This window comes from Oreochromis aureus, linkage group 10, assembly GCF_013358895.1.
Source record: "Oreochromis aureus strain Israel breed Guangdong linkage group 10, ZZ_aureus, whole genome shotgun sequence".
Classification (NCBI taxonomy): domain Eukaryota; kingdom Metazoa; phylum Chordata; class Actinopteri; order Cichliformes; family Cichlidae; genus Oreochromis; species Oreochromis aureus.
Window position 1 is genome coordinate 21,394,185 of NC_052951.1, and position 72,089 is coordinate 21,466,273.

Consider the following 72,089-nt stretch of genomic DNA (forward strand, 5'->3'; position numbering starts at 1 on the left):
TTTTGTAGACTGGCTGCAGGAGCCTGTACAGCAGGTTGCGACCTAGGCTTAACCTGGAAGGAGGATTAACCTGTTGTGCATATTTTTGTACTTTTTCTTTCATAAAGATGATGAGCTTCATCTAACACCGTCCACTGGTTCACTCTTCTACTCTGGTCCACTCCAGTTGTACATTCTCATTTCGCTCTCTGTAGAACATGTCTCACCCCATAGGCTGACCAGCAACAGCTTTTTCGGTTGCACTGCAAAGCCATTTAGACCTTTGTCCCCAGTCAACATTTATAATAAATACTTTTCACTACTTTGCGGATTTCACTTATTGCGGGTTGTTTTTGGGACGTAACCCCCGCGGTAAACGAGGGTTCACTGTAGATTGAATTAGCGTGCACATTTGCGTAATGTAACATGCAACTATTTTTGCTTAAAGTTGAAATACAAAGATTTAACTCACCAGTTTGCATGGAGGTTTGAGGAAAAGTACTCCCTATCGACTGTAGACTGAAACAAACATGTCCAATCCCAGGCAAAGCCACCAAAAACGACTTGTCTTAATTTTTTCTGACAAACAAGTCCAGACGTGTCTTCGGTTCCAGTGCCGGGAAAAATATGGGAGGGGCAACAAAAACTTAAAAATAGTGAAAGTGCTTTCAACTAAACATAATCAGTAAACATCAAATTTACTTTTATTATTTGAGTGTTGACTTTAAAACTTATTCTCTTATAAAAAATTGAACTTAAACTATTTATTAGAATAAACTTAAAATAGAAAGGACCATGTTAAATGTATTCATTTTAGTGCATCACATGCAAAACAATATAGGTTAAGTGCAAAGAGCTTCCACCAATGAGTTCTGTCTGACAGTTATATGATTTTAGTTTTACAAAGAAAATTAATTACCATCAGTGATTATAGCTAAACCATTTGAATGCAAATAACTTTTGGGATTACAGTGTAGGTGCTGCATCATCCTCGGTTGGACTTACAGGTTTCTAGTAACACATTATGCAGTAGCTGTAGTAGTTTTTTTGTTTTTTTTAAGAAATGTTGCATACTTTCCACTTAATTTGTTTACTGAACATAGAGATAAATACCTAACTATAAATCAATCCATCCATTATCTATAAGTAAGGAATAATATGTTGTGGTTTAGTTTTCCATATGTTTCTGATGGCTTTTAAGTCCCTAGCAGTTTAGGCTTCTTCCTTCTCCTTAAGAAGGAATGATAACAACTGTTAATTACAAATGTATAATCTTTTGCTTTATTTTTGCTTCTAAGGCTAAATGCTGAGAAACCAAGTTACAGCCAAGCGAGCTGAAATTAAACTATTGATTATCAAACCTCCACAGGTGCAAAGATAAACAGGGTAGGCCCTCACAGGAGGCAACACTTTGATTAGTTTGAAAAACTAAACAAAATCATTTTATTCTTGAAGGTGCAGTCTATTTGAGTGCGCTCTGTTACAAGTGTATTTTAACTATCAGCGCAGATGCAATTAAAAAAAAGTGTATTTTTCCTTTTATTGTAGTCGGCTCAACAGTATGTTACCACATGTCTGCGCCTGCAAGGGTTTGCACCCACATTTAAGTTAACAAATGAGGCAGGGGTGAGAGTGGAGGAAGAGGACATGTCAACTGTCAAGTGGCTGTCAGGTTATGTAAAGGCAGGGCGAAGGCAGGAGCGGCGAGGACGCCACGCTCAGGGAGCTGGAAAAAAATATGCGTCACAGTTCAAAATCAATCTGCATTGATCCTCTGCAGTGGCATGATCTTCCGATTTCCACTGAGTGTCAGAGGTACATGACCACTCACACCCGTGCATCTCTTCAAAGTCAAAAAAATGAGAAAAATAAGGAGAGAGAAGTCACTGAACACCTATGAAAAAAAAACATGTTTATTTTACAAGAAGGGCACATTTTCTGTACAAACTGTAAACTAAATACTGTAATTATTCAGAGGGTTATAATCTTTGACATCACTTTCATGAATGAACACCAGAACCATGTAAATAAATAAATATATAAATAGCCAGTGACTGTTGCATCTTACTGTAAATTATAATCCCACTGGGAAAAAATACAGCATGTAAGCTTGCTACGCACATTAAGGATTTTTTTTTTTCAAGATAAAAAGCACTTGTGTTCATCACGACTACATTTTGAACATCATTGTACAATACTCAATCCCTGCAAGCCCCTATCCAAAATACTGCCACTGAATTTTTTTTTTTTTTTTTACATGAAGCTCTGTCACTGAATCAAGGCTGAGGTAGGGACTCCATCATTACTCTAGACAGTTAAATAAGCTGAGACATCATCGTTAAAAAGGCTCCACATTCCCAGGGCTGGGGAGTGTTATTCAGCCCTGCGTCTGTTGCATCGCTTGGCCAGTCATTGGAGGAGATGGAGGAGGAGCAGGACGAGGACGAGGGATTGTACACTGTCAGATTTGCTTAAGTTGTCATACATCATGTAACTACACTGATTGAGAGACCGTGTACTGTCACTAAAGCTCCCCAAAGCAATTTGTAAGGCAGCCTAGAGGAAATGCTCCAGATCAAACAAAACATTTTGCTTGTGGGACTCTTGCCTGACATCGCCCTTCTCCAAAATCAAAGCAGTGGCAGCTGAAAAGATGAGTCACTGAGTTTACAAGGTGAAGGCTCAGGGGGCGGTTTACATGGAGCCATCATCTGAACTCTCAGCTGGAGGTATGTTTTCTATAAATGTCTACATACAGCATATACAAAAACATCTGGTAAAATGTGCGAATCCAATGATGTGGCATGAAATTGCAGATTAATCCCAGTACCATTCAAGAGTACCCGTACCCACCCTGAATTTCAGCTTATAAAACACTGTTTAGATCACAGTTTACGCTACAGTACAACCACATTCAGCCAGAAATAAGAATTTTGGCAAAAAAAAGAAAATATTAATAATAATAATAATAATAAAGTCAGCAGGTGGGAGTTTAATTCAGCGCTCTGACTTAGATTAGAGGCAGGAAACAGTACACGCACTCTGTTTAATAATAAATTCAATCAGTGTTAACATGAGGGGGGGACTCACGAAGTTGACAGAGCCAGCCGAGAGAAAAGAGAAAGAGATGGAGAAAAAAGAGGTGAGTGTATAAAGGGGGAGGGGTGGGAGGGGCAATCTTCCCCAAGGCAGTTTCCTTCCATGTCCAATCCTGACAGATTATATGCACTTCATGTTTTATTGCATGTTTGAGTTGGCTTCTGTTTGACTAAGGGAGTGAATTTAGAGGAGCTGCTGCAAAGTGCTAAGCTGATATGGCTGATAATCTACAAAAGGCAAGGGCTGAGTATAATTGGGGCGAGTTACAGCATATTGTGGCACTTGAAATAGCTTGAACACTTGTAAAATTGAGTTAATTCATTCCGAAAGATATCTAATCTAAACTGCACTTCATGAAAAAAAAAATCTCATTTTTTTAATAGATGGAGCAACACGTGGGAGGTGACAGGGAGGCAGAGAGGACAATGGGTTGCTTTTGTGTCACAAGCCAAGCCACATATTGAACTAAAAGCTTTCCCCCTTTGTTGCCATCTAGATACTATTGGATTTTCCAGAGCAGGAAAATCAAATGCTTCGTTCAAGACCTACTGCTTTCTATTGGATCGGTTCTCCCCTTCCCTGATGTGCGACAGTTTCATGCCTTCATGGACACAAACTGCATGCGATGGACACTCAAAGTGCAAAGTGCCTGAAAGCGTGCTGCTGAGCACTATTTCCCAAGGAATACTGAGCAGAAAAAGACTATGACTATATTTGGCTCTGACAGTCATGTTTGCCTAAATACTAGATTTATTTTAAATACTACATGAAACTGAAACATGTTTCTAGTGTATAGGCAGTGATCCCTATAAATAGATATCTGCATAACATCCTAAACTCAGGTTATTCCTTTATGCCCTCTGTAGTGGACACACAAATCTCAAAAAAAGTTAGACTGAAAAAGGAAGATATGAATCTGCAGATATCTGTTTATGGTAGACCCTATACAGAAAAGGCAACCTGAACCTTTCTGGTTTCTTGTTTGTAGTCCTGCTCTGTAGAACTGTTGACCAAATACATGTGAGCAGATTGCATTTGCATGTATGTGGACGCTCCAGACGAAGAGCTGTCATCTTTTGATGATTTAGTTTTATATTAGCTTCTTAAAATGTAACTGTATTGGCAAATGCAAGACCACTAAAAAAATCACCTGTTGTCTCCTAGGTTAAGTTAGCAGACTAGTCGATTGGTTCTGTGTCAGTCAAGCCAATGAATAGGCTTTAATCCTTCTCTCCCTATAGTTTCCCTATAGTTTCAGTTGTATGCTTGAAATACATAATTTCTTACTTTGTGTTTCCTTAGTTTTGCTACTACACTCTTAAGTGATCGTTGGCATTGACATGCACTGGTATAATCAATACTATATTTTAATGTAGCTAAGGCTAACTAAGATATTAGCAAAGTTCAGACTGATTTAGTGCTAAATTGGACCTTATAGAGTCAGTCTAACTGGTGCAAAAAGCAAACATGACAACCGGAAATGGATGGCAGCACATCAGAAGCACTCACTAATGAAAACTGTCTTATAAGATTTTGGCCTACTTCCACAGTCCTACATAAATTATAATTAATGTTTACTTTTAAAATTCAGCTGTGTTCAGACTTGACTCTGCACAGAGAGATACTGCCACGCTGCAGAACGAGCAGTTTACAAAATCATATATCTGCAAGCTTACAAAAGGTCAGTAAAAGTCACTTGCATTACGGCTGAGTCAACTTAGTGGCTGCTGCGCTACCCTCTCTGTCCAAGTGCAGTTTTTAGTTTTACACATTTACAATCTTTTTTTAATTATGGGCTGACGGCATTTGCCAAAAATAGTATCACAAGCACCACTTTAAATGGATGGTGGCGGCGGGGGGGTTAAAATGGAGGGCTGCCAAAGACAATGGTGCAGACAGAATGAAATTAAAAGAAGATATGGTGCAGGTGTGAAGGACTAAGCTAACAGGGAGAAGAGAGGCGCTTGGCATTACTCAAGAAATAAGGGCAGCGTGAAAGGAGGAAGGGGAGAGGAAACTCCAAAGAGGTTTCACTGAAGAATGGCTGACGGAAGACAAAGCCAATGAAAACAAGGAGTAAGGAGTAAAAATGGAAGAAACTTCAGGTCAGTCCCAGCTGGCTGAAGAAAGATCAGCATACAAATAAAAAGGCAGGAACTTTCTTCATTTCCTCGTCTCTTTCTCTCTCAAGTACACCTCTTTTGAATAACAGTGGGTGGTGCGGAGGTGGGAGGATGGGTTAAGAATAACATTTTTGACAATTTGGCTTACGGCATCAAACTCTGCTGTTGGTTTTAGTTGTAATCAGAACAGTGTTACTTTGGTATCAGTATTTTTTGTTCTTACCTCAAATAAACTGCCACTGGAATATAGCTATTTTGCTTTTGCTGTCATTAGAAATGTGCTAAAGAAAAAAAAAACTGCAATAGACGACTAACAATACTGTAGCAAAAACAATTTACCCACTTTGTTTGCTCTTTCATGAAACACATACAAAGCACCTACCTACAAGATATTTTACTAATACTATATTTTGTCCCACTGTATATACTGTGTTTGAATCCCTCCAGAATAGTGTCATCACTGTACAGTATACACATGCAGATGTATACATTTTTGCAAAGACTAAAAAAAATGTATACATGTGCCCATAGGTAGTATTCTGCTGTTAATATTCACATTATCAACATTTATCATCAAATGTGTCAATGTCATCAATAAATGCTGAATATATTTTGCAGATAGTTATATCCAGGATAAAGTGCCTGTACTTTAAAACATTCTGTAAGTTTTCCATGTAGGTTTTTTTTTTGACAGTCTTAAGGTCTTGTATAACACACTCACTGGTTTCTTGTTCCTATAGACATGTGTCTCTGCCGTTTGTTTTTGCTGTCCTCCTGTGTAATCGTTTCTTGCCTTTGTGCATACGTGCATGCCTCGCTGAATTTCAATGCACCTTTGCTTTTTCTCAACATGTCACGGCTTTATGCTGTCCGTTCTGTGTTATGGGGTTGATCTTTTCCAGTGTGACTTCAGCATCGCTGTCTAAATTCCCAGAGATGGCCGGTGAGTGTTTCTCAAGGGTGTTGTTTGCCACGCCCACCTCGACCTCCCCTCCACTTCCGTCTTTCTTCTGTAATTCCTCCTCCTGACACAGGATGCTGTGAGGAATCACATAGCTTGCTGAGCTGTTGCCCTCCTTTGGGATGTGGCTCTTGGGCTCATACTGACAGTTGGGGTTCGAGGGAGGAGCACCCATATTGTTGTTAATACTGACGATCTCAATGGCGTTGCTCCCCGGGCACAGCCGATGGCAACCCAGGAGGATGGAGAAGGCCTTGCGGAAGTCGGCATTGAAGGCATAGATGATTGGGTTGAGCGAAGAGTTTGCCCAGCCAAACCACACAAACACATCAAAGGTGGTGGAGCTGATGCAGGGGAATTCTGTGGATCCATCTGGCATGTGTGTTTCACAGAATGGAACCATGCAGTTTAGGATGAAGAAGGGCAACCAGCAGCACACAAACACACCCATAATGACCGAGAGCGTCTTTAAGACTTTGGTTTCTCTTTTGAATGACATTTTAAATGAGCTCTCACTGTCCATGTTTGAACTGTTTCCCATGCTGCTGTGTCGGTTTTTGGCACTCTCTGCTGCTCGCTCCAAAGCAGATATTCTCCTTATCTGTGTCTGGGCGATGCGGTAGATCCGGGTGTAGGTGACGATCATAATTGCCACGGGGATGTAGAAGCTGATAAGAGAGGAGGAGATGGCGTAGGTCCTGTTAAGACTGAAGTCACAGTTGTCAGGGGGCAGATCATCAGGGTAGGTTCCATTTAGCTCCACATAGCTGGTGGTCTGAGCTTTGTGCCAGTTAAGCTGAACAGGAATGAAGGAGATGAGGACGGACAAGGTCCATGCCACACTGATCATCAGACACGCTACTTTAGGGGTCATCTTGCGTTCATAGCGGAATGGGCTTGAGATGGCCCAGTAACGATCGACACTAATCACACACAAGTTCAAGATGGAGGCAGTGGAGCACATTATGTCAAATGCCACCCACACGTTGCAGAATGCACCAAATGGCCAAAACCCCACAATCTCTGTCGCTGCCTTCCATGGCATTACCAAAATAGCTACCAGGAGGTCAGAGATGGCCAGCGAGATGACAAAGAAATTGGTGACCTTTGACCTCAGGTGTCGGAACTTGGTGACGGCAGCGCACACCAGGGTGTTGCCTAGCAGTGTGGTGAAGATGAGCAGGGAGAGAAAGCATCCTGTCAGAACACGTTTCGAGGAGTCTCTCTCCGGCGTAAGCTGCTTTCCATCTCGAACCGTTGAGAAATTCTGATCCATTGTTTATGCTACAGTTTTAATAAAGAGAGAGAGGGGATGGGTGAGGGGGATGTCAGCAGTCACCCCATCACATCCCCAGCCTGCAGCAGCTGTGCTCCTCCGAGGAAGACTCTCAGACGGAGAGCGTAGCTGGTGGAGAGGTAAATTGTCTTGGCACCAGCTCTCTCACTGACTGGGTCATCAATAGGCTCCTTGTCACAACCACCATTCTTGCACGAGGGATGCTATAAATATTTCAAAATTCTCTCTTCAGGAATGTTCCCCTTAAAAATCTCTGGTTCATAAATTCCTGCAGCAGCAGCACAGACAGCAGACATTCTAGTTTGCAGAGGAAGAAGAATATTCCAGCAATTTGCAATTGTTTTCTTTTTTTTCAATCGCAAATTGAGTCCTAAAAATGAGTAAAGCAGCAATAAAAATGAGTTTTAAAGACAAGTTCTTGGTCCTTTTTCTCCTGGCATTGTATGCCTCAGCTGTCAAGCCCTCAGCGAATAGTTTCACAACATACTGTTGCTAAGCTTTTGAGTAAACAGAGGCTCAGCCAATCATTAGCCTTATATACCACCTCATCAATAACTTCTATTGATGGTTTTCGCACCGCGTTTATCTGATTTGTTTAATGATCTGCGAGGCGTGTCCCTGTGATTGTCCCAGTATCGACGCTGATCCTACTAAGTAATGTCCTCTGTGTTATTCTTTTTAATTTCTCTTTAAACGCTCCTCTCTCCTACTAAATGGCACTGTCCCCAGCTAAACATAACACCTGAGTGTTGATCAAAAAGAATAAATAAATAAAATTAAAATGCATTCAAAAGTCTTAACGGTTCGTTTTGAAAGAAGGGAGATACAGATTAAATGAGAAAACCAGAAAAAAACGCATCACTTTTGCAGCGCTTTATATTCTGACATGATGCTTCAATTCAAACGCGTTTAGTTTCCTTTTGGCTGAATTTTGTGGCAATTTACCAAAAGCCTTTCATCCTTTAAAATGCAGAGTTTTCATCCGGACATCAGCCCAAATCCCTGGATTTGAAATAAAGGCTCACTTCATTTATTTATTTTATTATCATTATTATTATTATTATCGATTTTTGTAGACAGCGTTCGCTTCGCTCTTTGGATGTGGATAGCTCCGGGCAAGTTTTAAGCGTCTTGGGTTAGCTTTGAAAACAACTGAATCCAAAACGAACCAATGAAATCATCCGCTAATTTTTAACTAATAAAAAAAGTTCCGTTCCGAATCCACATTTCTTCGGTGTACATCCAACTTGTATCTTGGTAGTGAAGGAGAAGGAGCTCACCCTCTCTGCGCGCTCCTCCATGCCAAGAAAGTCACGCTCTCCCTTTTTGCGGCGTTTCCTTGGGTGTTTAAATCAGTCTTTATGCTTTTCTTTTTGGGGGCCATCCTTTGTGATGCAACATTCAGATACACTGCGATGTGTCTTCGGTGTGACTGGCAAGCGGAGAGAGAAAGGAATGACTCTGGTCTCTCCAAGAGCGTGTTCCTACGCGCTCCTATCTCTCCGCTCAGCTGCTGCTGCTGCCTGCTGCTGCGCACCACGGTCCCTGCCACAACTGCTCCATCTATTCAAAAAAAAGGATGATAAGGGTAAAGCTGCACAAATTCACCCTATACTGCACACCGTTTGCTTCTGAAAGTGTTTAACCAAATCATTTACGGCAACCTTTATGACTGGGAATTTATAAGTGTCCGACACATGTAAAGTTCATTCTGAAAAAAATGAGAGAAGGAGTGCGTGTATTCTCTGCTCTCCAAATTACGCGGATTTCTGTCTTTGAAATTACGCATTTGAATTTTGGTAACTCTTGTCTTACAGTTTTTATAAGTACCTGAATTACTATTTTACACTAGGCTACCATTAACTGTGGCATTTTCAGCTTCTTCTTCGTCTTTTTTTTATCGCCTGCACTTCACCTACACAGACCTATAAAAAGCCATCACTACCATAAAGTCGCGAAAAGACAAGATGAGCTATAAACGAATCTGCCGCGATGTCCTGGGATGAACTTGTAGCCAGCAGACACACAGAGGCACAATGAGGCCATCTACAGGATGTAAGACTGCAGGAGGTTAATGTGAGAGTGGGAGCCGACACTGAGCCGCAGCGTTGCATTAACGTCACCTCAGTAAACATGACTCACCAACTTTGAATTAAATTAGGTTCCCAGGAGCCGCGCTGCAGCATGAAGAGCCATAAATTAAGAGAGGTACAGAGTGTTGAGCTGTGTGTGTGTACTTGTGTTTACTATGGGGACACAATCTGTTTATACTGTCAGTTGTGGGAACACACCCCCCTTTGGGGACAAAAAGCAAGTTCCCATAAAGTAAAACATTAAACCGAAAAGGTTTAGGTTAAGTTTTAAGTTCAAGAAATAAATATAAGCCAAAGTAATGTCCTCTGAAGTGATGTTTGTGTGTGTGTGAGTCAGTGACTGAGAGAGAGCGAGATAGAGATGTGTACTGCTCAAGCTATGCTATCATGCCACTGGCTGCCTGACAGGCTTGGCCAATTTGAATATTAACTATTTAGCAAGATGAAATCCTCAATGGATGCTCTCCCACTGTGTGTGTGTGTGTCTATGTGCAAGGATGACTGTGCACATCTGTGTGAGGGTTTGCAGATGTGCATGTGTGTGTGCGCGTGTGTGAAGTGAGTGAGTAATGCATGTAGACAAGCCAAGTGTAAGAGGCCTAGCAGACACAACGCCCACATTTCCCCGTAGCACAGAGCCAGGGTGTGCGTGCAGCCGAAAAAGTTCAAACCAAGACCATGTCACACACAAACAGAAACACACACACTCAGTCTCACTCATTCACTCACACAAGAACAACCATGCAATGGAATTTACGTCTGCTCCAAAAAGCAAACAAAATAGAATAGAATAGAATAGAATAGAATATGGTTTTCAAAATGAAATTCCAGTGGTTAATTTTTCTCACAAGCAAACAGGAAATGTAAATAATATGGTGCTGTTTAAATAAATATGATGATTCACTTTATGGCTTGCTTGTAATCTCTGTACATACAACATCACACAGTTCAGTTGTAATCATCAAAAATCAATTTAAAATCAGTCTTGCTTTTCAAAGTCAGCAGCAAAAGTCACATGAGGTCAGCCGTTTCAAAAGATACGAGTACTATAAGTACTGTGTTTTCTAATGAACTGGCGTTGCAAAACTTTGCATGACTTTAAATGACACCACAGTGAAAATTTGCCATTGTGCTGGCCCTCAGTTATTCCTAGAGGCAATGATTTGGAGGAGATGATCTAAAAACTGTCCAAAAAGCTTCTCATCATGACTCCATAGTCTATGCTAATATCTGTTGGGGGCTTTCCAAGCCCCATTTAAAAACATTACCACAATGCATGGATTCACCCATTCAAACCAGGAAATATCAAACAATTCAAGTTGTCAGGAGGAGTAGGGGCAAAAGCTATGAGGGAAAACTCAAAGACTAAATTTTTAACGCTCATTGCAAAACATTTGACTACTGAATAAGATTCACAAAGCAGTATCTTACACATGCATTGACATCTGTATGCATTGCTGTCATGAAAAACTAGTGTCAGGATGTACATGATGCCAAGCTGCATAATCAGCATCACACAGATGACTGTATATTAAAATTAGCCTTTGGACGCTAAACAGGAAGTTCCTATAGCTTCATTAAAATATAGCTTTTTTTTTTTTTTTTTTACATGACTACTTATATAAGAGACTGTCTGGTGCCTGGTTTCCTTTCTCTAAAATAGAGAAACTAGTAATTACTGTGCATAGCCTTGAAATGCTATAATCATCTCTCAAGCGTGTGCAAAAGCTCTGTTCTTCATTGCAATCTATTCAGCTTCTATACAAAACAAAGTCTTTTTGAGTCTGGGGAAAAAGCTGTCAGTTGATACTGATAGCATGTTTCATTTAGTTTTGAATAGTTTAGCATTTAAAATTATTAAGGGCATCCGGTACCCATCTGTAACTTAGAGTCCAGCAAGCAAAAGTACAAAAACAGGCAACATGCATCTCTCAAAAATGTGGTCTTAAAAAGAGCAACAATATTTATTCCTCTTCGCCCAGCCAAACCACCGACGTTTGCTGCACATTGTTTTCTTTTGTGGTGCGAGAAATTCACTTTAAACACTGATAATGAAATATCAGCAATAAAAAAAAGAAAATGATGACACTTGCGTCAAGGTGATGCTTGCATTATGACACCGTTTTTCAAGCCTGTCAACAGCATTAGATGATTCTCTGTGAAATGTCCAACTGCAAATAGAATTTAAAAACAAGACCTGTCAGGCATTTCTGATTCATGCTTTTCCAATTCTTAACCGACATAATACAAGGCATGGAGGAGCTTGAATGTGTTTCTGTGTGTTTTCATATGTGTAAGGTGACAGGAGACAGAAAGTGAGATAAATGAATATAACACTATAAGACTGACCCTGTCTTTGTCACACACATTTTCACTCTTTCTTCCTCCCTGCTCTAAATCCTCCGTGTCGGTGTGACATCCATCAGGTCCCACAATGTGCTTGTGAAGCCTTTAACCTCCCAGACGCCCAGCTTGAGCAAAATGTTGTGCACTAATCCCACCACTGAGATTTACCAGCTTACACGCATATAAAAGCTGGTGTTACACTCGACTATAACTGCATAATTATCCTCACTGTGGAAATCTGAGGTCTGTCTAATCTGTCTAATCAACCTATACTGTTTTTGCATCTGTGCATTATAAGTTTATGACATCTTTTCACACATCAGGAAACTGAAAAGATCTCTAAATGACCTCACTGAGCCATTAGGCCCTTAATTACTGCTTTAAATGATTTCCCTCAGAGCTAAAAGGGTACTTATTTACACCAAATATGATAATGAGGACAGAGGTGAAAGGAAAAAGATGGTATTCTTGTATGATCGAAAAAACCCCAGAAATTATTATTAGCTGATAGGCTTCAAAAGTCTAATTTATAAAATGTAAATTTAAAAACAAAAATCAGATTTAAAACATTTATATGTCACATCCTGTTTACAATTGTATTAACTTGGTGGAACAGCTTCAATGGATACATTATAATCAGGCAATTCTTACTATCAAATGTATAATGCAACCTGTTGAGATTTTCTGTCCCTTTCTTCTTCTCAGTCTCTTTTGTCTCTTCCTTTATACCCCAGGATAAAAGAATCACTGCATTTCACTGCATCAGGACCATCTGTCTGCACTTTCATTTGCTAGAGTAGGTTTATAAAGAAGGGGAAGCATCAGTCATGCAAAAGGTTAATCTCTAAGCATTCTGCAAACACATTTAGATTACTATTTTGATATAATGCAATGCTAAGCCCTTTACTCTAACCTTAAGCGTCACAACTTAATGCCTCACTCCAATTTTTTACCTTATCCCCAAAACCAAGTGTTACCCTTATTGTCTCTTACTCAATCTCACGAGGCCTTTATGGCTATCTGTGTCATGGTACCGGGTCTATGACTCAGTGTTTCTATGTTTCTTATGTTCTTATTTGGTATTGTTTAGTTCCTTGTTCTTCCTAGTTTATTCATTTGTATTTCTGAGTTTCTTGTTCATGTAGTCTATTCCCTTTTGTTCCTGCCTGCGTAGTCGGTCATGTCTGTCATGTATGTTAAGTTCTATCTCCATGTTTAGTCATCTGTTTCCCAGTCATGTCTCTCGCGTCCTCTGTTCCCTCTATTCACTCAGTCCATTTCTCAGCGTGTTTCTTGTGTTTCCTGTTTTATTTTGAAAGTCCCTTGTCCTGTGTTCACTGTGTTCAGTTTTGCTTCCTCCCTGTTTCATTGTGTCTGATTAGTTGCAGCTGTGTTCCCTTGTGTTTCCCATCCTCTCATTAGTCGTTAGTCCTCTGTCTTCCTCTGTTTGTTGTCATGTTGTCCTACATTGCTGTGTATGTTTCTCTGTGGTTCTTGTTTGGCTCACAGCTCCTAGTTCTTGTTCCCAGTTTAGTTCACCTGTTTGTGTTTTGAGTTCTGCATTTGGCTCCTACTCCTGCCTGCCACACAGCTACACCGTGTGAATCTGGATTTCAGAAAATGCTGATCTAATGAGAATTTCCAGTACACTCATCTCTGGTCTGAAAAAGGACAAAGTATCTAGTGAGTGGCAGTTCTCTGGGTGTGTGCTGGAGTTTGATTAGTGGTTACCTCATTTCCAAGAGTAACAGGTTTCACATGTTTGCGCAATTAAAGTGAGAGAATTTATTCAATTTAAATTCAAACATGGATTAAAAAATGCAAAAACAACTTCACTTTCAGTACATTTTGCTTGTTGCACTTAAATTTGTTTGTTGTACTCTGTCAACCAGTGATATGACTTTTATAGAAAGGTAAGCACATCTCAGAAACACAGGGTTATGTCTTGATTTAAAGAAAGTTTATTATATCACATGTTTACCAAGGTGGTTAGCAGGAGGAAACTCATCTGCTACAAAGATAAATCACTGAAGCTCATTTACTTGCCATTGCTAGCTATGTTTACGATAAGCAGATCATAACTGATCTCAGGGCAGTGAAAGCTAGAACAATGGCAGCTTTTCTTGCACATCTCCCTTCGTCTCCCATCAATTTACCCACAATGTTTATCCACAATGTGCAAGCGCAAAACACCAGAAAAAAGATTGCTGGCCTCTGCACCTGCCCAGCTCAAGTTATTGTTAACGGGAGCAGACACGGCCATGAAATGCAGACATCTACAGTTTCCTATGTACATGAAACAAGTGGAGCTTTCACACACATTCATGTGATGTATAAAAAAATCAAACAAGCAGGCAGACAAGTGATTGTAGATTTTCCTTACTGAACTTATAGTAAGCTTCATTAGTGAAACAATTCAGCAGGAGAAAGACCCAAACATAGTACACATACAAAAATTCAAGTCTGAAATCCAAATTTTTCATCCATAAACAGGTAACGGTCATGCATCGTGTGGCAGTCAGTAAGACAACTACTCCAGAAGAGAAGCAGTTAAAAGTCTAATAAACAGTCGAGAAGTTCGTACACAAGAAAACAAGAAAAACTAGGAACTCTAGAAAACTAGAAGAAATAATGGCTAGAAATCTTGAGTAAGGAATCAAAATGTTCCAGCAAACGAAAGAACAACTGCAGGTATAATGACTAATTACTGTTTGAACACAGGTGGCACAGAAAGGGGGGAAACAGAACAAAGACTGAGGAATAAGACAGAAATTTCAGGAAAAAAATATGTGACTAACACAAACTGAGTAAACACAGTAAAACTAAAGTAAGTAGACCAAAAAATTATCTCCTGCCTCCTTTAACCGATCACTTTTCTTTGACTTCGATGAAAAATGTCAGGAGGTCACGGAAAGGCGTGAAGGAGAATTTATAAGGATTTTACTCATGAACGCTCATTTTGCTATGAACTGTGGGACAAAATTAGCCCAGCTCCTTTCATAATGGAAAGTTCAATGCTTAAGGAAGTAATAAAAGAAGCACTGAACCATCTTAGTATTTAGAGGATTTACATAGTAATTACAATGTCTGTCACACAAATACTTCCAGGTCACTTCACTCAGAAGTCTTTCTAAGTGAAATTGACTATTCAACTGTATCCTAACACAAGGGTGTTGACAGCAATATGCAATGAATAAGAAGCTAAGGAGAACATAGCTAAACAGTAACTCCACATCATGACAAATAGTCTCTCTTTTGGCAGCTTGTGAAATGTCAAACAGTATCAACAGAAGCCTCACTTGTGACAACAGGTCTCACCAAAAATCTCAGCTGCACAACTTTTTGACACACTTGTGGTTATGGTAACTAGTAACACTGAAAATCTTACTAGTTAACTCCAACATTCAAAACACTGAACTTAAACTCTAATTAACTAGTAAAGAACAAAATGCTTACACACGATAAACCAGGGATGTTCTGGGTTAGGCAGTAAATTGTGGTAGCATCACTAATAAAGGAGGCAAGCATGAACCAGGATAAAATAAGGAATTACACAGAAGATGATGTTGTTGAATGAAGCATCTTAAGATGCAATTCTGATGATTAACATTAACATATGTATATGCATAAGTATTAACATATATGAGTCAGTGCTTCTCAGCTAGGGTAGCTAGGGAGGAGGAGTGTAATCAGCAGAGATGAATGGAAACAGAAAAGCCAACACTGGGCAGCTATTTGATGGAAAATGCAAAATTTGAAATGGTACTGAGTGAAAATAATGTTTCCAGAGATGATCAAGCTTACAATAATGGTTTATTACAGCAGCAAAATTGATGATTTGTTCCATTAGTAGTCCATTAGGATATCAGATAGGGCATTTGCAGGGTTACGGTGCACATCTGCATACTGTTATCACACAGGTCAAACACATAGTGATATGCTGAGGTAGACTTATACAGAAGAACAAGGTAGACAAAAACATACAGACACATACCAGTCACACATGTGCAAGCATATTAAAAAAAAGCATCTTTTCATTTGCACACTTTGGGGCTAATTTATCCTGCACGTGTTTTAAAAGTACATACTATACATGCTTTCCAAAAAGTTACACATTTAGATAAGTCAGCCAAGAAGGATTCAGTGACGTAAATATAGACAAGCATGAATAAACGTTGTTATTATACAGCGTTTAATAAGGTAAGATTAACATTACTGAGAATTAAGGAAGCAAAATGTACAAAATACTTCCATTTAGCAATTTGAATGACGTTATATGAATTAGTTACTGCTGGGACTTGACAATTTCATAGGGGGAATTGTTGTTTCTTATTTATTTTGAATTGTCTCAAAAAAGGAAGGGAAGCCAACTGGGCTTTGAGGATCGAAACATCCATGGGGAGAAAAAAACAACAATTTAGATGTTTTCATCCACTGCCATGAAAGCGCTGTTGTCACTCTGATACTGGCTGTCACAGGATGCTGTGGAGTCCTTAATAAACCTTCAGAAGAACTGTCAACACCTGTATGCTCGGTGAAATTGATTTCTGCACCAAAGTCAAAGTATCTGTGAAATGTCAGACGCAATCATGTCCACGAATCATATTAGATGTTAGCATCACAAATTCATATATTCAAAATTTCCAATAATCAGTGCGTTAATTTCATTAGTACAGTTTCTTTAAATTGAAAAAAAAATAAATGTCAGGCTTTACACAAGAGAAATGCCACCATAAAGTGATAAATACACAGATGAGAAAAAACAGAAAATAAACAGTTATTGGGGTAAATTAATGTAAATGAATGTGTGTAGTACCCCATGCTTAGTGATAGTCTCCAGTAATTATAGTTTACTGGAGTCTTCCAGGAAAACATATACTAAAACAAATTTCATTAATATGTCTTATATTGTTTTATTATACTTAATCTAGACAACTAGAATTGACCATTACATTTTAGTATTAAATGAAAGGTAATGGTCAATATCTTTGACAATATAGAGTCAACAAACATATAATATGATAAACATGAACTACAAAAATGATTTGCCATTGTAACAATTCATCATAGACTTGTCTTTCTATTTCTTTCTTTTTCCTTTATAAAACACCATTATTATTATATTTATAAATACTGCAGATGGTACATCAGTAACACCTAAAATATTTAATTCAATTGTTCAATTCATTGTCAATTAAACACTAAACTTCAGAGTATTAATATCATATTTTAATGGCAAGTAAACCACCAGTATGTACATCCATATATTGCTTTCTGTGACCTTCCCCTCACTGTCCCCATATAAAGTGCATTAACCACACTGCCATATGTCAGTTGACTATTTTCTTCACTCCCATTGGTATTTATTTCAGTTGCCTCCATCAAATTTGTAACCTGCTACCTCATTTGCATTCTCTCATGAGTGCTTCATGTGGATTTAATGAGATGAGGTTACATTTTATGCCATATACTTCCTCCTCAAGCTTGTATCTTGTATCTGAACAGAAACCACAGTTGCTATACCTGGAATCAGCTGTAGCCCAGTTCAGGGTCAGAGCCCTTTTCTTTTGTCTTTTATTGGAAAGTTGCAGTTGTGAGAAATGTGGATGGGGGAGAGAGGTACACTGACTAGCCACATTATTAGCCATATAAGTTCAACTTCTTGTTAACACAAATATCTAAACAGTCACATGGCAGCAGCTCAATGCATGTAGACATTGTCAAGGCAATCTGCTGAATGCAAACCAAGCATCAGGATGGAGAACGGTACAGGTAGTACCAACAAAGCTTTAAGCGTCCAGGCTGACCTGAGTATTGTAGCAGGCCATAGCCATTCTTTTTTGATCACAGTGTACTCATCTTCCAATACCTTGGGTCCAAAATCACTGTTGGGATGTACAGCCAACAAGCCTGTAGGAACTGTGTGAAACTGTGTGATGCTCTCCCAAAAGGTTGATTCTGTTCATCTTCACGCGGCGTTTTTCAGTGGGAGAAATGTTTCGTCACTCATCCAAGTGAATTCTTCAGTCTCAGCTGACTGCAGTTTTCCCCAACCTTATAAACAGTACATTGCACAATGACTGAAACTAGTACCACTGAATGAATAATGAACTGGGAGGTCCCCGCTATCGTGTCAATATGGACCAAAATAGAAATGTTCGAGAAATGTTTCTAGCAGCTTGTTGAATCTATGTCTCAAATTATTAAGGCTTTTCTAAAGGGCAAATGAGGGTCCAACACAGCACTAGCAAGCTGTACCTAATGAAGTGGCCGGTGATTGTAGAGAGGAATGGAAGAAAGCAGAACTGTCCATATAGCAAGTGTCCAGGGAGCCAGCTTTGAGTTTAATTAGGGTTTTTTTTTTATCCTCTGGTAATTCTCCAACTATTCACGCTCCTTCTTCCTAAAGTCACTGTCCGATGAGATCGTCACATCTATCACAAGTACTCTCCCTGCATCTTGTCAGCCACCAAGACTGTCTGGTTAGTCTGTCTGGAGCTTGAAGTCCCAAAGGACTTTAACTCTGCTATTCTTACCACTTTTGGTGGTGTGTTTCATTGGGATTTGGGGACTTCCAACCCGCAGATGTTCCTTTTCACTGTCCCAGCTACTTCGTTACACCTGTCAGTGGTTGCTGTCCCAGTACACAGCCTGGAACTTATGTCCTGTCTACTCCTGTCTCTGTGTCTGAGGGCCTGTTTTTGTTCTGCCATGATCAGAACCTAAGAGCTGTTCATCAAGCAGCCTTTTCTATCCACAGGCAGTTCAAAAAAATAATAACAATAAAATAATTTAATAAGAAAAAAAGCAGAGACAGCTCACTACAGCTCTTCTACCAAGTACTTGGCTTTTTCTTAGCTCCTAGGCTATAACAAGAAAAGAATGAAGTGGATCCTTTCATCCAAGATGCTTTATCAACTTCCCCTTTATCATCAGATGAGCAAGTGCTTCTTTACTGATTATTGAAGCCTCTTCTATCCTGTCCAGCTTGCCATTTAATATCAGACTTTATAAATCAAAAGCAAACCTTCTGAGAAAAGATTTGAATTGATAATTTTGTCAGTTTATATATATTTTTGTGTCATAGTTCATTTTACAAGCTAAATATGTAATGTTGCTTGGTCAGTCTGGATTTTGGGCATCTCAATAACCGCCTCAAGACAGACTTTCTGACAATGTCAAGTGTCTCCCAGATATCAACCCTTGCCTAAACGTATTTCATAACACTTTAACAAGTTTCGAAAACAATGATAGGTTCATACAGCATTAAAAGACTGATGCCAAATGTTATGTGGCTAACTGCTTTGACAAAGGGCCATATTCAAAACCCTGTATGAGCACAGAATTGCTTGGACAGACCTTTTACATGAAAGTGTCTCCGTGGGATAAACGCAGCTGCAGCTATGATAAATAACAGTTCTGTCTGATACAGGTGTGCCAGTGTGTAAGCACTGAATAGTCAATTGTATTGTGAAGCAAATGTCGATAATTAGCCCACCTAAATGAAGCATGCACACAAGGTTTATCAGATGCAGCTGCTCATTATATGTCCTTAAGCAGATTTTAGATTATGCTTCATTGTTTTAATGTTCAAAGTAATTTCTAGGGAATGGAAAAAAGATAGCTGACTGGACATGAGCCTGCAGACGTACAGGAAGGACACTCGGTGACCTCATTACTGTTACTCACCCACATCCATTTTCATTATTTCCATCCTCTTTACTCATTTCACTTATTTATAGCCACCAATCTTTCTCCGTTCTCATAATTACTTGGTTCAAAATCGATGAAGTCCTCTTGCCCTAATGATTAGAACGTCACCAGGAGTGGTAACACACCCAAGCAAGCATGCAGATAAGCAGTTGCTTAGTAAGAAGCGTGTAATTGCTATGCAGAGCAAAACAAATGGTCCAGCAAGGCCTATTTATTCTTCAGTTATGGATTTGACTTATTGGGATGCAAAGGACATCTCTGAAATACAGAGATGAGATTAAAGTGTGCAAATATGTTGAGTGGGTAGAAATTGATAGCATGGCATCAGTAAACAGCACAAGCCACTTACAGTTTATCGTTGAAACCTACAGAAGTGCTGTAACAGAACTTTAAATGAACTCTTCACAAACACCTTTGAATTTTCTCCTTTTCATTTCTTATTGGACTCAATCCTTTTCTTCTGGTATTACACTCTGTCTCTTCTGAAATGATTTCCTTTTGCTTAAATAGTTCACTCTTCATTCCCAGTTTGTTTTTCTTTTTAATGAACGTAATTTTAAAAAGTTTTTGCTGTTTCCAGCAATTGGATAATGTGTATTTGTTCCTAAGCTTGGCTTTAAATAAATAACAAATATTAGACAAGTAGAGAAAAAAATTCAATATAGATTCACATTATTTCAAGTCTGCCTTCAAAACAATGCTTTGATCCCCATATAGACATTGGTTATAACATTATGGTGCTGCAGCTGGGTTACAGGAGTGATGCAAAACCACTTTTTCTTTGACAATGTAGTGTTCAGGTTTGCAAAAACAGAAATCCTTGAAGTAAAATACGATGAGCAATTAATTTTTCTACTATTTATTAATTTGCATTTGAAAAGCAGAGCTGGGCCATGACAATGACAAAGACATATAGAGTTAAAATGCGACACTATGGTGAAGAATGCTCTTTATGTTTTCAGTTTCCCCAGGATCAGAAGTGCTTCAGCTGACAAAATCCCACAAATAAGTGTAGCTGTCACCCACACCAAGTGCAGAGCTATAAAGCTGTCCAGAGCTTGCACAATAACCACAAGCAAGCAACTGTAAGAGGTGACACTAATAACTATGCTGACTAATTTGTGTTTATCACTATGCAAGACAAGTTACAGTAAATATTAAATGCATTAGTGTAGAAATATTTAAAAAAGAGATTCTGACAGCTAAAATTGTTTCCATAAACATAAAAATGAGTGCATAAATGAGTGAAACCCCCTAAATAAAGAGTGCCTGAAACACTGTGCCACTCTCTGTGTCTTCACATACAGCACTTTGATGTCCTTTCTTTGGAGCTTTGGACTCAACATTCAGGTGTTGCTATTTGGAACTGGTATAAAAGTTAAGAAGCTATGAAAACAGTTCAAAAATCACCTTTGAACTCTGTCTGTCTTTGTTAGAAAAGGTATGTTCAGCTGGGGACAACCTAGCCGCTTCCTCTTTTTACCTTACATAATATTTAATCCTGTCATCAGTCATGTCCTTTCCTGCCTTTTTGACCCAAACTGAGTGGATAAATGTGTAGCCATGCATGAAGACAAAGGGCAGAGTCTTTACTGAAGAACAGCAAAAAAGAAAAAAAAAGAAGGAAAACGTCAGACTACGTCAAGGGAGTATTTCTGTTCGTGTTAGCCAAAATTAGCAGAGGTTCAAAAAGTGTATTGTGAATGGAGAGATGAAAGACAAAACCCTTTAATGTTATCCTTAAAATGTTATGAGGCCTTACCAATAAAAAAAAAAGTCAAAGCGATCGATTGATTGTTACTTTTTAATGCATCAAGAAAAACATAAATGTTTTTGCTCTTGTTCTATTTTTATTTCTTCCCCTTACCTGAAACCCATCAAGTGATTTTTATAGACAGACTCCTCCAGTAAAACTAAAAGTCGTTTTGACAAATCCTGACCGTGTGGGAGGTGCTGTGCTGGATATGCACAAACACTGGGATTTTGAAATCATAAATAAGAAAAAAAGTGTTCTCAGGCATGCCAGTGCTCATGTTATAAAGCCCTCAGCATGTCATGAGAAGTAAAACAGTCAAAAATGTCACTCTGACACTGTTACAGTCTGACAAAGCCAGCTTTTTGCGAGAGCACTCAAATGTACTGTAGATATCAAGCTGGGAGACGATTAACTGTATTTGAAAATGTAACACATGCACCACAGAGGTACGATTTAAATGGCATGATTTTTTTCCCCCCTTGGTTTTGAAAGGGGTTTCTGTCTACACTGTAAGTTAAAAATACATGTAGAAAGAAACAGTAGAAAAAGCGAGGCTGAGGGTGGCAAGAAGAGGACAAGTCACTATCCATCGGATGCTGGTAAGATGATGGGAAAATGTTGCTTTTTCAGAATGTGTTCCTATTTTTGTCTCAGAACACTCTTAAGGCCACTGACCAAAATGGTCCCTCCTCAGAGCACTCAGTAAGGTCGAAACAAGTGTAAAGAGCACAGAGGAAGATTGTTTTTGAAAATGTGCCCCCCCTCCCAAAAAAAGATATTTGTTGCTTCACAGAAATGGAAAAAAAAGTTACTTGTTGTTGGTAACTTTAAAGTGAAATGTATAATTTGCACGAGATGTATAATTTGGTTCCATCACACAGCATTCAGACTGACAAAACACACTCGACGCCTCACCGATTCTAGGAGCTTTTCTGCTTTTCGTCTTTCTCTATTTCAAGAAGCTTTCCAGTGAGTGGGCAGCACCAAGTCCCTGAGGATTTAATGAAATATTGGTGTTTCTTTTTTTGTGAGACAATTTTTAAAATGTCAAAAACAGACGGTTCAGGGAAAGGCAGGTCTGTCAGTCTGGCTTGTGAAATGGCGACTGCTGTTGACCGTCATATCAAAACGTTTTATTTATTGAGACGAAGAAAAATAGCATGGTGTGAAAAGCGATAGATAGATAGATAGATAGATAGATAGATAGATAGATAGATAGATAGATAGATAGATAGATAGATAGATAGATAGATAGATAGATAGATAGATAGATAGATAGATAGATAGATAGATAGATAGATAGATAGATAGATAGATAGATAGATAGATAGATAGATATACCTTCAGTGGTTCAGTGCAAGGCACAAGGTCATGGCATTTTATGTCAGGACAGGATGAAAATAGAAAGAAGGCCAGGAGCTGGACAGATTGAGGCACAATGAGTCAGTGGTCTGATAACACAGACGGACTGAATCAGTGGGCTGAAAGCAGAAGGCAGTTTGCGGAAGTAAGTGTGTGTGTGTGTGTGTGTGTGTGTGTGTGTGTGTGTGTGTGTGTGTGTGTGTGTGTGTGTGTGTGTGTCTGAGTGTGTGTGTGTCTGCTGCAGTTTTTCAGAGGGGAGGGAAATGAGAGGACATCAGAGAGATGATGTTCTTGGGTTTTAGGGGTTAGCTGCAGGTGGGAAACACCAGTCCTGCAGGTCCCTGCGGATGTCTTCAAACTGTACTTCAACCCCAAACACATGCCAAAAATAACTCCTGTCCCTTTATTCCAATTAGATTCATTATCTCCCTCTTTTTCTGAAGCCATCTGTTTTCTGTCCAGTTTTACTTCCCGACTACAATATGGAAAAATGTGTCTTTTAGCTTTTACATTACATTACAGCTGATTTTAATTTGTGATGTTAAATGTAGAAATGTTAGCATGTTAGAAATAAACACCATCGGCATCCTAACTGATCAAACTGGGTGGGATACTAGTGGCTAACCTCCTCACTGCAAATTTATCTTACATTTGTCTTATGTTTTATCTTGTCATGGGAATACTGAAAGAAATGGTTGCCAAGCTATGATGAGGGGAGAGGCGAGGAGAAGAGAGAACCTTGGGCAGCACTTAAATTTCCGCAACTTAACACTGCCCTCCTGTGGTATATCTAGTGAAGAAGAACAGATCGAGCTTAGTCACAGGGAATAGTAAGTATTACACTGAATCGGTCCAGGATTTTTCAATAATATAATATAATAATATTATATTTTTCTCTAAAAATGTATATATTGTTATTGATTACATGCAAAAACTTTTAACACTATGTACTACAAAGCGATAACCTAACCGACAACTACTTACATCATATTTTAAGGCATGTTTGCTTAAACGTGTTGCTGAATATACTAGCACAGGATAATCAGTTATAACCACAAAACGATAAATATCACATCTAACCTTTTTTTTAAGTGTTTGCTTGATTTTTTTAATTATTTTTAAGAGTGAACATTGTTCCAACCCTTGATAACATCACCACAATGGGGCCAGGAGAAACGCTGCTCGCAACATATTCTGACAAAATGTATACATTCACATGACTGGAGCTACTCATTCTGAATCTGAGGGCGACGTGTGGGAATGGGGTTACAGCTGCAGAAAAGTTTCCATGCAGGTGTAAAATGTATTCAACATTCAAACAGATACTAGATAGTAGATAACACAAACACTGAAAGTGGCACAGAAAAGGCTGGCATTTTGTCATTTTGTCATTTTGTTTAAATGACTGGGGTCAACCATCCAAAAGCAACAGACCGTGCACAAGAGAGGTGAAGAAGAGAGTGCAGGGTGGGGTGTGTGGAGATTAGTGTCAGGGTTGATTTCTGACAGAAGGACAGCAGCAAAAGGAATGTTTTACAAGATAGCAGTGAGGCCCGCTGTAATATATGGTTTGAAGATGGTAACACTTACAAAAAAAAGGAAGGCAGAGCTGCTAAGATGCTAAGATTTTTAATGGGAGTGACCAAGATGGACATGAGTACATCAGTGGGAAAGCTCAAGTTGAGGAGTTTGGAGACAAAGTTAGAGAGGCGAGTCTGAGATGGTCTGGACATGTGCACAGGAGTGATAGCAGATGTAATGGACAGCATGGAGCAGCCAGGTTTATGGATGTAAATGTGAAGGAGGGTTAGTGTGAAAGTGGAGGATGCTAAAGAAAAGGTGAGATGGAGGCAGATGGTCCGCTGTGGTGATCCCTAAAGCGAGCAGCTGAAAGAAGAGAAAGTTATGCCCTGTGTGGAGAAAGGATGAACTCATTCAGTGTATAGCAATGTTTTTATATTCTGAGTAATGAAATAAAACTAGTTAACGGAAAACAAACATGGTTTAGAAAAGTAACTAAAACTACACTGCGTAGATATAAAACAAATTTTTTAATAAGTGTTTTCAGCCTTGTTCTAGGTCATGGATATCAAACTCATTTTACATGCAGCCCATTTAAATCTTAAGAGGGCCAAAAAAGTGAAACTTTCCTTTCTGTCACTGTATAGAAATTTCATTGCATATTTAATATTAGAGATGTCTTAGTTAAAGAAAATCAAGTGCAACTGCTACAGCAGCTTGTTTTTCTACACAATGAAGAAATGCTGACGTAGAAAATGAAAGAAATCTGTCAGCAAAACCCGTTGGGCTTAAATTAAGAAATAAATATGTACAATTACATTTTTCTTTTTACTGTGGACACATTGAAAAAAAGTCTATATTATATAGTGAAAAAATTTGATTTTCTGTAATGTAATTTTCGATCTATTACTTAATTACTTTAGTGTAGTATGGCTGTGGGAGAGATGTATCAGCATGAAAAGCTGTAAGACGTACAGTTAAAAGTCACATTTTCTAAAGCAGTCCAGTCTTTTTTGGGGCGATTCTGGCCCTTGGGCCTTATGTTTGACACCCCTGTTTCAGATATTACGTCCATTCCAGATATTAGAATCTAACAAATACCCCCATGTTGTGATAAAACGAGTAAAAAAAAAAAGTTATTAGTTAAATGATAATAAAAAACTACAAAATAAAAATTACACTGAAATTAAACATTTGCACAATAAAAAAATAACTGCAAAAGTGAAACTACTCTAAAAACGTGTGAAACGTTTGCAAAAGAAATAAACATATTCTAACTAGTGAAACTGACTTTAAGAACTTTGGTCCATACTGTACCTTGCAGAATACAAATACAAACATGGGCTAAAGATGGACAGATCTATGGCGTAAGCTTGCCGCTCTATGTTCATATTCTATGTTGACGTTCCTCCTCCCGGAAGTCAGCCTCTGCCTCTCACGCTGCCTCCTTCCCAAGCAGCGCGAAAACTGTAGTTACACGTCCGAGTTGCACAGGGGTAAAAAATTGTCTGTTGTGAGTTGAATTCACGTCGTATCTGTGGCTGTACACTACTGTTGCGAGCGAAATTAAGCCCTGTGTCACGCTGCTGTGGGTCAGTGTGGCGCTAGCTGCTAAAAACACTACGACGTAGCATGAGAGCTAGCCTCCTGAGTTAACCAACACTTAGTAAGTATTGTGTTCTGCTAGCTTTCCAGATATACCCAATATACTGAAAGTCGGGTACAGGTTAGAGAGATAGCTACTTTATTTAAATGTATCCTAAAATAATTTTTTTTTTACAGTTTATTGAACGCCTAAGCACCTTCGAAAAAATTAATCACCGCTAACTCTGTAGTTAAGCTTTATTATAGTCTATTGTTGAAGAAGTTAATTAGCATAACAGGTAAAGATTCGAGTTTTCAGTTCAGGGCTTTTAAGGCATCAAATATTATAGCGGAAGGTTTGTTTTGCTGAAAGACATGTCAGTGTAGATTAGTGGTTACACAGCACAAACTAATAACAGTTGAAAACAAACGCTGCAGCGATCACGTCATCTGATGTTAGTTATTCGTTTGATAAGACCTGTTTGTTAATGTGGCTACTGCTAATAAGAAACCAATAATCTGTCACTCCTATTATATTTCGTTGACTCACAGGGAAGAGAATCCCTGTGTGTCCCATTTTCATCACCTCTCCTTCTTTTCTCTTTCAGAAAGCAAAAATGTCAAAGATCGACAAGATGAGCATCCTGGGGGTGAGGAGCTTTGGGATTGAGGATAAAGACAAACAAGTCATCTCTTTCTTCACTCCTCTGACTGTTCTGGTCGGACCCAATGGAGCGGGGAAAACGGTATGAAAGCATTTCTGGCAAAAGCAATACTTGACTTATTGAAACATGACAGCGAACACAAGAGTCGACAGTAGCACTTTTTGTGTTTTCCAAAGGCTTATAGGAAAAGTTGAAGAATAATATTCCAGAATGATAAATGCTGCTGTCATGTATTCATTTCTTTTTGATGCTTTCAGACTATTATTGAATGCCTAAAGTATTCAACATCTGGAGAACTTCCCCCTGGATCTAAAGGAGGTGCATTTGTTCATGATCCAAAGGTTTGTTTGTGTTGAACTGAAAGTAAATTTCTCTATTTCTGATTGCAGTGGTACGCTGAAGACTCATAATGTGTGGCATGCATCTGAAATTACTTTTTGCAACAGATTTGTTTGTGTATTTGTAATATTTTTTATGTTTTAAATGCAAATTTAATGCTAGAAAACACAAGACCAGGATAAAGTATGTGAAAAAGCCTGATTTAAGTCACTTGTGAAAATGACAATAAGACTCCTAACTGCTTAGTGCTAAATATCTTTATCAGGAAAAGTTCCTATCTTTAGTTTGCCTTCATACCTTTAAGAATTGCTATGATTTCTCAAATTTAGCATTTTCTGAACATGTTAAAATTCAGTCTTAGCCTTTACATCTTCTTCAGGTTCTTGTCGGATGATTTTTACACCTTTATTCACGTATAGCGATGTTCATATAATTCCAGGATGCCCATGAGACGGATGTGCGTGCTCAAATTCGCCTCTTATTCTCAGATGTCAATGGAGAGAAAGTGACCATCCAACGCTCTATGTCATGCACTCAGAAGGCAAAAAGCTACACCTTTAAAAGCTTAGAGCAGGTCATTACCAGATGGAAGTAAGCCAAAATCTCATGTTTCTTATGTAAAGTTTTGTTTAAAGTTTAAAAAAAGAGAGAAATATTTGTGGATTGTATACTAAACTTTCCTGACCTTTTTCTTATGCGACTGTCTATTATAATTCATCCAGAGATGGTGAGAAAGTCAGCTTGTCTTCTAAATGTGGTGAGCTGGACCGGGAGATGATTTCCTCATTGGGTGTGTCGAAGCCTGTTCTAAATCATGTCATCTTCTGTCACCAAGAAGAGTCTAACTGGCCCCTTAGTGAGGGAAAAGCACTCAAAGACAAATTTGACTCCATTTTTGCTGCAACCAAGTAAATGGACTACACAAGTGTTGCATTACCCAGTTTTAGTCTAAAAGGAATTTCTGTTAATGTCAATTTCTCTCTCCTAATCAGGTATATCAAAGCTCTGGAGACAATGCGTCAGCTGCGTCTCAAACAGAGTCAGATAGTCAAAGAGTGTCAGGTGGAGCTGCGCTACCTGAAGCAGAACAAGGAGAAGGCCCAGCAAATTCGAGAAACTGTGGACACCAAAGAAGCCCAACTGATGGCCTCAAAAGACAGCGTCCAGCAGATAGAGAACCAGATTGAGCCGCTTGAGGTGGGCTGGTGTTTGTATGTGTGTTTTGTGTATTTATTTATTTGTTGGCTGCATATCCATGAGGCAAAGCTTCCATCCCATCACATCCCAAAGGTGCTCTGTTGGGTTGAGATCTGATGATGGTGGAGGCCATTTGACTACACTGAACTCATTGCCATGTTCAGTAAAGCTGGGCATACACTGCGATTTTTTTCAGTCGCGTTATTCAGCTTCTGCTCAAACTGCACGATTGACTCGCAGGGGTTAGAAGTTCGTCGGTCACGATGAAGGGTCTCACACTATACGGCCCGATGCTCTGATGCGACCTGAGTGCTCACACTGTGCGTCCACAAAATGAAGGCTATAACGGAAATTCTGTCTCTCGCTCTCCCTCTCTGTCTTTCACTCACACAGACACCACCACCATCAACTTTGCTAAATTGCTAATGAAAAACATTGATCAGGCAGCTGTGATTGAGCAGCAGTGTAGATCCAACTATTTTCACAGTTGTTGTGGTCGTGATAATTTTGAGGCCACATCGAAAAGGCTCGGATGAGCTTTCCAAAGTTCTACAACTGCCTCCATCGCTGTCCAGATCACACGCTGCACTGCCGTGCTACTCCGTCTTTTTCACCGACATTTATGTGTTTGCGTGTGCGCAGTGTGAGCGGCTGCGGTGACACCCTCACGACGGTTGTGAAGATTTCAAACAGGTTTGAAATCCTCCCGACCAAGTGATTGATGATCGGGAGCTGGTCGTGAGGTGTTAATCGCACGATGAAGGCCAAACTCGGGCCGATCACCAAAACGGTCGCACGACTCAAAAATCGGCTCAAAATGGGCCAAAAATCGCACAGTGTAAGCCCAGCATAAGCCAGTTTGAGAAGATCTGAGCTTTGTGACAGTGTGTGTTATCCTGCTGGAAGCAGCCATCAGAAGATGGGCACACTGTGGTCATAAAAGAATGGATATGATCAGTACTCGGAGAGGCTGTGGTGTTTAATCGATGCTCAATTGTTACAATGGAGTCAAAAGTGTGCCAAGAAAATCTTGGCAAGTGGTTATTTAAGTTATTGTTGTCCTCCTATCAGCTCGAAGCAATCCAGTCATTCTCCTCTGTCCGAACTGCCGATCTCTGGATATTTTCCCTTTTTCAGACCATCATCATCACCTTTCTTCCCCATTCTGAAGCTCAGTTTAAATTTCACCAGGCTGTTTTGACTGTGTCTACAATGAATGTGTCTAAGTCTAAATGCATTGCTGCCATGTGATTTGCTGGTTACATACTTGTGTCACTGAGCAGTGCAAGAGGTTTACCTAATGAAGTGTATGTATACATGCATACATATTGTGGTGTAAGCAGATTTCAAACCTTGCAAGTATTTCTTCTTGAGTGGAAGAAGTTGAGGAACACAGATAAATTATTTGGGTGTGCTATGATTAACAAGGTTTTCTTTTAATCCTGTGTCAAAGCATATGGGTGCAATGAGCACCTTGGAAGGGGATAAAATATATAAAATAACTTTAATCTTATTCTTATTAAACCAACTGACTAATTTTTTTTTTTTATATTTCACTGCAAATACATCCCTATAGGAGTCTGTCACAAGGTTATTGTATTTCCCTGCAAATGAACAACCAGTAATGCTTTAAGTAACTTCATTCACTGAATCGGCTGAATAAAGCTTATAGCACAATAATATTTAAGGTATAATGGTAATCGTCCTTTTTTCTCTTTTTTTTATATTTCTTTTTCAGAATCGACTGATGGATATTGACCTTAAACTCGGGAAAGTGATGAAGCTAGATAATGAGATCAAGGCTTTAGACAGCAGGAAGAAACAGATGGAGGAAGACAATAAGGAGCTGGAGGAAACAATGGAACAGGTAATGTAATAATATATGTAGTGTATATATATATATTTATTTTATTTTGTGATGAAAAACCTAAAGCAGAAGAAAAATTAAAATTTTTCGTATATGAGAAAATGCCGGGATGAAAAAGATTGAAAAATAAATAAATAAGTATGAGACAAATAATAAAATGGTTGATGCATGATGAAAGTTAATGAGGTTGTATTATTCATGTTTTTCTCCCTTATAATAGGCTTAATTATATTTATGTATTCATGTAAATATGCCAGACTTGGCCACACAGGCTAATTGTCTTCTGCAGGAAAGCTTAGCAGTTGCCTCATTGTACTCCGGAGTCCACTTTGAATGATGTGTCATTATCTTGAGTGGGGAACTAATAAAAAAAAAAAAAGCTACAAAGGGTGAATGAGATTGTTTAACTTCAATAACAATGAGCCAGTTAATCTTTGGCTAGCATTAAAATACACGTTGTTTATGACTACTGGATCTTTTCACTTCTCTGTTTGTTGGGTGATGGGATCTTTTCCTATAGTTAACAGTATCAGGACTTTGAACTATATGGAACCAGAGCAATTGAGGCCGATTTATGACTGTGAAAGACCAAATTTATTACCACTCTGTACTGTTTTGATTTTAAAGTGTTTATAAAAGCAGGTCCAAATGCATATATTAATTGCACTCGGTGAGCCACTCTGAACCAGTTTACTTTGTGTGTGGCAGGTGTTTCAGGGTTCAGATGAGGAGCTGCAGGAGATTTACCAGAACCACCAGAGGACAGTGAGGGAGAAGGAGCGAAGGCTGACCGAGTGCCAGAAGGAGCTGGAGAGAGCTGGCAGAGAGTGTCAGAGACTCAACAGAATCAAAGCTGAACTCCTGGTTGAACAAGGTACCCACAGCTGTACACCTGGTGCTACCAGGGTAGCTAAACATCTGTACCTGAATGTGAAAGCACATGCACGATTGAATATATTCTAGCATTCTGGCAGAATATCACACTCAATCCTAAAAAAATGATTAAGCTGAAAATATTCATATTATTAAGGCTATTTTTTTCAGCATAAACTTTCTTTTTCTTTAGTACAAGATTAGCTTCTTATACCTATTTTGCTTTTGTTTTTCCTTCTTCCCAGGTCGTCTACAGTTGGAAGCTGACCGCCATACACAAAACATCCGGAACCGTGACACTCAGGTAATGGGCGCACAATCGAGGTTGTTCTAATGGAGGCTTTAAATGAATGTAATGGAGTGACAGAGACTAGGAAAATTTCATCACAGCAGTGTCAAGCGAATGTTAGGTTGTTCCTTGAACAAATCACACATGTTGTTATATTTTTCCTCCCTTTTCATCCCCTTTCCCACACAGGTTCGCTCTCTGTCAACCTATCTGGAGATGGAGGGCTATGACCGACCACCCTTCACTGCTCTTCAGCTTGAGAGCTTTCATCGTCATGTAACGCAGAGACTGGAGCAGGAAAAAGGGACACTTAGCCAAGTTATGGTAAGAAATTCCCAGTTTAAATCTAAACCCAAGAGTTTTCCTGAATTCATATTATTTCCAAACAGAGTTAAAAAACAAAATAGGCAAGAATTCTTTTAAATATTTTCATTTTTGCATTTCTGGTTAATGCTGGCAGTGCTATTGTTTTCTCTCTGTCTGATCATCTGCAGAGACTCTTAATACATAAATGTATCTTTATTATTCACGAGTGTCTTAGAAGCTTTTTCCATAAAACAATATATAATATAGACAGAAACTGTTAAGATGATGTCGGCATTTCATGTGCAGATTTCTCTTTGGTGAAAGATTTTAACTACTGAACACACGAAGCCACTGAAAATTCCACTCTTACTATATTCACAGAAGTTTTTACATCACTCATGAATTTTGGACTTTACAATCAAAAATAAATATGCAGTTCATGTTCATGGTGCCTTATTCCTACACGTGCTTTGTGTCATTAGGTCAATCTGCAGGAAAAGGAGCAACAGAAGCAGCAGTCTATTGATGAAATGAGGGATAAGAAAACTGGCCTGGAAAGAACAGTGGAGCTGAAGAGGGACATGCAGGGAAAGAAGCAGCAAGAACTGAGGAGTGTCAGAGCAGAGCTGCAGAGGCTGGAGGGTTCATCTACTCGACTGCAGGAACTTGAAAATGAATTGGCTAAAGTGGTGAGAGTATTTTGTTGTGCTGTGAATTTTAACAGGTGGTTGTTTTTTTGGTTTTTGATTAATTTGCAGAATTCCATATTAAGGATTACACTTTGTTTGGGACACACAGAGCATATGAACCCACACAATTATTCTGGAAAAAGATGTTGGTGCCCTCCCTACACATTCCCTCAAAAAATGTGTTTAACCTATAGCATGTTAGACTCTTTATTCACACCAGACAAAGAAGTAGCAATGCTCAGCTTGTAACTTGATGTTTTGTCAGTAATGGTGATAACGCTCGAATAACAGATAACAGAGAGGACACACAGAAAGGGGGTAAGACAGAGAAATATACATTTCCTGAGCTTTCTTGAAGAGATTGTTTGCATAGCGTTCAGAAATTTTTATTTTTTTTTGTCAAACAGTTGTGCATTATTCCCACGATTTGTTATTATCATTTTTGTGAATGAAGTTTTAACATTTTTGCCATAGAAAGTTTAGCTGGAACTATACTGCTGACACAATGTGTCCTTTTGTTGTTTTAATGATGCCATTTTTTCAATGTGTGTTTTCCTGTTCAGGAGCGTGAGCTGCAGAGTGCAATCCAGAACTCCAACGTGGAACAGTTGAAGGCTGAGGTTTCGGAACTCCAGAGAGAAAAAGCTGAACTTGACCGCAAACAGAGAAAGCTAGATCAAGAGATGGAGACGCTCAACACACACATGACTTCACGCACGCAGATGGACATGCTGAAAAAGGATAAGGTAATGTGCCATCTACAGTTAAAGGAAAAGAGTTGATGTTGATTACTGCAGCCTTTCTTAGAGTTGACCCCCTCGAAGGTGATGTTAAAAAATGTTGCAGAAACTCACCCAACTTTACTGTAGTGGTAGTAAAACCAAGTAACCCTGCATGGTAATCTAACCTTCGTTCTCTGTTCTTTTCATCTTCCCTTCTTCGTCTTTCCCTTTTATGCCAGCTGCCCCATCATGTTTCCTTTCTCTGTAGACTCTCATTTCTCCGTTTGCTCTTTTAATCTTCTAGGGCGAAAAGGAGGAGCAGGTACGCAAGATCAAGTCCCGTCACAGTGAGGATCTGGTGCCCTTACTGGGCCAATTTCCCAACAAGAGAGTGCTGGAGGACTGGATCTATTCCAAGTCCAAGGAAATTAACAGCACCAGGAACAGACTTGCAAAACTCAAGTTAGTAAAATGCATTTACGTTAAAGCACACACACGATGAAAGAAAATGCTTTTAAAAAGACGTTTTTCAGAGGGACTGATTGGTGTTATATTGCTGTTTTTTCCTACATTTCAGTAAGGACTTGGCTTCAAGTGAGCAGAACAAAAGCCACATTTCTGCTGAGCTGCGTAAGAAGGAGCAGCAGTTAACCAGTGACGAAGAGAAGTTCTTCAATGTGTGTGGTAGTCAAGATCTAGACCAGGACCTGAGCAAACTGCAAGAAGATCTGGAGAAGATGTCAAAACAAAGAGGTTAATGGCCTAAAAAATTAACAAGAATTGGCATATTGGAGTTGACAAGATCCTTAATTGCAGTGTGGACCTTAACTGTAAACTATAAAAATGCCTCTTTTTCACTAGTGCTCTGGCTGCAAAAAGTCCAGTTGTATAGAACTTAATTTGTCATAATTACTTTCCCAATAAGTTGCTAGTTGTTATTCCTGTTTTATATAGTGGTGTTCATTGTAATAACCCAATGTAGTGTAAAAATGAAGATAAAGCAGAGTAGCTACTTATTGATTAGTCCTTGATCATTATGTCTTGTCTAAAAAAACTAAAAAAAACCAAGATGGCCACAGCCAAAGTGCCAGACTTATTCTTTAAAACTTGGCAGACCAACAGGTGATGAACATGTCCATCATTAATATACATTTTATCTTTTATGTAGATAAGATGTTGCAGAGGTTGATGAGGTTCATTCTAAAGAAATACAGAATCCTTTGTGTTGCTGGGTGGATTTAACAGGTTCAGTGTGTCGCTGTTTAAATGCCTCTTCTGTGCGTTTGACTACATTATAAATTAATGTAACAACATCTTTCCATCTGCGCTATAACCTCCAAGAGTGAATCAACTTTGTTAAAATTGGTTGAGATATTCAAAAGTGTTACACAATCAAAAGTATTTCATCCATAATTTTTCCTATTGAATATAACTATATATGTATTCTCTGGGTATGCAGTAAGTTAACCCAGGAAGTGATTACTTGACTTTAGTGTGTATGCCCATTTTAACTAAAAGCCTAATGTATGGTGTGGTTGGTTGGCGTCTTTTCTAGTAATAATTGTCAAAGCGATTCAAATATTACACAATGATTAATTAATTTTCTCTTTCTGTACCTGTCCTGGTGTAGCCATGCTAGCTGGAGCCACAGCAGTGTACACTCAATTCATCAGTCAGCTGACAGAGGACAGGGAGCCCTGCTGCCCAGTGTGCCAGCGGACGTTCCCCTCTGAGTCTGATCTGCAGGAGGTTATCAACGACATGCAGTCGAAGTTACGCCTGGTGCCGGACAAACTGAAAAATACAGAGCAGGACCTGAAGAGGAAGGAGAGGAAGAAAGATGAGATGATGGCTCTCAAACCTGTGAGGTACTGAACCAGAGGGGTCTCTGATCTGAGTTTGATTGTTTTCTTCCGCTTCTAAACTCGAGTAAAAACAAATAAAAAAACAATTGTCAGGTAATACCCTCAACAATATTAGAACTAGAAAAAAAATTTAAAAAATAAAGAGTAATAAAAAATAGAAGACCAGAACTGTTGTTGTTTAGCATCATAGTAATTTGAGACACTACCGTAAAACAGTGCAAGGAACAAATCCCTGATGTCTTTTCTGTAGTCACCCAGTTGTAATAAGCAACAGGCATTTAAGCAGCGCTGCATACAGACTGATAAACACCAGTCTATAGGACTGTGTAGCATAAGGTTCCTATACTGAGTTTGATTTTTTTAAATAAATACATGACCATAAAAGTAAATATCTTTAATTGTTTTTCCAAAATTTACAGAGTTACCATTTTTCTTCCTAACAAGGAAATAAATTAGCCTGTGGACAGTCTCTTGTTCTCTTTCCTTTCCAGTAGATGGAGCTAGAGTGTCATAGTTCTAAATTCTGGATACACACACACACACACACACACACACACACACACACACACACACACACACACAGTGTATGTTAACTCTCTGAGATGAACATAGTTTATTAAGCCAACAGACACTTTTTTGCTGTTCTTGTCAGGACAACTTTTCATGTTAACTTTTATAGTGAGTGTGATGATAGTCAGAGAAACATGTATACAAAAAACTAAAACATTTCAGTGTCATATTTACAAATATTCTTATCTAAATAGTCACGTACTTAAATTTTTCGAGGGTTTTCAGCCCCACCTTATGGCTGCCTGTATATTAGCTCCTCCTTCTTTTTATTAATGGAGATGGAAAAACTTTTATCAGCTGCCATCTTTCAAAGGGTGTGAATATTCTGCTACAGGGCCAAAGAGTTCATGTGAGCTGATTTTATGCATACATAATTAATTCACCTTATATAGCAGTGATCTCTACAACCAGAGTCTAGCCTCTGAGTCATCTGATATGTCATTACTTTTTCTTTTGATTGTATTATCAGATGAGGCACAGCCCGTCTTCAGTGACCCTGCAATGCACCAAATGTCTTGGCTGCCTGTGGTTCAAATTCAGGACATTGAAGTAGGCCAAGTGTCTCTCAAAAGGGATGTTTGTTTTTAGAAGGTCTCTTTAACGTGGAAGCAATAAGATGATTAAATGCTCAGCTGAATGTAGCTAAACTCATTAGTAGGTGCAGCTTTACAGTGGAAACACTAGATAAAGTTAAGTTAGTTAACTATGACGAGTGTTTTCAATTAAGTTAGTTAAGTAGAAACACTAGTTAAAGAGTTGTCCCCTTTCAGCACATATAGTATGGCCACTGCGTGTTCTGGGGCGAGATATCCCATACTACATGTGTGTTACCTCTCTCCTCTCCATCAGAAAATTGACATTATAGACATAACAGTTTGCTTTTAAGAGTTTCACGAAGTTATCAGCAGTTTGTTTTCCTAATGTTTTCAGGTGGGGTATTCCGGGGTTTGGGACATAAAAGTAGCAAAGTTCTGAAAGTCTTTTTATGAAGATAAAATGCAGTAATCCATTTGTTAATGTCAGTTAAATGTGTGGCCAGAGAGTTCAGTCTCTCTGGCCATACATATATCATTGTCATGGTAACAGATGTTATGCGGTCTGATAAGTGTGGTAAATAGTAAGATGTAATGTGAGAAATGTAACAGCTGACAATGATAACTGCCATGTAGAACATCACAGAACATCACAGACTGATACTCTGTCTCCGACAGTGATGAACAGTTTCCTGTCAGTGATATGTGATTTGAGCCATTCAGGAACGTTATCTGAAAAATCTACCCAGTAGCTCAAAGGCTGCCTTAAGCCAAGTAAAATGAGGTTAGCAACCTTATCAGAATTGTTAGTCTGAGCACACTTACCTTTTTGTGGGATGTAGTACACCTTTTAAAAAAAGCATTGTTTTACATGAATTCAACAAAAGGTTGACTATTGGTTTATAAATTAGTATTTTAACAGCCATTTCTCTGACACTAATTGATGAAAAGGTGGTTTTTCACAAGATGAACCGTGAGAACTGTGGGGGTTTAAGAGTTTTCTTTTTTCCCCGCACCCCCGACCATCCGCTCAAAGGTTTATTTTGGTTTGGTTTGGTTTGGTTTTTTGGGGGTGGAGATTGACGTCTTTTAACTATTAATAATGTTGAATAATAATTCTGTTATGTTTTGCAGTTGTATATTATAATAACTCGAGTGTATGTACGACATGACTCCAAAACTCTTCTTTCATAGTTATGTGACAGATATTTGAAAATGTGCCTACAAATATGCTTGTAGACTTTAATTACAAGGTGTCAAAAGGAGACATTGTTGTACATACAGGTTTTTAATAAACTTTCAAAGTATATTTACTTTTCATTGACATGTCTCTCAGACAGTCCATTGTACAGCTTCAGGAAAAGGAGCTACCGGAGTTGAAAAACCGTCTACAGACTGTGAATAGAGAAATTGAGAGGTTGAAAGGTGATGTGGAGGAGCAGGAGACTCTACTTGCCACGCTGATGTCTGAGGAAGAAACTGCCAAGGCCTGCTTGCCGGACATTTCTCTCCTGGACAGATATCAGGTATTAACCTCCTGCCTGTCGTTCTGGACTTGCACTTATATCTTTCTTAATCTTTCTTTACCCAGCTTAAACCTTTGTGGGCTTCATTTTTTCACCTTTCTTCATTCTCTTCATTATTTTCCTGATATTTAATTAGCGATAAATTATTCTTGTTGTTTGATGTTGTTATTAGAGTTCCATTTAAGCAATGTCCTTTTTTGGATTTTCTTTTGCTTTTCAGATGGACCTTAAGGAGGTGGAGAGGAAAATCGCTCAGCATGCAGCAAAACTCCAAGGAGTAGACCTGACCAGAACCACACAACAAGTCAGTCAGGAGAAACAAGAAACTCAGCACAAGTTAGACACCAGTAAGATGACACAAAGCAAGCACATCCATTCGTGGGGAAGTTGTGTCTCTTACATTCTTAATTTTCTAACTTTGGCACTCAAAATCTTTTATTTCCTTTTTTTTTTTTTTTTTTTTTTTTCTATTTAAGAATTTGGCTCAATTGTCATGCTCCGAGGACCTACATAAGGAGTGTGACTGAGAGGGGGGTATGAAGATATAGAAGCTGTTATTCGAGAAGGGCTGTTTTATTGATTTCGCTCAAACACTAGATTACTGGATCTTTTCTCACTGAAACAGCTTAAACAGTTTTACTGCATTGATCCTTTGCTCATACCGAGGCTGCTAGCCATTTGTTAGCTTGTTTAAGATGTCCACGTTCAGCCTGGTGACGATGATTTAAGTGTCTGATTGGATTTATTGTTACAAACATTTTTGTTCCCCTGCGATTTACTCTCATGTTAGCCACACATTAACTTGTGGCTGTTTTATGTGCATATAACTGTTCGCTTGCACCGCTGTATGCATGTTGTTCATGAATAAAATGGTATGCATCGACCCTGCGGGTCATCAGTGACCAAGGATGCTGGAAATCGTGTGATATGGGTCCCTGTCTGGTTTGTAGATGTGTCTCTAGTTGCTAGTTGTTTTTTCTTTCTTTTTACCTCTTTGTATATTTTCAGCTTCCAGCAAGATGGAGCTGAAACGTAAGCTGATCCAGGACCAGCAGGAACAGATACAGACGCTTAGAAGTGCAGTGAATGAGACGAGAGCAGAAAAGCTCCAGCTGAGCAGTGACATGCAGAAACAGCAGCAGCTGGAGGAGCAGTGTGCCGAGTTCACCACTGAGATCCAATCCTTGACCAGAGACATCAGGGTATTTTTTTTCTTTTTTTGTTGTGCTTACATATTTTATATTCACATGAAGATTAAAATGTTTCACACTTTATTATCATACTCACAATACAAAATAACAGAAATATACCATAATCATACAATCAAGTCTTATATATTCATTATATATGGCTACCAGATGTTTGGTGAACATTGTTTATTTTTAGTTGCATGGTTTAAAAATAAATTCTATAAATTTTCTATGTTGTCCCTTTTTTGTGTGTGGGTTTTTTTTTTTTTTTTTCCTCTTCCACTTTGTGGTTAACCAGGAGGCAAAAGAACAGCTGTCCCCTCTGTCTGCCGCTCTGGAGAAGCTACAGCAGGAGAAACAAGAGTTGCTGGAGCGCAAGAGGCAGAAGCAGGAAGAAGGGCAGGAGAAGGTGGACACAGTCTCACTTTTTTCTCTTTTGGAACGTGCTTTCTCTAAAATGAAAAAACGGCACAGAACTGTACATTTACGGAGCAATTACTTCGGTTTTCATTTAAAGTGGTAACGGAGGCCCCGTTTCCTTTTCATTTAATTTGCTGAGCATGTCATGTCATAGTTTTTTGCATTTTACACACACACACACATACACAAATTAATAGATAATGACAGAGCATTATGTTTTTTAAGACCTTTTTTCTGCCACAAATAAACTGTGAATATCTGTTCATCTAAGTCTGAATTCTGACTGTGTTTCTGACAGATCAGCTCCATTAAAGAGAGATTAAAGGCGATCACCACTTTGGAAAGAGACATCACTAAATATGTCGATGAGGGCAAAGATGAATACAAAGAGGTAACATGTTTGGCACTGTTGTGCAAGATACATCACAACCCCCACCCCAGTGATTTATTTTGTGACATATATTAATATATATAATTGCAGCCTCGGAGTAAAAGGTACACTTATATTTTATATAACTTTGAAACACCAACTTTTTCATTTTAACACTTTAGCATGGTTTCTTGTGAGATTAGCTGTAGAAGCTTGACTGTAAATGTGTTGATTTTATTATTTCTGAATGTGTTTAACCCTTTCATGGACCCTATCATTGCAGCAAAAAGAGTCTGAGCTCCATGAAACTAACACTCAGCTCCATGAAGCTGAGAAGCATAAGGAGAAAATTAATAAGGAAATAGGAAACATCCGTCAGGACATAGACACTCAAAAGGTACAGGACAACAGAGCAAACACTGTTTCATGTTTCATAACTTTAAAACGAAGTTAAGAAACTTTATTTTAGCTTCACCTAACTCTAGCACTTTTTAAAAGTTTAAACCTTCTTAATGAATCTTAGGTCCAGGAGCGCTGGTTACAGGACAACCTGACATTGAGAAAACGCGTTGAGGAGTTGAAAGAAGTTGTGGGTAAACGTGAGGCTCTTATGAAGGACATGGGCAACATGCAAGTCATGCAGCTACGCCAGTAAGAGCACCACACCCATTATCAATTTTCCACATGATCGGTGAAGCAACCAAGCAATTAAAATAGTTTCAGTCTCCGTCACATCAGAAATGCACACTTGACACTTGTAAATGTTACAGAGCTGTTTGTAGTATTTTAAATTCCTTCCCTTCATCTCTTTCTGTGTTTTTCCAGAGAACGGCGTGAAGCAGAGCGCAAGCTGGAGGATTTGAAAAGAAACCGCAGTATTGCATTGGGCCGACAGAAAGGCTTTGAGGACGAGATACTGCATTATAGGTGAAACATGCAGATATGCGGCACTTACACATACAGAGCTTACTCTATACACAAATGGTCATCCAGAAAATGAGGAAATAATACAAATAAGAAAACTGACTGGAAAATTGTGGAAAAACATGATATCCCAAAAGCGGCTGTCCATTCAGGTTCTGTGTAAAACAAATGAGACTGAGAAGAAGTGAATCTCCAATTGATCTTCCTTTCCGACAGACGTTCAGTAGATATAAATGTTATCATATAATAAACACACAGCATGAATAACCATTATTGTTGATGATTTTTGCAGCGATAACACCTCTGCTGTATCTGTATACATTCTGGATTAGACTGCTGTGACTCAGAACTTTATTTGCTTTCATCTATATAAATACTGTGTATTGTTCAGATCCCTGTCAGAATATTAATATCAATACTTATGTGTACCATAGAGTGTACAGCCGAGTGTGCGATGTCATCCTATTATAATACACCTCTGTCTGTTTGTCCAAGAGTTTCTCCTCTATGATCAGGTGTTCAGTAACCAAGGCACACAGGTACATCTTAGGACCCCAGAGGTTCTTAGCCACCAACCCATTTTTACCATTTCTGAGCCTGCAACATGTCATTTTCCACAATTGTAACATCTAATTTATATTCATAAAATTTGAATGTTATGTTATATATTATATCACAATCACATTGCCTGGGAATTAGAGCAGGGCAATATGGCCAAAATTATTTATCACAATATATATTTTAAAATTTGCAATAACGATATAACTGACAGTATAACTGATGCTAGGCAAAATACTTTACAACTCCACAACTTTATTAGTGCAAACCAACCCCATCAATGTATTTTCACTCAAACAAGCAGCCGTTTTTTATGTGCATTAAAGCTATATAAAAATTTAACAGTGCAAATGCAAATTCCATGCTGACAGTTTAACCAAAAGGCATTTCTAGTGGAAATGGGCTGACATATCCTGAGCATAACCATGTATAATATCCACAAAAGTTAAAAAGAGGTGCTTTGCAGCATGAAACTGTATTGTGCCAAATAAATAAGTCAAATACGTATTTTTCGGACCATAAGGCAGACCATTTTTCGGGATTATAAAGCGCATTAAGCGAAACAAAACAGTCAGATAAGTCAAACCTCATTCAACTCATTCTTCTTGCTTCCTCCACTTCTGTACCATTGATTCAGTAATGCTGAATTCTCTCGCAGCTAATCTATTCTCATGTTCTACTGCGTGACTGATAGCCATGAGTTTAAAATCCGCTTCATATGCGTGTCTCTTAACGGGTGCCATTTTGGGGGTCCTTATACACACAATACAGTAATATTATGTTGAAGCACAGTACATATTACTCCGCGAGGCTCCTGACCACAGGAGGTGGTCAGGTGGTCATGGATGCTCCAACAATCCATCAAGCAGTGCGGCTTCGTAGCTTACCAAAGTCGTACTGAAACATTTTTTGACAGATTTGAGGCTTCTCGCCATGTACAACATAAAATTGGTTGGAGGTCAGTAAGCACAACCAGAATTCATACATAAGGCGTTTTACCCACATTCTATCGCCATATTTCATTTTCTTGTCATTGCCTAAAATTACAACGGTATTACCGTGAACGGTATAATATGGCCCATATTATTCCCTACTGGGAATGATCTGGCAGTTGACTAAAATGACATGTATGTGGTGGAGCAAAACTGGACTAATATTTTGCTGTATTTAAGGACTGTATCAAACATTTAATAATTGTAAAAATGTACTCAAAGGCAATGGGATGTTAAGCTATGTGAATTAGTCCAGCTTACAAAGTCAACTTTTCAAGCATGTAATTTGACATGTGTAGGTAAATCATAAGGCACATAAATATGCAAACATAAAATAAGAGGTAAGTTAAGATCATCTTTAATTGTCTCGGTGTATATTTGATTGAACAAAATCTTGCATACCAATTTTTCATTTTACACTTGATGTTGGCAAACATTGTCTGAGTGTAGTAGTGCACTTGTATGTTAGACATTAGACCAGCGGTCCCCAACCTTTTTTGCGACATGGACCAATTTAATGTCAGACAGTATTTTCAGGGACCGACCATTAAGGTGTCGCGGTTAAATACAACAAAATAAAATGATATGACCAAGACAAAAGCTGCGGTATCTTGTAAATATAATAATAATTGCAAAGTAGCATCCTCCTGAAATGCGCCAACAACATTGAGAGTAACATACTCCTCTCTGCCCCTTAATGCTCTCTGGTCGCTATGGTAACAGTTAAATATTTCTTTCAAAATAAGACACACAACTACAAAACAAATATAAAGTACTTGAAAATATATAATTCGCCATAACGCTAAATCAATGAGAGCCCTGTGCTTGTTTCTCTGCAACGAGACGATCCCACCTGGGCGTAATGGGGGACAGAGACACCCGAAGTGTGTTGCTTATGCTTAGTCTGCTCCGCGATTTTGTTTTGGTAGCTGTAACTGCAGAAAACCCCGCTTCACACAGATATGATGTCGGAAATGGAAACAAAAGGCAGGGGTGTTCTGCCACAACTTTTATCCAGAATACCAGCAAAGTTGATGTCTCGAACATACTTTTAAGGCCTGTTGTGATCTCCAACAGTTGATCTTCTTCTTGCACAGACATGCTGGATTCACCCGGTTTATTGATAAATGAGTCGCAGATCCATTCCTTGTCAGTTCGTGGGTCTTTTGTGATTGGGAAATAGCGCTCAAACTCTTTTAAAAGCAAAGACAGGTGATCGTGCAATAGGAAGTTATTTATTTTTTCTGTGCGGCCCGGTACCAAAAAAAAAAGAAAATTTATTCATAACACACGGGAAAAGACCCAGGGAAACCGAGTTAATGATAAAAACCCTGAAAACCACAAATTTCACACCTGGGCCTCAACTCTCGCGGCCCGGTACTAAACAACCAGGGGTTGGGGACCGCTGCATTAGACGACTGACATGGTCTTTTAATTAAACAATACTGTAGTACTGACGTGTCCTAGTGTACTAAAAGTGGTTTAAGTTAAAAAATGAAGTTATCAAAACCATGGGTAGTGTTGAGAAACAGTAACAGAAAACAATGTCATTATTTGTCTTTTATTCAACGATTTATCATTAAACTAAAAGTGCAATTATTATTATTATTATTATTATACTTACAGGAAAGAGCTGCGAGAGGATCAGTATGACAAAGCTGATGAGCGCTACAGAAACAAGATGATTACAATGAGGACCACAGAACTGGTCATTAAGGACCTGGATCTCTACTACAAGGCTCTTGATCAGTAAGTTTTGTCCTAACATGTGCATATATACAGCTTGTGGGTATTAACAAAAAATAGTTCTCCATACATAACATCTGATTTCTGGTCTTCTTTTAAAATTCTGTAAATAGTTTTCATTTGACAGCTTTGTTGAATAAAGAAAGATTTCTACCATATTTTCTGATACTTTGCAATGCCAACTGGAAATGACAGTGTCAACTGATGCAAATTATCGCAGTTCTATCTTGCGCAGATTTTTGTGCTTTTTCCCTCACGTATAAGAGGGTGTCACTTGCAGAAACATGGCTAAGCAGTTTAGTCAGCTGTTTACTCAGCTTGGGAAAATGGAAGTGTATGGTGACACGTACTGAAACAGATGAGACTGATTAGTTTCAGGGTAAAACCACAGATAAATAACATATGAAATGCATAGAGAAATGTGTGTCAGGAGTTCAGAGTCGTTGACATGTTCCGTTGTATTAGAGCAGTAACTTGTTAATGTGAGACTTGTGAGTCTTCATCAGAGATCAAGAAGTGCTATACATGCTACACAAAATATACATAATACATATCTATCAGTGAGTCTACAATAAATATATGCAGATATATGCAATAAAAACCATAAACCTCAATTATAAATATACAAACCTCAGTTTAAAAAAACAAAAATCATTCAATAAAAAAAGTTATAGAAGTAAATGTGTCTGTGTTTGTACAATAAAAAGCCAGGATAAAGCAAGTAAAAATAGATAGGTTTTTACAGCGTTTTGAAAATGACTGAGAGATTGGGCAGCTTTAATGTGAGAAAGCAGATTGTTTCACAGATAAACAGGCCCTATCACCTCTGCTTATTAGCCTCTCTCTAGGAATGTCCAAGAGCTTTTGGTTTGTAGACATCAGGGCTCTGGTAGGACTATAGGGCTGTAAAAGTTGAGTTAAGTAGGGTGTTGTAAACTTCAGACATTACATGGAACCTTTCTTTCTGAGTTGATGTACTGTTTGCATTGTTGCAGTTTGAACAGTACTAGTATGTCTTGTGTCAGAACTTCATTAACTACTTAGGCCTTAATTGGACGTCTATGCATATCCGAGGGAAAAAATTCACTTGCGTCAATTTCAAACTTTGCTTAGAGAGAGGTTCATTTCCACATCAAAGTACAGTTTTATTAATATCTGCTGAGATGTGTTCTTCTTCAGTCACACATAACATCTACACTAAAAATTTCATTTTATAAAATGTTGGATCCATGGCTGCTGGTTAGAAAGTGCAAACCAACTTTCCACATCTATTTTTTAATTTTTTTTTATTTCACAAGATGGTTTAAATGAAAGAACGGGGAAAAAACCCAATGTGACCTAGTAACATACACGACCAGTCAAAAGTTTGGACACACCTTCTCATTTAATGGATTTTCTTTAATTTACCACTTTCTACATTGTAGATACATACTGAAGACATCAAATATATGAAGCAAGATATATGGAGTCATGTAGCGAAAAAAAAAAAAGATAAATAGCTCTAAATATGTTTTATATTTTAGATTCCTGAAAGTAGCCACCCCTTGGTTTGTTGACAGCCTTGGCCTTCTGTCAGTGAGCTTCATGATGTAGTCACCTGAAATTGTTTCACTTCACAGGTGTGCCTTGTCAGGGTTCATTATTGGAATTTCTTGCCTTCTTAATGGGGTTGGGAGCTTCAGTTGTGTTGTGCAGAAGTCAGGTTGGTACACAACTGATAGCCCTATTTGACAACTGTTAGAATTCATCCCAAAAGGTTGATTCTTTTCATCTGGACATAGCGTTTTCAGTGGGAGAAATGTTTTGTCATTGTGATTGTTGATCAATGGTCATGACAATTTGCAAATTATTGATCAAGGAACTGACCTCACAGCCATTTGTTCATTCAGTAGACTAGTTTCAGTCATTGTACAAATGTACTGTTTATAAGGTTGGGGAAACCTGCAGTCAGCTGAGACTGAAGAAGTCACTTGGATGAGTGACGAAATGTTTTTCCAACCGAAAACGTTCCATCCAGACGAACAGAAGCAACCTTTTGAGATTTACTTACCTAGAATTCATATTATGGCAAGAACCAATCAGCTAAGTAAAGAGACTGCCCATCATTACTTTTAAAACTAAAGGTCAGTCAGTCTAGGAAATTGCTAAAACTTTGAATGTGTCCCCAAGTGTAGTTGCAAAAAACATCAAATGCTACAACAAAACTAGCTCACACGAGGACCGGCCCAGGAAAGGAAGACCATAAGTTACTTCTGCTGCTGAGGATAAATAGAGTCCTAGTAGCAGACACATCTCAAAATCAAATGTTCAGAGGAGACTGTGCGAATCAGTCCTTTATAGTCAAATAGCTGCTAATAAACCACTACTAAGGAAAAGCAACAAGCAAAAGAGATTTGTTTGGACCAAGAAAAACAAGGAATGGACATTAGACCAGTGGAAATCTGTGCTTTGGTCTGGTGAGTCCACATTTGAGATTTTTTTTGTTCCACCCCCCCCCCCCCCCATGTCTTTGTGCGACTCAGAGACCATCCATTCACCTTTCCTATGTGCATGGTTCCTACGGTTCCTATGGTTCCACTAATCAGAAGGTCGGTGGTTCGATCCCAGGCTGCCTCCTGGCTGCATGCCAAATATCCTTGGGCAAGATACTAACCCCATGTTTGCCTACTGGTGGTGGTCAGAGGGCGCGGTGGCGCCAGTGTCCGGCAGCCTCGCCTCTGTCAGTGCGCCCCAGGGCAGCTGTGGCTACAATGTAGCTTGCCATTGCCAGTGTGTGAATGTGTGTGTGAATGGGTAAATGACTGAATGTAGGGTAAATGACTGAATGTAGTGTAAAGCGCTTTGGGGTCCTTAGGAACTAAGTAAAGCGCTATACAAATGCAGGCCATTTACCATTTCACTTTCCTGCTTACAGGAAGAAATATTGGTACGTTTTATGCACGTCTTCTGTCTAAAAAAGCTTTAGTAGTTTTACTGTAATGACAGTGCTTGTCTTCCTGATGAGGCTCTTTGAATTTAGGTCACCAGAACTACCGCAGAGTTTTTAGGTTGATAGCTGGAACGTCAGCAGCATTGACGGGGGGGGAAGTGATGTCAGTGTCTTCCAGTACTTTGAGTTGGTGGCCGAGTGCAGGCTGAAATCTGATACAGTTTAACTGGTATTGCATAGTGAGGTTTTTGTTAAATTTATCTTTTTTTCCTGTTTTTGAAAAATCTTTATCGAAGTTCTCCTTATTAACCTAAATTCATCAAAAGTTTTGGAAGAAAAATGTATTAAAAGAATTTTAACGAAATTAAATCAACAGGGCATCGCTTACACTTTTACATTGTGTTACATTCCTGCTAATCTTTGCAGTCAAATAAGGTGTTTACTTTGTTTGCCTTTCCTAGAAGCAAACTTTAAAGTCTTTTCCTACACTCACTGTACCTTTATGATGGATGCGAAAAAAACTTGTAGCAAAGCTACAACTGAGAGATCCTTCTCTTTTTCATCTGCCTTGTTTTGCATACGTGACAGCTATTGTGACTTTGGAAAAATAATCACATTATTTTTTTGTCCAGGGGGTTGATCATTTCTGTGAGGTCTGAAGGTACTTCTTTTGCTTAGTGGACAGAAGGCCAAATGGAATGCACTTATGTTGGTGATTTCAGTGCGTCTTTGTGAGCTTAATAGATGTGGAGATATGCAGGTCTGTTATCTGCAGCATATCACTTCAGTCAAGTGCATTCAGGAAATATCATGTCTCGCAGGCCAGCAAACAGCTGTGATTGGCACGTCATCAAGCGGTGATTTGAAGAGTGCTTGAGTGCTTTTGCTTTGCACTTTGTTGGCAGAGCACACATTTGAAATATCATTTGATCATTTAATTGTGGGAAGCAAAATGTCTAATTGTACAGCCTATTAATAACAAGCAGGGCTCACTTTACCCCAGAGGATGGTGCTTCCAAGAATTTCAACTAGATCACAGGGCAGTTTTCCACTTGATGTGTTAAATCACATCAGCTTGTCCAGATAATCTCTGTTTATTGACGTTGATTGAACGTATTGCCTCCTGTGGTGGTCTTGTTGACACTTCAGTGGAAAAAAAAAAAAGATTACTCAGCCCCCACTGCAGTGACTTCACAGTCTTGCTCGAAGTAGGTGGCCTTTAGTGAATCTATTAATGAGTCATGTCTTTCATGTGAAGTACCAGGCTCTTGAGTAACTAAACAGATTCTATGGATTCCAAAAAGCAGATTAGTTTAAATTAATATATTAAAAAAGCTCGTTTTGCTGCTCAACACAGTCTATTTTTATAGTTGCCTTTATAATGCTGTTAGTTTATCTTGGGAAAACTTTTTTCAAGACTCTATGTGACTGCATTCATAAACTGCAGCTATGAATCATTTGCACATTTTATTTTAAACTTTCATAATGTGTCATTAGTTTCAATGAAAGATCCTTGGTTTTTAGTTCAGACACTTTGCTACTTCATGCTGTTTGTCTTTAGAAAGATATATATTGACCTGCCTAATAATGCTAAATTACACCTATGATTACAATTTGCAGACTAGCTAGCAGCCTGATTTACATAATGCGACACTTGCATAAGTTTTCGGAATTACCTGGCTCTTGACCTATATGTTCTGCTTGCATATACTCATCCCCCACTACATTTCATGGCAACAAACTTTGACTAACTTAGAGTTAGGTATGAAACAGTACACTTTGTGTGCAAAGAGTTCAACTATTCAGTGCGGTCAGTGGTTTGAAAGCATGTTTGTGTGTGCAGAGTGAAGATGTGAGCACTTGTTTTGAGTTCAGGTCGCTAAAGCCTTTCATAAATATAAACCAATACAGGCTTTTGACTTTTAATTGTAGGCCCATAGCTTGTTACAGATATAGCTAGTTTACGTTAGGGTGTAATGTGCTAAGATGATATGTTATCTTTCTGTGTTATCTTAGCTCCCATAACAAATTGTGTCTGATACCCCAGACCTGGTATATTGTGAACTTTCACAATACGCTTACTTACTTTCTCAACTTTCCAGTTTACTGTATCCTAATGGATTGTAAGATTGATTAAAAAAATGGAATTTAAATCCATAGTTAATCGTTTGAATAATTTTTCAGGAACAAATGCTAAATAATTGCAGAGCCTGTTTTTTCCCGAGTGTTTTGCTAAGCAACTCAACTTAATGCCGAGTTTTGCTTCCATTTTTTCTCATACGTCATTGTGTAAAGACTTTCCAACAAAGATGACTACAAAAACTCAAAACATCCCCCCACAGAAACTGTTAAAGTATAAAAATGATTAGATCAAACCCCCACAGCAACGGTTAAAGATGTACTGGAATAAATGTGGCAGGTCACAACAGAGTTGCTAACTGTGTAGCTTTGTACCTGATGTGTGTCTACCACTACCAGGGCAGGTTGTTTTTCTGGATTAATGGAACTGATTTTGATTTACTTCCAAAGAGCACTCATCACTTTTTATGCTTTTTGAAATGACCAATATCCACCTAAAATCCTAAAACATAATGTTAGGCTTACTGTCTCAAGCCGGGTGATGCAGCAGGACAGTGAATGTAAACATCAAAGGAAAGACACAGCAGAATCCATCTTTCAGAGTGGCCCAGCCAGAGTCTTTCAAAGTTTTCTCAGAGTGCACAAAATATTTAACATGTGTATTATTTTTGTGTTAAGCACAGTTCAATACCTGTGACTTGAGTAATGGTGAAGTAAGATCTTATCAACAATTAATGCAAAAAACAAAGATTGTACATGTCTGTTTTTAGTGCTGCATACTAACCAGTTAATGGTTAGTAGATGAATCACTAGTATTATCTGCTAATCCATTTACTTTGAAGGTTCAAAAGAAGTCTTATCTAATGATGATGTTTTTTTCCAACAGGTTTTAAATGACCTAAAAAGAAACTTAGACATTTAATTAACTTGTTAAATTAACCTAAATTTGCTATTGTGGTGAAAAATATCCTGCTCGGCATGCAAGCCTTCCAAGCACAGAAAAAAAAAACATCTCATAGAGCATAGAGTTCACTTCCTATTTTGTATCACCGCATTACTATCAATGCCATCATTTTTATGTGGCTTCAGCATTTGCAGTGCTGATTTTCATGATTGAAATGTGCAAATAATTGAAAAATTATCAGCAAGGTAGCAAAGCATGACATTGTACACAGTGAGGCCCTTGCCAAATGTTGTACAGCTATGTCTGGGTTTCTATTTAAATGCAGCTGTATTATAGCAAGTCAAAGCACCTAACGGTTACTTTTATTTGTCAGTGTATCAGGCTTTTTTTTTAAATTATCCTTTCTTTCTGTTTATTTTTCATGTAAAATAATGGAAACCTATTAAAAATATATTCATGTTTGCAAACTGTTTATTCTTGGAGATCAGGATACTCTGAGAGACACTTAATAAGGATAAAAGGCCTTGGTAAGGATGTGTGAGCTCACCATCACTGATATCATCTGAGTACGGTATCTGAAGAGAGCAGAAGCATCATTTACCCATAAGTGTGGGTTAGAAAAGGCATGACAGCCTGCAGTGTTATCAAGATTGCAAGCAAGGCATAGAGCCTTCCATCAGACATTACATCCAGGTCACAGTTTCTATTTGAATACAGAGAAAACGGTTTCTATGGTAAGATGTTTTGATTTGGACGCAAAAAAATGAATCAGTGTGCAAAAATTGTCTGTGCAGAACTGAGCAAAAGCTAGAAGTCACTGATAATGTGACTTTCAATAAAGTGAAGGTAGTTGAAAGTCACTTAATGAATATGGGTAAAGAGTTTGTGTTTGCTAATTATTGAAGAGTCAGCATAGCTTTCATTGTATTCAAATCAAAATAATGGTCTGAATGTGTTGGCTCAGCGGTTCTTAAACATTTTCTCTCATGCCCTTCTTCAGAAGTCCATGAAAGTTCAAGCCTCACACTCTAACTTTTCATTAAAAGCAAAAAGTTATCCAAGTATAATTTTAATTGGTAAAGGTCTGTACAGGAGCGTGAGTCATTTTAAGTCCTGTTTACTTTTTATAAGAAGGAAATCTGATTCATACTTTTCAACTTAGATAATCAGTTTTGAATACATTGCAAGCAGTATTTAACCCTCTCGAGGCAGGCGTTGCAGATTTGCAACAGTTAAAAACTAACAACCTGATTACCCCACATACATATTTTATGAGTTTTTTTTACTCAGAAGTACCACTGCAGGACTTCTGAGTTGCATTAGCAACAAAAACTTAATTTGAGCCTGAGAGGGTTAAACACATCTGGGAAAGCGAGGGCATCTCTAAGAGATACCAGGTTTACTGGGTCACAGATGTAGAGCGGGCTCTGTAGATTTGTGAATGTAAACGGTCGTCAACAAAGGAAATGACTTGTAGCTACTGTATAATGAGATTCAGTAACTTCCAGTGAAAAGGGGTGAAGTAACCACTAATGATCTTTAACCCTTTTTGAAGCGATTACCAATGAGAGTACAGAATGTCAGTTTATATTACCAAAGCAAAGTCTCAGAAAATCTGAGTGACAACAATTACCTCTTCTGCTGCATCTACATGATACACAACGGTAATTTAGTGCTAGTGCAGAACTCATGGTAATCAGCCTGATTGAGAAGGACATTAAACACATGAGACTATACACGTCAGACTTTGAGTAGTACCCGTCACGTATCTCAAATTAAAATGAGGTCGTTCTTCAGCTTATGCGGCTAGTTTTTAAATCATGGTCCTACTTGAAAATTGCAAAACTAGTTGAATGTGTTGAGGATATTGTGGGCTCCTACAATCCAAGACCGATATTTTGGCACTTTTTATACATAGAAATTCATAGAATAATGTCTACAGTCTTCAATTAATTTACTATGTGTATATTGTTGTAAATATGCATAGCAAGGGTTTTTAGCAATGTGACTTGAGCTGAATGCCCCCTGGTCAAAGTTGGTTTTCTGTCCAGTTTATGCTCTGCTGCCAACCCTGAAAACATGCCTGTATTGAAGCAATGCAAAGCCTTCTCTTCATGTTTCTCCTATATGTGCAATAGGTTCTACAAAGAATACTTAATAACATTTTGTTGTGAATGTCTTGATGCATGCTCAATCATCCAGGTAAGTAAATCCCAAAAGGTTGATTCTGTTCATCTTAGACATAGCGTTTTCAGTGGGAGAAACGTTTCGTCACTCATTCAAGTGACTTCTTCAGTCTCCGCTGACTGCAGGTTTGCCCAACCTTATAAACAGTACATTTGCACAATGACTGAAACTAGCCCACTGCAGTGGGCCTGACTGCCCACTGCATCTCACCTGACTGTGAGACGGAGAAGAAGTCACTTGGATGAGTGACAAAACATTTCTCCCACTGAAAACGCTACGTCTAGGTCAGGGGTGGGCAACTCCAGGCCTCAAGGGCCGGTGTCCTGCAGGTTTTAGATGTGTCCTTGATCCAACACAGCTGATTCAAATGGCTAAATTACCTCCTCAACATGTCTTATAGTTCTCCAGAGGCCTGGCAAGCTAGGTGAAAAGAATCAACCTTTTGGGATTTTTTTTCTGAACTGGACAATCATCACAATACAACAGTTTTAGTATTTCTATACCAAAGTTCATCAAAAAAATACTGAATTCTGCACTAAACATCCTGAACTTTTGAAACTTAATCACATTAAGTCAGCCTACTAAAGTCAATGGATGATAGACAGTGCCCTGCTTTACTTCTGTTATATTCTAGGATATTAGTAGACATTTTGAGACTAAATGTTACCTAATGCTAATGCAGTATTTTCATATAAAAAAAAATGCTGCATTATTATATTACAAGACAATAAAACTCAAAATGGGATGACTTTTTAAAGGGACAAATATTACACCACCCTCACATAATAGAAGTCATTAGTCACACCTTCCTTTTGTTGCATGAGCAGTTCTCTAAAGAAGATAGAATAGGTTGGACAGGTGGATACTTGCTCTGCTATCTCTATTTTTACTTCATGGTTCATACACTATATATGGTCTACAGAAGGCGTACCGTTAGTTGTACTGTTATCGCTAGTTTTTTTTGCGAACCACATTTCATGTTTCTAATCAGTTTGTTAGATTATAGACCAAAAGTTTCTTGGTATTCAGGAAAGTGAAAAAAATCCAGTTGAGCTCGTATCTTATGTATGATTTCATATCCTGTCAATATTATAGATACATTTATTGAAAGATAAAAAACGTTGCTGTTGTTTTTCATTTTTGGAATCAGTTGATCAGATGCTTATTTTCTGCTTATGCAGTAGCAAAATAATTTAACCTATGCAAAGCTTTATGATGGCTATTCACACATTTCACTTTGAGAGAAATGATTTGCCATTTGGCATCGTCTTTACATCTTCTCTTTTGAATGTTTCAATTTTGTGCAAACATTTTTTTTTCGCATTTATCCACTGTCGGATAAATGATAAATATTTGGAGATGTACAGACACAGGGATTGCTTAATAACTACTTCACACATAATGGTAGGATGCGACCTGTTAATATGTTCTTGAAGTTTTTTTTAGAATTTAATACTTAGTAATCACTATCATGGTTCTGTTTTAATCTTTTTACCTGATTGCGAATAGGGAAATAGCACTTCAGTAAACTTAGATGTCCCATGCAGCAATGTCTAGAAGAAGTGGCTTTTTGGTAGATAAACACATCTATCTTTAATTAGGTTTATCCTTTATAATTAAAAGACTCAAAAATTAAAAGACCACTTTTTAATCAGGATATAGCATAAAGCCAAATAAACTTTGGGATATTGACCTGGACCCTACAGACATTGCACAGGTAGTCCAACTCCTCCAGGATGGCACATCAATATGTGCCATTGCAAGAAGATTTCCTGTGTCTTCCAGGACAGTATCTAAAGCATGGAGGTAATTCCACGAGACGGGCAATTACTCCAGGACAGCTAGACAGGGCTGTTAGAGGTCCTTAACACATCAGTAGGATCATAATCTGCTACTTTTGTGCAAAGAGGAACCAGATGAGCACTGCCAGAATCCTACAAAATGAGCCCTAGCAGGCCACTCGTGTGAGTGTCTCTGAACAAACAATCAGGGTGGCTTGAGGGCCCGGCATCCTTTAGTGGGCCTCCTCTAGTGGGCCTCCTCTAGTGTGCTCACTGCCGGGCACTGTTAGGCGTGAATAGCATTTGGCACAGAATATCAAAATTGGTAGATCGACCTCTGACACCCTGTGCTTTTCAAAATGAGAGCTGATTCACCCTAAATACATTTGATAATGTGAAAAGGTCTGGAGAAGCCATGGAGAACATTATGGTCCCTGTCACATTGTTCAGCATGACCAGTTTAGTGGTGGGTCAGTGACCACTGACTGGCCTCCACACTTGCCTGACCTAAATCAGAAAAACATCTCTGGGACCAGGTTGCACCTCAGACTGTCCAGGAGCTCAGCGATGCCCTGGTCCAGATCTGGTCATCATCTGTCCCCCAGGACATCATCTGTCATCTCATTAGGAGCCCTGACATTGTCAGGCAGACATGTGCCAATACTAACTACTCAGTGTATTTTGAGTTGAACTTGAGTTGAAATGGACTAACCTGCTGCATCATTTTTTCACTTTGATTTTCAGGGTGTCTTTGAATTCAGCTCTCTGTAGGTTGATCATTTTAATTTCCTGATATTCTTTCATTCCTAGCACATTACCCAGTCCATATCAGTAGAGATATCCAGTATAATATTTCTTTCCCCATTGTGATCCTTTCCTTTAATTTTTTGAGCAGTATATTAACTTTTAATTTTATTTGTTTTCCACAGAACCATCATGAAATTCCACAGTATGAAGATGGATGAAATCAATAAGATCATACGAGACCTATGGCGCAGCACCTACAGGGGTCAAGGTGTGTCTCACATTAACAAGAGAGAGCTATTATTATTTTGTGGCATTTTCAGAAATACTGTTTCCCCCCTTACTGTCATTTATCTATTCTCTTCTCTCTCCAGATATTGAGTATGTGGAGATCAGATCTGATGTGGATGAGAATTCATCTGCTGGAGTGAGGCGGAGGGTTTACAACTACAGAGTAGTTATGGTGAAAGGAGACACAGCTCTGGATATGAGAGGACGCTGCAGTGCTGGCCAGAAGGTGAAAATAAAAAAGTTTTTTTTTTTTCCTGTTTTGTGGTAACATCACATGAATACCTGCATGTGACATGCAGTAAAAAGGTCAAACTTCTCAGTGAATCAAACAACATGTGACCGTTTTGTTGTCTTTCTCTTTAAAAATATGGTTGCGTGTTTCCAGGTACTGGCATCGCTGATAATCCGTCTAGCTCTGGCAGAGACATTCTGTCTGAACTGTGGGATCCTAGCTCTGGATGAGCCCACAACCAACCTGGACCGAGAGAACATCGAGTCACTGGCACATGCCCTTGTAGAGTGCGTATATACGAATTCAGTATTCTTACTGCTATAATTGTGAAAACCCACAGCAACAGCTCCTAACATTAACTGATAGATGTCTCTTTAGCCTCAAAACCAAATCCTTTAAACAGTTTAAGTAGCAAAGTGTCAAAGTACACACTTAGGGAATGTCTAATGTGCTTGGTCCGATTTATAAGCCGCCTCATCATATCTGGAACCTCATTTGGGCTTAAAAGCTGTTATTAAATCCAAGTTAACTTTGTACCAAAAAAGGCCCCTTTGATGTAGATATGTTGCTATAGATACTGGGGAGTAGATGGGCTTCAAACCAGGAAATAAAAAGAAGTACACAGCTGGTGATACTGAATTAAAAAGAACTTTATAATTATTGCAGTAGTAAAAAAACCCTCCTCTCTTTTAAAGTAGGATTAGTACTATCCTTCAAGCCTCATACTGTGTCACTACACAGTGCCCAGTGAAGTGTTACATGATGTAAAGGTTGGCATTTGCCCATTCCTCTTTAAAAGTTGAACTATTTTGGCTTTACTGGAGCAGACCGTGTAACGTATCGGACGGAGAAGCCAGCATCCGACATGTCAAAACATTAAACACACAGACTTCTAGTTGTATACCTTGGCAGCCAATGTCTTCCTTGCAGTGGGATGTAACTCTTTATATCCTGCTGTTTTCTTCAGAATCATTAAGAGTCGCTCTCGCCAACGCAACTTCCAGCTGCTGATCATCACTCACGACGAGGACTTTGTGGAGCTGCTCGGGCGATCCAGCTACATTGAACATTTCTATCGTATCCGTAAGAACCAGGACCAGAACTCTGAAATCACCAAGTGCAGCATCAATTCCCTCTCATCCTATCTTCACTGAGCACTGAAGTGATTCTAAAAGCTGCTTTGAAAATGTAAACTAATGCTTTATCTCTTTGCTTTGATTTTATTTGGGCAAAGACCACGTTCAGGTTTGCTTTTCAGGAGGCATGAAGAAAACTCATTCGCACCTCATTTGTTTAATAACTGACTATAATTTAACTGATATACAAAGGCATGTTCGGTTGATAGTGTTTGTTATGGGGTCAGTCGTCAATAACCTTACATCTGTTATAACCCTAATTATCCTTAAGAAACTGTTGGAAGAAGTGCCAGCAAAACAAAAGCAAAAGGCTTTTAACATCAGAAATATTTAAGAACAAAAAGTTTGATTCTAATCCATGAAGAGCTTGCTTGTTGTGCTGGAATCCAGCCTGAGTAAAAGAGCTGTTTGGGTTTGTTTTGTGTTTTTTGTTTTTTGGGGAAAAATAAAACTGCTAAAACCTGTCAAAACTTTTCTACATATTTATTGAAATTCTGCTGTTATTCATAGTCTGACTAGTGACCAGCAGCCATCAGATGGCATTTTCAGCAACAGCACATGCTTTGCTTAAAAAAAATAGGGAAAATTACACATTGCAATTCATATATACCTTTAAAGAAAAAGCCCCTAAAGAAACACATAAGTCACATATCAGATTGTGATGAATGGAATATTCAACTTGAAATTCTTAGCTGGTGTACATTTGTCAGAGAATGAAATTATAGAACATTCAGTGGAAACCAAAGTTATTGACCTCTTATCACACCTAATCAAAGGTAAAATTACTTAATTGCTGTAGGTTTATTTCAGAGAAACACAGCACCTTTATCTCAAAGTTGCTCATTGACCACAAATTAATCAAGAATTTTGTCACACAATCCGTGCCTTTTTTTTTTTTCTTGCAATTGGCAAATGTGATAAGGCGTGGGCAAAGCAAGTATAAGTAATCTGTTATCTGCCAAGTATTCAGAACAAACTGGAAGCTGACTACAGCAAAACAACCACTTCAAGGGCTTTTTTTGAGGACGCATCTTCTGAAGGTTTTCACTCTAAGTACAAGTATGGAGATGATGACGATGCTTGTGCTGGTGTCTGCTGCGCTGATGAGTCCATGTGCTGCAAATCCCGTCCGGAGTCTCAACCTAGACCATATCATTGACTTGGCTGACCAATACAATAAAACTATGTATGAGGTAAGGGCTCATCTCATAAGCAAGAGTGTTTTCTTGACACTTAGCTTGAACATTTTACAACATTTTTGGTGCCTTGACTTGTTAAAAACCTTGAAAGTGTGTTAAAATTTTAAATGTTGACAAATATTTTTTCTATTCAATGTGGCAGAAGTTCTATGTTGAGGATGTGACTGATCTCGCTGCGAATGGATGTGGGGTGAGAGGATCCTTTTCCATCTCTTTGAAACTGTGTTCCCTGTAGAGCATTCAGTTTTATTGGATCACATTTTTAATTGTCACTCATTTTAAACCCGTCTTTAAAATTGAATACGTTCTCGCTCCTGTTGCATACAGAATAAGTTCTTCTGCAAAGTGCATGACATCCTGAAAAAGCATCACAGAAAGGAGGATGAGAAGATTGTGAGAAACCTGGACGTGTTTTTTAGAGAAGCAAAAGTAAGATATCTTTTTGCCAAATGAAAATGTCCCATCTATGTTACAAATATGTAAGGATTATGTACTAACTGCATTTGCAATACAGTGAGCGAGATCATACTGAACCCAGGTGTTTTCTTATCTTTTAGGTGAACTGCAAAGAAGAATTAATTAACGTGCCGCATGCAACAACTGAAAAGCCAATACCGTTTTTGCTGGAAAACCTTGCGAACTGCATTCGCCGGAGAAACTTAATGGGAATCTAAAAACAAAAATGCCTGAATCGCTTCGTGATCCACGAATGTGGTAACTTCTTCAAATGTTTTTCATAGTCACAGTTTGACACAGTTGAAGTACTGGATATTTATTTTCTGGTATAGTTTTCTCTTTTATGCAGTTTATTTGTCATTTAATATCAACTACATTCAGTGCTTTCACAAGGATATTTTTGGTTGAGTTATTTTTAAGCTGCATAAGTAAAAATGCATCCATCGCTGGCATTAAACTTTACAACAGTTAAGGCAGCAACTACACATTATTGTAAACTGCATATTTATATTTTATTTAAAACGACTTCAGTTCAGATTTTGATATGTTTGGATGTTTGTTGTAGTTCTCTCACTCCACATTGAAACAAGTGTTTACAGAACAAGATGTCGTTTTTCTCACAAGTTGCATTTGTACGGAAATGCTTTGTACTTTATGTTAAGACAGTCAGCTTTAACAGACATTTTGATCCTGTTTTATTTTTATATTAAATTTTGATGACGCCTTACTTCTGACAAGTTGTCTCGTATCATTCAGTCCTTCAGTGCCAATTGTCTGAAAAGGGGACATACTTGTCAATATTTTCAGTTCAGTATCTTGACTTCTGTTATAATTACTTTGCATGATTGGTTCAATGCTACACTCCCTTTAAGCCAGCTGTCTTCTGATTGGTAGCTCCTCCTACATAGAAGGTTTAGGTTTAGGTGAAGCTGGTTGTACTCACAGCCACAACTGTGTACCTTAGATTCATGTAATGTATTTTTCAGACTATAAGGCACACTTAAAATCCTTTAATTTTCTCAAAAATCAACAGTGCGCTTTATAGTTTCAAGTTTAACATCCAGGCATCCATGAAAACAGAATTTATTAAATTTAACGGAGTAGGAAGTTAGCAGGACGTTGGCTCACTAGTTTCCACCTAAACATGATATAGCATGTTCTGACTGAGAGATTTCTGAAAAAAGCTGGAGGATGAACGCTAACTTTTTCCACTCAATAAAAGTTAACGTGAGGGTTCCCGATGGTTAGGGACAAATGCAATCGCATGTCGGGATGCTATAAATGAACCAAACTTCAGTCAGGAGAACAACTGAGATAATCCATCCACAATATGAGGTTAGTAAGTAAAATACTGCAACATTATGGGAATAAAGCAGCTGCGAGAGAATTCAACATTAATGAATCAATGGTACGGAAGTAGAGGAAGCAAGAAGAATGAGTTGAGTAAAATTGGACTTTTCTGACTGTTTTGTTACGCTTAATGTGCCTTATAATCCGGTGCGCCTTATGGTCTGAAAAGTACAGTAAGCATATTCCTACGAGAATCCACTGTCGTGTATATGCAACTACCAGCCATTTTGTTAGGTACACCTGTTCAGCTGCAACATCATGTTGACCTTTAAATCAATCAGACTTGCAGCAGATTCTGCTTTTGACATCTAAGAACAGGAAACTCGGGCTACAGTCCACAGAGGCTCACCAAAATGAGACAAGAGGACTGGAAATCGGTTGTTCGGTCTGATAACATTCAGACGGTGGTGGTGTGGCAGGTGTTTTGTTGCCAGACTTTGGAACGCTTGTGGGGCGGCTCTAGCTCAAGAGACACCACAGATCATCTACTCATCTGCTGATCAGAGGATTGGTGGTTTGAGTCCTGACTGTTTCAATCTGCATGGCAAATATGCTTATGCAAAATAATAACCTCAAATTGTTCTGTGATGCATCCATCGGAGCATTAATGTGTGTGATTGGTAGATAGAAAGCATTTAAGCATAGAAGAAAGTGCAGGTGTGAATGGGTGAATGAGGCATGTTGGATTAAGCACTTTGAGTGTTCTGGGAGTAGAAAAGCAGAATCGGTCCATTTACCACTTCAAATCAAATCACTTTTATTGTCACATCACATGTGCAGGTACACTGGTACAGCACATGCGAGTGAAATTTATGTGTGCAAGCTTCACAAGCAACAGAGGTGTGCGAAATACAATAACATAAAAACAAAGCAAAATATAAGAATGGGAATTCTGAGAATTCTAAGAACAAATATATGTACAAATATAAGAATGTATGCGGCGTCTCTTGAGCTAGAGCCGCCCCACAAGCATTCCAAAGTCTGGCAACAAAACGCCTGCCACACCACCACCGTCTGAATGTTATCGGACCAAACAACCGATTCCCAGTCCTCTTGTCTCATTTTGGTGAGCCTCTGTGGACTGTAGCCTGAGTTTCCTGTTCTTAGATGTCAAAAGCAGAATCTGCTGCTAGTCTGTTTGATTCAAAGGTCAACATGATGTTGTAGCTGAACAGGTGTACCTAACAAAATGGCTGGTAGTTGCATATACACAAGGGTGGATTCTCGTAGGAATATGCTTACTGTATTTTTCAGACCATAAGGCGCATTAAGCGAAACAAAACAGTCAGATAAGTCAAACTTGATTCAACTCATTCTTCTTGTTTCCTCCACTTCCGTACCATTGATTCATTAATGTTGAATATGTATACCAAATATGTATATATACAAATGTGTGTGTGTGTGTGTGTGTGTGTGTACATATTTATAAAATAAAATATACAATATACAGAGGTTAGCAGTGGATGCACTTGCACTGCATCCAGCAGGATATGGTTCATTTCCTGCAGGATAATGCACCGTATTATCTATAAATCTCTCCTTGGGCTGGTTCCCTCTTATTTATGTGTTTATATGTGTAAAAACCACAACCAATACAGCCTTCATTCTCACAATATCATACAATTGATTGTCCCAAAAATCACAACAGAATTGGGGGAAAAGGCGTTTAAATACGCTGCCCCTGCTTCCTGGAATAATCTACAGAAGGAACTGAAATTATCAGAATTGGTTACCTTGGGGGAGTTTAAGTCCATCTTAAAGGAACGAGATAATAACTCTTTTACTCAGTGTGATTGTTTTTAATGTCGCTCTTAATTTGATCTGTTATTGTATATTTTTCACATGTTCGTACGGGATATTGTATTTGTTTTAAATGTTATGTACTAATGTGGTACATGTATTTTGACTTTTGTTGCCATGATGCCAGGTCTCTCTTGGAAATGAGATTTTTACGTGGATAGATAAGGACTAATAAAAAAAATAGCAATAATAAATCACCAAGCTCAAATCATCTCAGGCTCGTTTCTTGGTAAGAAAATTAGGGCAAAACTGCAGATTACAGTTACTATTTGACCAAACGATTGAGGAAACGGCTAAAACATCAAATGTTCATGAATTAAATGATCAAGTCGAAAAATTTTTACTGCCCAACTCTGTGTAATCTGTACAGTAGAAACAGATGAAATACTAATCAGTCTAAACAAAAACCAGCACCTGTATGAGGGCAGGATTGAAAACCACACCAGAAATCAAACTTCAGACTATTCAGACTATTCAAGTCTTCTCAACTTTATAGGCCTATTTTCAAGTAACCACTGTAAATAGATGTGTCTTCTCTTTTGTAATGCAGCCCACCGTATAGACTCATTTCAGAGAAACTGTTCTTTTTTCTCAAGCTGCGTATTGACCACAACTTAATCATGAGTCTTATCTCTCCATCGCTGCAGACTGCATTTGGGGTTTTTTCTGTAATTGACAAATGTGGTGAAGGCGTGGGCAAAGCAAGTATAAATAATCTGTTCATCAGCCAAGACCTCACAGCAACCTACAAGCTGACAGTTGAGCAGAAATACTTTAAAGGCTTTTGCTTTTCAGCCAACTAATAACAAGTATGGAGATGATGACATTTGTGCTGGTGTCTACTGTGGCCCTGCTTATCAGTCCATGTGCTGCAAATCCCGTCTACAACATGAACTTAAACAATATCATTGACCTTGTTCAAGAATACAGTAAAACTTTGAATGAGGTAAGACCGTATCTTATACATTTAACTGCCTCTTAGCATTCATAGAGCTTTTTGTTGTTCTTGTTGTTAGTTTACTTTTATTTTTTCTGCTTTGTTCAAGTTTTTAAAACTTGATTGTGACAATTTGTCTCTCCAATGTTGCAGAGTTTCTATGTGGAGGATGTGACACACTTGGCTGACTCTGGATGTGGGGTGAGAAGACTACTTTGCATGTCTTTGAAACAGTTTGCAAGTTTTCCATTCAGGTTTCTTTTTTGAGAGACTGCAATAAGAACAGTGATCTCTTTTTTTACATTTTAATTGTGTTTATTTGTAACGCTAATAGTTTCTTGTTTATGTTTCATACAGAATAACTTCATCTGCAAAGTGCATGAGATCCTGGGAAACCATGCCACAAAGCAGCAGAAATATAAAGAGAAGGAGATTGTGAGAAACTTGGAAGTGTTTATTAACGGCACAAATGTAAGATATCTCCTATATAAGAACATCAAATCTGTGTTACGCACATTTAGAGACAATGTACCAAATCTACTTGTTGTGTCTTTGGTGAGACAAAGAATCTGCAAAACGATAAAACATATTGTACTGAACTCAGCTGATTTCTTGTCATTCAGGTGAACTGCACTGAAGTACTGAAGACTGTGCCGAAGGCACGAACTGAAAAGCCAATACCGGCTTTGCTGGAAAACCTCAAGAAATGTATTCAGAAGAGAAACTTCAATGGAAAATAAAAACACGCCTGGATACCTTCCAGATCTGTGGACTGTCTGTCATAATGCTTTCAAGTCATTTTCTTTGTTCTTTTTTTTCTTTTTGTAATTTATCACAATTCAAGCATTGGATATTTATTTCATTCTATAGTTTAAGACAATATTTTTCTTCCTTTTTGTGCAGTTGATGTTATTTAATAGTAGCTATATTCGGTACATTAGCAAAGACATATCTGGCTGAGCTGTGTTTAACTGCATTTGCAAAAATGTATGTGTAGCTGTCGTCAAACAGAACAACAGATCAACTTGACATGTTATTGTACAACTGCATATTTATTTTTTATTTAAGTTAAGGATTTTTTAATATATTTGTATTACATATTTATTGCAATTGTCTCACATTGCATTGAACCAAGTGTTTACAGAACAATAATAAATCACTTTTATCCACAAGTCCAGTTTGTATGGAAATTCTTTGGGCCTTATAGCAAGACAATTAACTTTTGCACACATTTGGCTGTTAAGATCACATTTTAGTATTTTAGTTCTTGGCTTCTGTTAGCATAACTTTGCATGATTCATTTATGCTGACCGAGCTGCAGACTCTCAGTCCATCCACTGTCTGAAATTAGCCTTTTGCTTGAAAATTACACTCCCTAAGCTACTTTTCTGATTGGTTGCCCTTCCCTAACGGAAGGTTTAACCTGCAGGTATTGGAGCTGCTGTACTGACTGACAGAGCTGTGTACCTGAGATAACAATATTAAGGATACCACCACCTCTCAGTCTAACATTGTGTGTATGCATCTACACTTACTGGCCACTTTTGTATGTATATCTCTTCTACTGCTCATTAACAAAAATATCAGCAGTTAATCACATGGCGGAAAGCAAATATTTATACATGTAGCCATGGTAATGATGCCCTGCTAAAGTTTAAACAGAGCATCAGAATCAGGACCACAAGTGATTTACTGTAAGTGACTTTGAGCATGACGAGTTTCTTGGTGCCAGATGAGCTAGTCTGAGTATTTCAGTAACTGCTGATCTACTGGGATTTTCCCACACAACAATCTCTATGGTTTACAGAGAATGATCCGAAAAGTAAAATCCAATTATCTGTGTGAAAATACTTTTATGATAGCAGAGATCAGGGGAGAATGGCCAGACTGCTTTAAGCCAGGGGTGGGCAACTCCATGCCTTGAGAGCCGGTGTCTTGCAGGTTTTAGATCTCACCTTGGGTCAAAACACCTGAATCAAATGATTAGTTCATTACCAGGCCTCTGGAGAATTACAAAACATGTTGAGGAGGTAATTTAGCCATTTGAATCAGCTGTGTTGGATCAAGAACACTTCTAAAACCTGCAGGACACCGGCCCTCGAGGCATGGAGTTGCCCACCACTGCTTTACGTTAATAGGAAGAACACTGTAAGTCAAACAGCCAATTGTTAGAAAGATCGTATGCAGAAGAGCATCTCTGAATGCACAACACATCTTATACTGTAGCCCAATTGCATTGAACTTTGACGCAGAAAGGGTACATCCTCAGAAGACACATAAGGTGCCACTTCTGTTTGCTAAGAATAAGATAGTGAGGCTACAGTTTACAATTCTGCAATAGAAACATTTAAACCATCGCCAAGTATGTTGAGTCTCAATTTCTGCTGCAATATTTAGATGGTATAACAACATCAAAGTAAGAATCCATCCAAAGGATTAAGGGAACATTTAATTAACGTATCAGATTGTGAATGAAATACTCAAGTCAAAAATCTTCACTACCATTCACTGTAATTTGTAGAGTAGGAAATGATGTAACAATTTTCAGTGGAAACCAAAATTCGCGGCCCTTTGGCCAGATTTAAAATCACACCGCAAATCAAAGTTCAGATTGTTTGAGTCTTCCACCATTTTTTTCAGCAGTATACTTCCAAGAAATCACTCTGCGTGGCTCACAGTCTGTAATGAAGTTTCTTTTGAAAGTACCATTTTTTCTTTCATCGTTTCTGTAATGCAACCAAGTCTATAGGTTATTATTCTGAGAAAAATAGTTTCTTTTCTGCTCATTGACCACAAACTAATCATGGATCTTATCGCCAAGGCGCTGCAGACTGCTTTTTGGTTTTTTGTAAATGGCGAACGTGATGAAGGCGTAGACAGAGCAGGTATAAATAATCTGCTCTCAGCCAGCACTTCACAACAACTTCAAGGACTTCTGCTTTTCAGCCAACAAGCAACAAGTATGGAGATGATGATGTTTGTGCTGGTGTCTGCTGTGGCCATGCTGATCAATCCGTATGCTGCAAATCCTGTCCCTAACAACAACCTAAACCGTATCATTGACCTGGCTGAGAAATACAACAAAGATCTGAATGAGGTAAGGGTTCATCGCATAAGCACAATTGTTTAAGTGACACTTAGCTTGAAATTTTTGTAACAGTTTTTGGTGCCCTAACTTGTTAAAACCTTTAAAAAGTGTTTGCAATGTTCAGTTACAAATATTTTTTCTATTAAATTCTATTACATTTTTTGGTGCCTTATCTAGACAAATGATTTAATATGTTAAGTGTTAGCTGACAAAAGTAATTTTTTCTTGGATCTTACAGAGGTTCTTTGTGGACGATGTGTCTTACCTGGCTGACAGTGGATGTGGGGTGAGGAGACATTTTTCATGTCTTTGAAGCAATGTTCCTTTTAATTCATTCAGATTTCTTGAATTGTTCTGCTGATTGGCAGTTTGAATTGGTTATTTATTTATTTTTTTGACAAACTGCAGAAAAAACATTAGCCACCTTGTATAATTGTAAATGCACGTGTTTTTAAAAGCTCACAAATCTGTCCTTGTGTTCCATACAGAATAACTTCTTCTGCAAAGTGAATGACATCCTACAAAAGCATGCCAAAAATGAAAACGAGAAAGATATTGTGAGAAACCTGGGAATATTCATTAAGGAATCAAATGTAAGTTATCTTTTTTGACACATCCCCAACTTAAGAACAACAAATCTGTGTAGTCTGTGAAGGTTCTCAGTCATCCAGGTCATCATAGTCTAAGGAGCTTGGAAAGAAAAGCGTCAATCTGTGTTGTAAATATTTAGAGACAATGTGCTAATCTCACTTTAGGTAGACAAATGCATCTGCAAAACTGTGAGAGATATACTGAACACAGATTCCTGTCTTTCAGATGAACTGCAAAGAAGTACTAAAGAAAGTAGGTCCGTCAGAAAAAGAACAGCCACTACCTGATTTGCTGGGAAACCTCACCAAATGTATTCAGAGGAGAAATTTCATGGGAAACGTAACACAAGCTGCCTGAATACCTTCAAGATCGGTGAACTGGCTAACATGTGATAACTCTTTTAAGTGTATTTTAAAAGTTTTCATAATTCAAGCATTTTTTTTTTCATATTTTATGGGTTTTTTTTAATATAGTTTAGTAAGTTATCATTGATTTTTCTGTCTTTTTTTTATGCGGTTTTTATTATTTATTAAGACTAAATTCAGTACATCACAAAGATTTAGTTTGGTTGAACTATGTTTAAACTGCAAAAGCAAAAATATATCTGTAGCTGTCTTTGATCATTACAAAGTTAATGTACAACTGCAAATTTGCTTATTTTTTTAAGTAAAATAATAAATTCTGGTTGTAATAATATATTTGCGTGGTATTTTTATTGTAACTCTCTCACGCCACATTGTAACAAGTGTTTACAGAACAATAAATCACATTTGCCCAGAAGTGGAATTTGTGTGGAAATGCTTTGTGTCAATCAACTGTAACAAACATTTCATTTCCTTTATTTTAAAACTGAATTTTTATAAAACTGAACCTTTGGCAGACCATTTCTTATCATTTTGCCCTTTCAACATCTTAATGGGGAGATATTATGTTCATTTGCAGCAGTTCTTGGTCTGTGTCAGTTATTTTGCAAGACTGCCCCATGCCATCCACTCTCTGAAATGAGTCTTTGGCTTTGAGGTGCATACTTTTTAAGTCAGCTTCCTTGTGATTGGCAGTCCAATCAAAACAACCACAAGTTCCACCCAAAGCAGGTGGGTGGAGCTGCTAACTCACAGCCACAGCTGTGACATCACACAGCTCTTTAAATAGAAAAAACTTGCAAACTGAGCATTCATAGTGGTTTGAAGCTTTGAGTATCACGTGTATATAAACTTTCCTCATAATTTGAAAATATGGCTAGGTTTAATATGTAACAGTATTAATATCAATCTATTTATTTATAAGCACATTTAAAAACAACACAGGTTGACCAAAGTGCTGTACATAGTAAAAAAGTAGAACACACACAAAGAACAAAACAAAAACTCAGTCACAATTAAAAGCTAGTGAGTAAAAATGTGTTTTCAGATGGATTTTAAAAATGTCAAGTGTTGGAAAGATCCTAATTTGAAGAGGCACTGTTCCAGAGTTTGGGAGCACCAATCTGTAACAGCAGTCTGGCGAGGCGGGAGCGGCTAGCAGGTCCAGTGGGCATGTGGTGTGGAGGTTACTTGAAATACCCGAAGCCAGTCGGTTAAATCCAATAACAGACCTTTATTCACTGACAGCAACATAAGACCATACAAGCCAGGTCTCCACGGCTCTACTCTGTCCGTACATACATGTGCGGGGATCGGTAGTCGCCGTCGCCAGTTGGTCACAACGGTAAGGTTTCCTTTCAGAGAAAAGAACATGAGCAGCATGGAATGGCTGCCGCTAACAACAGCACACCCACTAGGAGACTCCCCCAACTACTACAATAGTAGGGCAACCCCCCCTAGTGGTGCTATAACCCAAAAGGGTTGTTACAAATCGCAAAGGCCTGGTCGCCACTGTTTTTTAGCCTGCTTCAAGGGACAACTAGAAGCAACTTATCAGCTGACCTGAGAGTTCTATTTGGAATAGTTTTAGTTAAAAGAGCAGAGACGTCTGATGGAGCTAATCCATTTAGAGACTTAAAAACAAACAGTAAAATCTTAAAATCAATTCTACAATGTACTGGAAGCCAGTGTGAATGAGGCAAGACTGGGCAAATGTCATGTTTACGAGTGCCTGTCAAGTGTCGGGCTGCAGCATTCTGAACAAGCTGAAGACGAGAGAGCAGAGCCTGGCTGGTACCAAAATAAAGACTATTTCGGAGTCAAGCCTGGATGAAATGAATGCATGAATAACTTTCTCGAAGTCAGCAGATGACAAAATGTTTTTAATTTTTGCAAGGGCCCTGAGCTGGAAGACGCTGGCTTTTACAACAGAATTTATTTGTTTCTCAAATCAAAAACTGTTATTAAAGAACACTCCCAGATTTTTTGCAATGGGAGTTCTGGACTTTTCCAGAGGCCCAAGGTCACCCTTATACGTTGGCCCTGAGAACCCAAAACATGGTAGATGTGTTTTATCATGATTCATATAATACTAATGATGGATTTTTAGGCTAATAGTTAGGCTAACACACTTACCTCTCATCTTGTCTTTCCTCACAAAACCGATAGATCCTCCACTTCTTTTAAGTGTCTCCCAGCGCAATTCTTAGCATATTTTGGTTCCTGCAACTGGTCCGTCAGGTTATTGTCTCCACAGAAACACTTCCCTTGTGCTTTTGGAAATCTGTTTTTTCCTATTTCTGTTTTCGTTTTTCCTATTTTCATTGTTGTTTTTCCTATTTCTGTTGTGTTTTGTGTGCTTTTGCAGCGTTTTTCCTATTGCTGGTGTTTTCTTAAGTTGCAGTCCGTTTGGACTTTCAGGGCCACTGTACCCTTAAAAGAAAAACAAGGGTCAGAAGGTTCAAATAGTACAATCTCAGTTTTTTGATCGTTTACGTTCAAAAAATTTAATGCAAACCATGACTTAATGTCATCAAAGAAGTCTAGCAAAACTTTTAGAGAGTCTGTAGAATTCTTTTTAAGAGGAAAGTAGATCTGAGAATCATCGGCAGTGAAATGAGATTCTATCTTTCCTGAAAATAGAGCCCAATGGGAGCATGTAACGAGAAAAGAGTACTGGGCCAAGGATAGATCCTTGAGGGACCCCACATGTAAGGGGTGTAGATGTGGATGAAAAGCCACCAAACCTGACAGAAAAACTTCTATCAGTTATATATATATATAATCCCCAGCCATTTCGTTAGGTACACAACTGCAACAAGATGTTGAACCTTGAATCAAATTGGCTACAGTAGCTTGAGACTGCACCAGGTCACACTCCTGACATCTCAGAACACGAAACTGAAGCTGCAGATCACGCAGGCTCACCAACTTGGGAAATAGAGGATGTGAAAAATGTGGCTTGGTCTGATGATTTAGTTTCTGATGTGACATTCAGACAGTAGCTTCAGGATTTGGCGTAAATGACATGAAAGCATGGATCCATACTGCCGTGTATGAACACTCTAGGCTGCTGGCAGTGCTGATGCAATGTGAGTGATATTTTCTTGGCACACTTTGTACTAGTGGTGGGCGGATCGATCCAAATATTGATTGTATCGATACCAAGTCGGCATCGGTATTGGATCAATACTAGCCTGGTGAGACTGATTCTTTACTTTAAGTTCCGCTCTTGTTTGCAATGCTGTGGTCTCGGCAAAGACGAAACAGCCAGGTCGCCGGACTTGCTGCTCCTGTGTCAGCGCAGAGCAGGCACACTTTGCTCCCCCTCCCCCCCTCTTGTGTTTAGATGTTGTGCCATCACTTGACGTGACTTAGATGCTTTGGGGGTTGTTAAATTGTTTACATATTATTTATATTTTCACCAGTTGTTTTTGTTGATGATAATTTTAATTGTAATTTTTGTATTATAGTTTCTCAACAGTACTTTTTTTTGTTTTAATTTGTTTACTGGTTTGCATGCACTTTTTATTTAAGATTTTTCTCAAAATAAAATTGATAATATTTATTTTCTATAAGTATTTTCTATTTAATTATAAACTTTGTCCTAATTATGTCCTAGGTTTTAACTATTTCACAATAAAAAAGGAAATATCACAAAAAACACTTAAGGTCATGAAAATGAATTGAGATTTAGTAATTCAATGACGCATCCACCTTATTTATTGAAAAGTATCAGTATCGGTGTTACTGGCCCGTATTTACTTGGTATCGAATCGATACCAGAATATGCAGTATCGCACACCACTACTTTGTACTAACTGAGCATCATTAAATCATAAAAGCCTGATTGAGTATTGTTGCTGTTCATGTCCATTCCTCCCTGTAGGACCACAGTGTACCCATCTTCTGATGTCTGCCTCCAGCAGGACAAGGGAGCATGTCTCACAGCTCAGATCATCTCAGACTAGTTTCTTGAACATGAAAGTGAGGCAAAATTGCCAGTTACACTCAATATATGCTCACAAAGTTAAAAACAAACAAACAACTCAAACATCAGATTTTGCTGAATGAAATATTCTTGTCGGAAATCTTTAGTGCCATATTCTGCGTAATTTGCTGAGTAAAAAATGACGTTAAAACAACAGTCAGTGGTAACCAAAAAAATCATCAGCCCATTGATTCAAACATAAGATTGTTCAAGTCTTCCCTTAATTTCTTTGAACAGTATATTTCCAGGTAACCACTTCGAGTGGATGACAGTCTGTTAATAAGCTGATTTTTCATATTTTGATTTCAGAGAAACGCTTGCTTTTCTGCTTACTGACCACAACGTCATCATGTCCCTTATCTCACATTCACCTCAGATTGCATCTAGGCTGTTTTTTGTAACCAACAATTAGGGCGAAGGCGTGGGCAAAGCAAGTATAAATAATCTGTTCTCATCTAAGACCTCACAACAAACCTGCCAGTTGACATCTGAGCAACAGAACCACTTTAAGGGCTTCTGCTTGAAGACACGTCTTCTAGAGGTTTTCAGCCAACAAACAACAAGTGTGGAGATGACGATGCTCGTGCTGGTGTCTGCTGTGGCCATGCTGATCAGTCCATGTGCTGCAAATCCTGTCCGTAATCTTACTCTCAGCGATAGTCTTAACAGTATCATTGACATTGTTGAAGAATACAATGAAAATCTCACTAAGGTAGGAGCTCATCTTATAAGCACAACTGTTTTCTTGACTCTTAACACTCATAGAGCTTTTTGTTGGTGTTGTTAGTTTACTCGTGTTTTTTCTGCTTTGTTCAAGTTTTTGGTGCATAAAACTTGTTTGTGACAATTTGTCTCTCCAATGTTGCAGAGTTTCTATGTGGAGGATGTGACACACTTGGTTGAATCTGGATGTGGGGTGAGAAAACTTCTTTTTCATGTCTTTGAAACAGTTTGCAAGTTTTCCATTCAGGTTTCTTTTTTTGAGAGACTGCAATAAGAACAGTGATCTCTTTTTTACATTTTAATTGTGTTTATTTGTAAAGCTTAGTTTACTTGTTTATGTTTCATACAGAATAACTTCTTCTGCAAAGTGCATGACATCCTACAAAAGCATCCCAAAAATGGCAACGAGGAAGATATTGTGAGAAACCTGGAAATATTCATTAAGAAATCAGATGTAAGTTATCTTTTTTGACATATTTCCAACTTAAGAACAACAAATCTGTGTAGTCTGTGAAGGTTCTCAGTCATCCATGTCATCATAGTCTAAGGAGCTTGGAAAGAAAAGCGTCAATCTGTGTTGTAAATATTTAGAGACAATGTGCTAATCTCACTTTAGGTAGACAAATACATCTGCAAAACAGTGAGAGAGATACTGAACACAGATTCCTGTCTTTCAGATGAACTGCAAAGAAGTACTAAAGAAAGTACAGCCGTCAGAAAAAGAACAGCCACTACCTGATTTGCTGGGAAACCTCACCAAATGTATTCAGAGGAGAAATTTCATGGGAAACGTAGCACAAGCTGCCTGAATACCTTCGGTGAACTGGCTAACATGTGATAACTCTTTTAAGTGTATTTCAGAAGTCATGGGTTTTCATAATTTAAGAATTTTTTCATATTTTAGGTTTTTTTTTATATAGTTTAGTAAGTTATTACTGATTTTTCTCTTTCTTTTTTATGCAGTGCAGCTTTTATTATTTATTAAGACTAAATTCAGTACATCACAAAGATTTAGTTTGGTTGAACTATGTTTAAACTGCAAAAGCAAAAATATATCTGTAGCTGTCTTTAATCATTACAAAGGTTAAGAAAGCAACTTGATGTGTTAATGTACAACTGCAAATGTGCTTCTTTTTTAAGTAAAAGTAATAAATTCTGGTTGTAATAATGTATTTGCATGATATTTTTATTGTAACTCTCTCACGCCACATTGTAACAAGTGTTTACAGAACAATAAATCACATTTGCCCAGAAGTGGAATTTGTGTGGAAATGCTTTGTGTCAATCAACTGTAACAAATATTTTCTTTATTTTAAAACTGAATTTTTATCAAACTGAACCTTTGGCGGACCATTTCTTATCATTTTGCCATTTCAACATTTTAATGGGGAGATATTGTGTTCAGCCGCAGCAGTTCTTGGTTTCTGTCAGAGTTACTTTGCAAAACTCTCCCACGCCATCCACTCTCTGAAATGAGCCTTTGGGGAAGCCCAGCATCAGGTGACCCAACAGGAGGCAGACAAGCTGGCGGGGGCCTATGGGATGCGCTATTTGGAGACCTCTGCATGGGACGCCATCAACGTGGAGAAGGCATTTGTGGATCTGACGAAGGACACCTTTGAGCTGGTACGGAACAAGGACATCAAGATTGAGGACGGCTGGGAGGGCGTCAAGAGCGGATTTGTTCCCAACACCGTCCACTCCTCTGAGGAGGTCACCAAGAGCAGCCGGCGGTGCTACTGCTGATTCGGCTGCAGCACGTTAGGGTGAGAGGTGGTAATACTGAAGTGGACTCCATATGTACAAGATCTCTTTTGCCATGGCTGCTCTCAGG

At 38.4% G+C, this 72,089-nt stretch overlaps 2 protein-coding genes across 2 annotated transcripts; one reads left to right on the plus strand and one right to left on the minus strand.

Moving 5' to 3' along the window:
• Positions 1–5,762: 5,762 nt before the first annotated feature.
• On the minus strand, positions 5,763–7,438 carry drd1b (dopamine receptor D1b). The gene has a single exon (XM_031754584.2). It carries the CDS (start codon positions 7,436–7,438, stop codon positions 6,047–6,049), a length of 1,392 nt encoding a protein of 463 aa, XP_031610444.1. The 3' UTR covers positions 5,763–6,046.
• An 18,223-nt stretch (positions 7,439–25,661) lies between these two features.
• On the plus strand, positions 25,662–56,228 carry rad50 (RAD50 homolog, double strand break repair protein). Its single transcript, XM_039618591.1, has 28 exons — positions 25,662–25,916; positions 26,443–26,580; positions 26,757–26,840; positions 27,278–27,429; positions 27,561–27,746; positions 27,831–28,035; positions 29,774–29,902; positions 30,611–30,776; positions 31,021–31,079; positions 31,254–31,388; positions 31,853–32,059; positions 32,623–32,805; positions 33,086–33,243; positions 33,359–33,534; positions 34,412–34,649; positions 37,086–37,275; positions 37,496–37,622; positions 38,284–38,477; positions 38,764–38,874; positions 39,184–39,276; positions 39,539–39,652; positions 39,779–39,906; positions 40,081–40,182; positions 43,356–43,478; positions 54,285–54,370; positions 54,474–54,616; positions 54,776–54,909; positions 55,590–56,228. Exons 2-28 carry the CDS (start codon positions 26,452–26,454, stop codon positions 55,774–55,776), a joined length of 3,939 nt encoding a protein of 1,312 aa, XP_039474525.1. The 5' UTR covers positions 25,662–25,916; positions 26,443–26,451; the 3' UTR covers positions 55,777–56,228.
• The last annotated feature ends 15,861 nt before the right edge of the window (positions 56,229–72,089 follow it).

Excerpts from the sequence above, each read along its gene's own strand:
- drd1b (XM_031754584.2), bottom strand. The coding sequence starts at position 7,438 with ATGGATCAGAATTTCTCAACGGTTCGAGATGGAAAGCAGCTTACGCCG.
- rad50 (XM_039618591.1), top strand. The coding sequence starts at position 26,452 with ATGTCAAAGATCGACAAGATGAGCATCCTGGGGGTGAGGAGCTTTGGG. Across the intron at positions 54,617-54,775 it reads GCTGCAGTGCTGGCCAGAAG|GTACTGGCATCGCTGATAAT; the intron begins GTGAAAATAAAA and ends GCGTGTTTCCAG. Across the intron at positions 54,910-55,589 it reads CTGGCACATGCCCTTGTAGA|AATCATTAAGAGTCGCTCTC; the intron begins GTGCGTATATAC and ends TGTTTTCTTCAG.